Source organism: Lactuca serriola, chromosome 2 (assembly GCF_051521515.1).
Source record: "Lactuca serriola cultivar US96UC23 chromosome 2, Lser_US96UC23_V15, whole genome shotgun sequence".
Lineage (NCBI taxonomy): Eukaryota > Viridiplantae > Streptophyta > Magnoliopsida > Asterales > Asteraceae > Lactuca > Lactuca serriola.
In genome coordinates this window covers 32,692,177-32,764,265 of record NC_136409.1, presented here as the reverse complement: position 1 = coordinate 32,764,265, position 72,089 = coordinate 32,692,177, and the positions used below count along the sequence as shown (strand labels likewise).

Here is a 72,089-nt window from a genome sequence, read left to right as displayed (position 1 = left end):
GTAACGCAGTACGCCCCGCGTACTCCGAGGCTCCAGCCTCCTATAAATAGGATGCGAGGGCAGCCGACTCCTTTGCTATTTTTCTCTCTTCTCTCTCCCGTTTTGCATCGTTTTGCGTGCCCTAAGTGTCCCGAAGCTCCGGTATCAATCCCGAGTCTCGAAGCAAGATCCGAAGCCCCGAGAATCCCGTGATTCCCGAGCCGAAGCTCTGCCCGCGAGAAGTTCAATTTTTGTGAAGATCTTCCAGATTTGCGGAGATATACTACTTCTGCAAGCCGTAGTGTTGTCTGATCATCTTCTGATCAAGTGAGTGTATACTACCTTTCATAAACACGATAATAATACAAGTATGGTTTTAGTGTATTAAGTATATTGTTGTTTATAAGCGTGAGTGTGTAGTTACTTTCTTCTAACACATAAATATGAAGTATTTGCTATGAAATACGTGCTATGTGTTTATATATTATTTGTCTATTTGAGATGGGCGTGGAATTGATGTTTTATACAAGTGTTAAATGATTTAAACTCTGTAAGTATTTATATCTACGAAAATGTTGAGTAGAACTTGGGTAGATGGGATAGTTGGTGACTATGGAGTTAGCGCCTATTGTATAAACCTTGGCGACGATGTGACTTCGTGCCTATTTGATGAATCTTGGCGACTATGGAGTTAGCGCACGTTGATTAAACCTTGGCGACTATGGAGTTAGCGCTTGTTGAGTAAGCCTTGACGACTATGGAGTTAGCGCTTGTTAAGTGAACCTTGGTGACTATGGAGTTAGCACCTGATAGCTATGGATTTAGTACTTGATAAATAAACTTTGGCAGCAATGGATTTCGTGCCAATTCCTTAGGAATAAATGAATGAAGGATAGTTGGTTCTTAGGGTAAAACCTTAAGAAGATAATGGGGATGGGTAATTGGGTTGATTGTTTGCTGATTAAATATAATAATTATATTATTGTGGGTTGAAAACCCTATATGCTCACCAGGCTCCCAAGCCTGACCCACTCAGTTTTCTTTTCATTACAGGTAATGGCACAAGGGTATAAGTTGGTGGACTTGACGAGAGATTTTGGATTATAGATCAGTAGTTATAAATAACTATTGTAAGATCTATTTTATATTGTTTATGCTTTTGGTCTGTAACGAACATGACATCCCGAGGTTTTATTATTTAATGAAAATACATTCTCTTTGAGAAATGTTTTGATAAATGGTTATCATATTTTATTTTGGGAACAAATTCCGCAACCGTTTTCTTTAAACGATCACTCTGATTTATAAAACAAAGCATAAACAAATCGGTCTTTTCTGGCCATGAAATTGGGGATGTCACACATACTGTGCCTAGGGCCAACCCCTGGGTCTTCTACTCATAACTACATGGGCCGACATTGTGGCCGTAGACCCATTCATACAAAGGGAAACTCACCTGCAATGGCTGAACTAGCTGAAGAACCCACTAGCTGCTGCCTGGTAACTCTCTGAACTCCTGCTCCACTCGCTCCCCGAGCTACCAATATCAATGCAACATTGAGTCTAACTGACCCCCGAAAGATAACCAAGTTAACTTTGGTCAAGGTCAAAGTCCTGGTCAAAGTCAACCTCCCAGGTCAACCCTACTCGCCGAGTCACCCTATTGACTCGCCGAGTTCATATGTTCAGAGTTCTTCTATTCGCGACTCGACTTGCCGAGTCAGTCCATGACTCACCGAGTCTACCAATTACCGAGTCCTGACATGTCCAACTCACTGAGTCTTCATTCGACTCACTGATTTGAGTCTCAACTCGAAGTGTTTGGGGTTTCGCGACCTGACTCGCCGAGTCCAAGAACAGACTCGCCAAGTCCAAGACAACCTTCAATAAACTCGCCGAGTTGTTCATCCAACTCGCCGAGTTCCTGCCCAACTTCATTTGACTCAACGAGCTGTTCATCCCACTCGTCGAGTTCCTCCAAATCTTCATGCTACTCGCCGAGTCCACTCAAAGGACTCGCCGAGTCCATTCAGATCTCCATACATGCAGAGGACTTTTGAGTCATGCATGGACTCCAAACTGTAGATCTACCCTTCCCAAGCCTATTCCTCACGTAAAGTTGCAAACTTTACGTATAGAGAAGGAGATCTAGGCAAAATACACCACAAACTAGGGTTTAAGTCAAGGAGGCTCCATAATCAACTCAAGGGCTGCTACTTTATGCTTCTCAAGACCATAATATGCTTAGATCTGAAGTAGAAACTTCAGATCTGGCTTCTAACTCAAAATAATAACATTATGGATAAAAGCCCCAACAACCACACATAGATCTAGGTGCAAAAAGGGTCCAGGAACTAGTTTATTACCTCCAAATGCTTAGAATGAATTCACAATCCCAGATCTGTAGTCCCTTCTTGCTCCTCCAAGTTCCTTCTTCCTTCTCCAAGCTTTAATGCACCTTCCAAGGCAACAAATGGCTCAAATAGAGGATTTGGCGGCTAGGGTTTAATGTTCTGGGTGAAAGAGGCAGTAAAGGAACCCTAGGAAGAAGATTAAGACGTTTATATAGGCTCCAAGTCCCGAATTTAGGGTTTTCCACGCACAGACCAGACTCGCCGAGTCACCTTGGCCGACTCGCCGAGTCGGTCACTTACTCCTCGACTCGGATCCCACTCGGACTCCCCGAGTTCCTCCTTGGACTCGCCGATTTGCCCCTTAAAATTAAGGTTTTCTTTCCTTTCTTGGCCTTCAAAACTTTGGGTGTTACAACTCTCCCCCACTTAAACTAAACTTCGTCCTCGAAGTTTGCTATGGCTCACCGCCTGCGATCTGCCTCCAATAACTCACCAATTAATCCAACACCAGCTGCCTACCTTCGCTGGCCTCCCGCTCGGTCATTCCAGCTAACACAAATCCTTGCGAATAATAGACTCGGGTCACCCTGACCCTGAACATCCTGGGAACACAACTTACTTACCGACAATCCTTGTGGTACTCACCGAGTACTGCACTGAACCTATAGGGGTTCACCCCTTCTTTCCTTGCACAATTCCTTGCCTTCCCAAGGCAAGGCCCCATAACCAACTATTTCTTCTGTCACTGTGAAGGCCCTATCCTTCACCAACTCCATCACCCCCGCTAATCCCAGTACGGGTCATCACCGTCAGTAACCACTGACACTCCTTTCTGCCAAAACTTGGTGCCGAGCACCCTTCGATTCAACTAACTGAATCCCACCATACACTGCTTACCCGCAGTACTACTGACTGAAAATCCTGCTATTCCTTGTCTGCCTTCTGGATGAACTGAGACCACCCTGGTCCCTGCCAACCTATCAATGTCTGGATTACCGGCTCCCACCGGTAGCTAGTCCCAACACCACCATTAGTCGCTCCCAGTGACTCCCGAAGAAACTTCGACCACCTATAACTGCTCAATCTATTCTTCCATTCAGGCACTACAAACCTGGGATCCCCGATCCCCTAACATGACACTAAGGTCCCTACCAGGTCCCACCTGCGCTGCTAAAACTCATGGGCCTCGCCCACGGGTCTCACCCCAACCATACTACTGAGCAACCCTGCTCTCAGGTCTCACCTATACTGCTACTCTCATACGGGCCTCGCCCATGGGTCTCACCCAACTATATCCTGGAGCTGCCTCTCCCAAGGTCTCACCTCTCTAGGGCTATACAGGCAAACTCCCTATCATTCTCATCCACTACCCATTCCTGATCCCTATCTGATCACTAGGAGATAAGGGCCTCACCCCAACTCCGCTAACGAAGCTACTAAAGAATGCTACGGCTTACCCGTAGTCTTACATCACCATCCATTGCTGACTGCTAGTGAATGCTACGGCTACCCCACTTCCACCACTGACTGCTAATACGAAGGAACCCACGTGCCATTAGCTCTCAAGATCCTCATTCCGACTCCCTCGAGTCCTACGGGCGATCCACAACCTGAATTCCCAACCACGCATTAACCATTACCATCACACACACTAGCTGATGGGGAGTTTCTCAAACTCCCAACCCTGAAATCCTCGATCCATCAAACGCTGAACGACTTCTTTTCCTTCTCGGAGATCGGACATTCATTCTGGATCTGCGTGCTCCTACCTTTGCACACTCGGAGGATTCTCCCCCACTTCGATCCTACTTACCCCTTGTTACTCAATACTCAAAAGAAATCCTTGCTACCATTCCACAATCAATCTGCTGAGGAACCCAAGCTTACCATACCTAGGGATCTAACCAATCCATCTCTAACACTATACAACTCCGATCTAGCGAGACATACCAAGTTTCTCCCAAGCATGCTACAGTTACTGCATCCTATGCAACCTTCTCCAATAGGGCACATCCCCTCACTACCATTCGAATATCCAAGGTATGCAGATGGCATATAATTCGATCACAATCAACCACTCGAAAAATAAAATACTCATACCGATAATGATGCAGAACCATAACAATCTAATCATGCACAAATAAAAGAACTGAAAACGGAAATCGCATACCTGCAACGTCCGGTGCTGATCGCGCCTCTAAGGTAGTCATCTGAAGAGCTCTGCCTCCTACCGAAGACGCCTCTGCACGGCCCTGACGGCCGTCTGTTATCCTCAAAATTGCAGGGGCAGGTGCCATCACCCGTCCTGCTGAAAACAAACTGGGGCATTGGGCCTTCTTGTGGCCCCGCTGGTTGCAGTGAAAACATAACATATCTGATCCCTGTGAGGTGGTAGCAGTACAATCCTTGCTGAAATGACCAGTCCGACCGCACTTGAAACAGCCAGACTCACCACCGCTACCACTCCTACACGCGCCCCCGTGCGCCCTGCCACACTTCCCGCACCGACTGCGGTCATGATAATCCCTCGACCTCGAATCCGATCCCTTAGGCCTTTTGCCCGAACCTGCAGCTACCTGAACCTCATCCGGATTCCTCTTCCGGATCTGCTCCAAATCAATTTCCCTCTCCCTAGCCCGAGAAATCATATCTTCCAGCGTCTTACAGCTGGATCTGCTGACGAACTCCCTGATGTCATCCCTCAACATCTCATGGTATCGGGCCTTCTTCATCTCCTCATCCGCGACATACTGCGGTACAAGAAGAGCCCTCTCCCTGAACTTGGCGGTGATCTTCGCCACAGTCTCAGTGGTCTACGTCAAATCCTGAAATTCCCGTGCCAACTGCTGCACCTCAATAATCGGCAAAAACTCTGCCCTGAACCTGGCCGAGAAATCGCTCCAAGTCATCGCGTCCAACGCGGCATCATCCCCTAAGGCATGACCAATCTCCTCCCACCAATCCCTCGCTCTGTCCTTCCGAAGACAGGAAGCGAGTCTGACCTTGTCCCTCTCAGGGCACCGGCTCGTACGAAATGCGTTGGCAACATCAGCCAACCATCTGCTGCTAGCGATGGGGTCCCTAGCCCCATGATAATCTGGTGCCCCGCAAGCCCTGAACTCCCGAAATATCAAGGTACGCGCTCCCATCAAAGCCATCATCTCAGCACGGAAGGCTCCCAGCCTCTCATCCAAAATCTCCAATATACCCTCCTTGACCGTGCCAAAGATCACAGGAGTCTGATTCAAAATACTGCGCGTAACCTCGGCAGATATCAACTCCCTCATTCACTCCTCGAGTTGCTCGGCCCCTGAACCCGAGCCTGATCCCTCTCCGGCGCCTGATGCGCCCGCTGGTCTCTCTCGCAACGTCACCATGCTGAAAATATACCACAACCACTTATTAGAATACTCATCACTGATGCGAGACCCAACACACCCTACCAGGTTCCCGGTCTTGTCTCGGCCCTTCCCGAATCGAGTATGGATCCTCTGCTTTCAGTAATACGGGCCCATACTACCTTCCACATCTATCCGTACTTTCCTCAGGAATTGATTTGACTCCACCAGGTCCCTTAACCACTACTACCGCTCCCAGCACTATCTCATCCTAGGCTTACCCTAGGGAAACCTCTGACTCAACCCAAACCAGTCCTCAGCTGCTGAAGGTCTCATTGTGATGCCAATTAGCCATCACCTGGATACCATCACATGTGACGAGGCTCAGATAATCCTTCAAGTAAAAGACTCGTCCTTACAACGGTTGGACTCAAACAAGAGCTGCGCAATAGGACCAAATCCAGCACTATGAGATTATTCAACCCTGATCACATGTGACGTGTCGTATCCACTTAATGGCTAACTCCCATCACTTAAAATCCCATAATGCACAAAGCAAGCAACATTCAGACAAGGGGAAAATCTAACCACAACATACTCAAGCAATCCTACACACATAGCAAGAAACTGAACTAGCATGCAACACAAACTCATAAACTCAGGCATAACCTAAACAGGCCATCCTACAACTGTCTAATCAGCACCTATCATGCAGCTCAAAACACATATAATAGGCAGCATCATCCCTAGATCCTTAGTCCTAATCTAGCATGTTGTTCTATCAACTGATAATCATAACATAAACCTGTATGGGTATTTTGGGGTACTTACTTGAGCTCGGCTGATTGCATGCACCACACCCCTTTTCTCTTTTCAAAATTCTTCTCTTTCTAAATTCTTTTTGCTTTTCTAAAACTGTTTTTCGTTCTCAAAATTCTTTTTACAAAACTGTCTTTACATTTTTTTGAAAACTTTTTATCCGACCCCTCAGTTTGAGTTCAGGCACACCCGAGAGTATGCCCGAATCCCTCAAACCAAGGCTCTGATACCAACTTGTAACGTCCCAAAATTCAAGACTAAAAATTTCTTTTAATAAAACATTACTTTAAGCAAATTCATCATTTCAAAACATAAACAGAGTATTAGTTTTCCAAAATACATGTTCGTTATCAGAGTAAACATTCCCAGGCTGTCTAAACTATGGTATGTGCCATGCGATCACCCCGAGCTCCATCATCCGCTACCGGAAGTACCTGAAACCAAAACTGAAAACCGTAAGCACGAAGCTTAGTGAGTTCCCCACCCTACCACGTACCATGCGTAATCACATACTGCACATAATGGGCCACGCCCGCTATCTTGGGCCTCGCCCCTACCTCGGGCCTCGCCCGATACAACGGCCCCGCCTGGTTTCGATCCCCGCTCGGATACAGATCTGTTTCACTTAGACCTCGCCTGTCACAGGGCCTTGCCCACTAACATATAATAGCACATAAACATATCACATCACATCACATAAGCTAAACACATACTAACGGATCTTGTCCTAAGGCCTCGCCTATCTCTGGGCCCCGCCCTTGTCCTACTACTGATGAGTCATGGAACCCTGTCCATACTCCTGCTGATAGTGAGGTGTGCTGCTACTGAGATGTGGAACACCATCCACAATCTGCTATTGGTGAGATACGGGACCTCGCCTACACTCACCTCCCTACCAGGCACATACAAGTATCACACAGACAACAAGTATAAACTTTCACATAAACCATTCCTTGGGCACCCGCCCTCTATCATTGGACCTCGTCCCGAATATCATACTAGCATAGTGTGCCTAGGGCCAACCCCCGGGTCTTCTACTCATAACTACATGGGCCGACATTGTGGCCGTAGACCCATTTATACAAAGGGAAACTCACCTGCAATGGCTGAACTGGCTGAAGAACCCACTAGCTGCTGCCCGGCAACTCTCTGAACTCCTGCTCCACTCGCTCCCCGAGCTACCAATATCAATGCAACACTGAGTCTAACTGACCCCCGAAAGACAACCAAGTCAACTTTGGTCAAAGTCAAAGTCCTGGTCAAAGTCAACCTCCCAGGTCAACCCTACTCGCCGAGTCACCCTATTGACTCGCCGAGTTCATATGTTCAGAGTCCTTCTATTCACGACTCGACTCGCCGAGTCAGTCCATGACTCGCCGAGTCTACCAATTACCGAGTCCTGACCTGTCCAACTCACCGAGTCTCCATTCGACTCACTGATACGAGTCTCAACTCGAAGGGTTTGGGGTTTCACGACCTGACTCGCCGAGTCCAAGACAACCTTCAATAGACTTGCCGAGTTGTTCATCCAACTCGCCGAGTTCCTGCCCAACTTCATCTGACTCGCGAGCTGTTCATCCCACTCGTCGAGTTCCTCCAAATCTTCATGCTACTCGCCGAGTCCACTCAAAGGACTCGCTGAGTCCATTCAGATCTCCATACATGCAGAGGAATTTTGAGTCATGCATGGACTCCAAGCTGTAGATCTACCCTTCCCAAGCCTATTCCTCACGTAAAGTTGCAAACTTTACGTATAGAGAAGGAGATCTAGGCAAAATATATACCACAAACTAGGGTTTAAGGCAAGGAGGCTCCATAATCAACTCAAGGGCTGCTACTTTATGCTTCTCAAGACCATAATATGCTTAGATCTGAAGTAGCAACTTCAGATCTGGCTTCTAACTCAAAATAATAACATTATGGCTAAAAGCCTCAACAACCACACATAGATCTAGGTGCAAAAAGGGTCCAGGAACTAGTTTATTACCTCCAAATGCTCAGAATGAATTCATAATCCCAGATCTATAGTCCCTTCTTGCTCCTCCAAGTTCCTTCTTCCTTCTCCAAGCTTTAATGCACCTTCCAAGGCAACAAATGGCTCAAATAGAGGATTTGGCGGCTAGGGTTTAATGTTTTGGGTGAAAGAGGCAGTAAAGGAACCCTAGGAAGAAGACTAAGACGTTTATATAGGCTCCAAGTCCCGAATTTAGGGTTTTCCACGCACAGACCAGACTCGCCGAGTCACCTTGGCCGACTCGCCGAGTCGGTCACTTACTCCTCGACCCGTATCCCGCTCGGACTCGCCGAGTTCCTCCTTGGACTCGCCGAGTCGCCCCTTAAAATTAAGGTTTTCTTTCCTTTCTTGGCCTTCAAAACTTTGGGTGTTACAGTCTAACATTGATTGTACTTGAGATGAACCGAACAAAATCGATTTTTGGTAAAATTTGTTGGTCATGTCGCAACACCCTTCCTGTCACGACATGAAACCAACTAAATGTGAAAATTCAGGATTGTCTGTCTAATCTGATTGATGTGGTTAATTTTTGGTAATTATCTTTTTTGAATTCTACCAAAATCTGATTTTTTTGCATATCTTAGATAATTAAAATAAAACCCTAAATATTAGGAGATAATCTTAAATAAGATTATGTTTAATTATAAGATTTATTAATATTATCCTTATGGATTTAATAATTAATTTAATTATAAGATTAATTAAAAGATAATTATAAATCCATGATAGGTTTAAATTGGTCAATTAATTATATGATTAATTTAGATAATTATTCTTTAAGCCTTGTGTTTTAAACAAGTTCTAAAATACACCCTTATATATATTATACGATTAATATTATATGTATAACTAATAGTCTGTCAAATCAATAGTAGGCCTTATTCACGAAGCTATGTTATAAAAGGGGTATAAGGAAACGGCTTATAAAATGACCATTGAATGGGTGTCCTTTTAACCCACCGCTTCTTTATATGGTGGAGGGTCGTTAACCGAATGGGTTTGTTAAGACATAAAAGATTAAAAGTATAATCTATAGTGTATTAGAACCTTCTTTAAAATCTCACTCTAGTTACTTTAGAAAAAAATGTGAAATTGTATACTAATCCACGAAAACGCACATCATTTCTTTATGAGTCGTCAGTGGAGTGTGTGTGGTTAACCGACACACTAATTTGGGACTATAAAGATCAAATGATGAAACAAATCGTGTTTATAATTATTGATGGAGTGTATGTGGTTAACCGGCGCATCAATGCGAGATTATAAATTGATCAAGGGTGTTTAAGCGGGTTTACATGGTTATTCACATCTTAATTGTGATCCTCGGCATCCCAGTCACAACTAGTAAGAGAATAATCTAAGATTAAACATGTCATTGATAAGATTGAATGAATCTCAAAAGGTCTAGGAGTTTCATGTTATTGAAATTGGTGAAATGTTTCTACCTACATAAAATAATTTCGTGATATGAATATGGCATCCCTCTTTATATTACAAAGTGAAAATATGGATCCTAACCTTAATTTAATTTATGGGTTAATAATTAAGGATTGAAACCAACCCACTTGAATTCTATCTTCTCCTAATTTTAGATGTCTTATGAAGATAGAAATGGTCTTCCTCATTCTTTTAGAAATTTTTTTCCTTGTTCTTCTAGAGATGGTCTTCCACATTCGAGTAAATGTGAAATGTCTTCCCTTTATTAGGAAATGGTGTAACTAGACATCATCCTTCTTCAACTCTTCCACCTCCACCTCCTCTTCCTGTGACACTCCCAACATTGTGTTTTCCTCAAGTTGAAAGATATGAGACTACTGAAGCCTTACTGGCACGTAGACATCAAGATGAAGTTTGTGTGTGTGCACATGTTCTAAAAATGAAATCGTACATTGACAAGCTAGAAAGTATGAGTGTTAAAAGGAGAAATCCATTGATTTTGTTCTTCTTTTGCTTCTAAAGTCATATGGCCGGTTCATTATGAGCTTTCATATGAGGAATCTCAATGTGACCCTAATTAATCTAACCCATATGTTGATGGTTGCTGAAGCAAAAATGCTTAACAACACAATTGAAGCAAAAATGCTTAAAAGTTCTAACCTCAAGAATTTCATGGACATTAACAATAGTAACAATGGTGATCAAGAAAAGGTTTCTCTTCCCAATTGAAAGGGATCGGCCAAGGTCAAACCGTTTGATCATATGGTAAAGAGAAAGGCTCATTTTAAGATCATTCAACATGTTTACCCAAATAATTCCATTTGTTTCTATTACCAACTGAAGGGACATTGGAAGTGAAGCTGTCCAAAATACCTGAAAGATCTTAAGGATGGTAAATTCAAGTCGTGTGACTCGAATTCAGGTACATACATTACCTAACTCCATATGTTCCTATTCTTAGACTCGTAATACATAATGTGATGATCACATTTTGATGGTATTACAAGATCTATAATAAATAAGGAAGCTTGGATAAAGTGAGCTAAATCTGATCGTGAAAGATGAACTTTTGTCGCATGGTTCGATGGTTAGAGTTTGGAGATACTACTAAGGAGTTAAGATAGTTTAATAGATTATTATTACTCTTTGGAAATGTCTAGAAATATAGTTTTTCATTTTATGCAGTGTAAGGACAAGTTCCAATTTTCTTTTTAGCAATAAAATGAAGTTGCCTTATTTATATATTTCCTTGCAATGACATTTATGAAAGTGTTGCTTATGTTTCTAATAATAGGAATATTAATAGTGGATATTGATTCTTCTAGAGTGTGCTTATGGTACTCTCATAACTGACCAAGTGAAAAGAAATCTCACCATCAAGTTTCAATTGGACAGAAACTTGGAGTCATACAATTCGAATTGCATGATGCATGAGAATCTTGTTCATTGAAAAATTATGAGCAATTCATTGTTCACATGTTTATGTGAAGGACTAATAGATCTAGTACATGTTGATATGGAATTTCCAAATCCAATACAAGGGATGATAACTCTATTTGTCATGATTTACTGATGCTTTATAAAAATGGTTTTTTATAACATTAAGCATAATTCTAATACTTTTGAAAATATTCAAAGGGTAGCAGAACGAATAGAAGAATCTATGAGGCAGAAGGATAAAAGATTCTCCAATCTAAAAAGAAATGAGAGTAATTAAGTATCATGTTTTATGATCATCTTGGTAATTATGGAATTGTATCACAATTAAATTTCCAAGAACAGAATAGGAATTGAACATTGTTGGAAATGGTTTGATTATAGATGAGCCATGCTTCATTACCAAATCAAGTTTTAGATCCATGATCTAGTAACTATAAATCATATCTTAAAACACATTTCAAACTAAGAAGGTTGATGACACCTTCTAACATGTGCAGTAATGTTTTCTTACTCTAGCATGTTTAAAATTGGAGTTGTGATGTTTTTCATGGATCGAGAAACAAAAGAGAAATCGAGTGTTATTCTATGAAGTGTTTTCTTGTCGGGAATTCAAACGAACTTCTAAGCATTTGTTTTAGATCGAAAGGAATGTTCCTTGAAAGAGAAACTTATATGTCAAGAAATCAGTGGGAGTCATGTTGATCTTGATCTTGCAAGAGTCAACCGACAATGATCCTTTTAGTCATCACTAGCACGCGGCTTGGGGTTGATAACCTGTTGTGTTTAATTAACATATTCTTATTTTTGTGCACTTCCAGTTGAGTTGGAAATGCTTATGAGTTTTATGCTCTTCATTTAACTACAAAAGTAAAGCACATAGGTCATCGAAAGTACACTAATCAATATGGGTGAGCTGCTAACAACATGGAAGCACTAGTAGGCCCTTGAGTTGCCTAAAGCCAATAAAGTAAAAATAGAAAAGTTCAGTCCATGAAAGAAAACTAAATTTAAATTTGGTTTGTCCTAAACCTGGTCTTATGACCTAGTTTGGAAATGACAGTTTCATGTGGATGGGAAGGTATGCACCTTGAAATCTAAATGGAAAAGGTTTCACTCTAACTCATAAAAATGATTATGAGGAAATACTTTCACTGATAGATTTTAAAGATATGATAAATATCAATATGGATATTGGTTATGTTAGTTGCATTCTTAAACTCACAATATGATTACGACATCCCTCTTCATATTTCGAATTGTGAGGAACGGAAAGGAATTGTTTGAATTTTTGAGAGAGATATATATCAAATCTTGAAAGGGTGTAAACACACACATACACATACACACATTATCCAACTAAGGTGTATAAGCTTAATGATTCTAGTTGGAGACTTATCGAAGCATCATGTAACAAGAGATCTGCACTCCTTAAGAAATTCAAAGGGTATCGATTTCTAGAAGTCCAGTTGATTTATGGGTACATGTGAAGGCTAGTGTGAGCATAATTGTTATTATGGTATTGCAAGTTAAAAATGTTGTTTGTAGTAAACAATATCTCTATTTTTGCAAATTGTAAAGTTCGGGAACTGTTTTGCTATAGTAGACTTAAGGGAGAGGGTACTCATACTTCATTTCGAATCTAACGGTTTAGATTGTATAGTTTAATAGAACTTAGTCAAAGACATATATGAATATCACGTTGAAATGTTTCAACATGGGAGATTCAATATATAGAAATATTATAGCAAGGAACTCAACATATATCAAATCCTTATGTAGGACATAATGAGTCAAGTCCCATATACTTTGGATATAGGATCGATTGTATATGCTATAATATTCACTTATTCTAATTTTTCAAATGCCTTTAGCATTATGTGAAAAGGATTATATTTTCATGTGACTAAAATTGTTAAACAACTATCAAGAACATTATGAGGTTTTACCAAAGATTGGTTGCTTGAGGACAGTTGGAAGTATTTTATTATTTGGGAAAAACCATAGTGACAAATTTTGGGTTGAGATAATTTTAAGTCAGAATTGACGATCATATGAGAATATGAAAATGTTTCGATAATGGGAGATGCTTGTAGAATCTACATATGAGTTTGAACTTTTAATGCAAGAGAATTGTTCAAGGAGTGTACCTTGAATTTGAGAATTCATGACGATGGAATTGTTTTAAGTAACAAATTCCAGTGGAACATTTTGTAATATCAAAGGCTCAGTCTCTTTGACTTTAGAACCTTGACATCACAAAAGGTCAATGTATGTAAAGATGTAATTCCACTACATCTTAGATAATGATAAGAATTTGGAATTATGAAATAAGCATCATTGGAGCAATGTCCAATCAATTTGTTCACAATGGAAGGACCATAGAGAGGCATAATATGCATGTTCATAACATGGTGTGACTGATGTTATTCTATTTAAATGGTTAGTTGATTACTCGAAACATTGTACAACGAATAAATTTATAATTGTTATGGTGATTAAGTAATAGAGCTTTATTTATATTCAATGGATGTGATACAATAGTTAATTAATTTATTATTGTGTTTCATTTCACATGTTTTACTTCCATGAGTAATTTAAATATTATTCAAAAATTTCATTGTCGTTCGTACTTTTGGAAGTAAGTAGTGAATTAAGACTTTCATGAATCGATTGTAGACTGTCCATAGAGATTGGACATTACATGAGATTGCTGTAATATTCATGTATACTTTAAAATAGGATTTTTAAGTATTGGATAAACCCACGCTTAGAGATTACTTCATGGATTTAACCACAAGTAATTCTAAGACGATAATATCTTCTATTCTTTAAAGAGAGATACATAAGTTGTAATTTGCAAGTCGGTTGTGCATTGGTATTGTGAAAATGCATCAGTAACATGATTTTATAAAACGTAGTGTCATGTATGATTTGGTGAGTAATGGTTACAATTATGTAGTCAAAGTTTATTCGTTCCTTTTTCTTTAACAGGAAAAGCGATATATATGGGCCCGTTAGTGATTTGATTTGATCTATAAGAACTAGGCCTAGTCCGGACTAAATTGATGTGTTCGATTTTGTAGTTTGAATTTAATCACAAATTGGGAAATCGAGAAATAGAACAAATGAACATGAGGTTGATCATTTAATCCATGAATCTATTCATATGATATCTTATAGAACGAATGAATAGTTGATCACTTATCTTAGGTTCAGCTTTTGATTTGAATAAAAGTTTAGTTGTGGCTTGGGAATCACACTTTACTGCTTGGTTCAAGGTTATACTTACAGTTGCAGTTATAGACTTATCTAAGTGAGAGACTGTTGTATTAAGGTGTTTGAGCTCAAAACTAAATTGGTATGAACTTGTAATTAGAAGCAAAGTCCTTTTTGGGTTGCCCTCATAAATAGAACTTAATTAGAATGATGTTTATAGAGAGAGAATAAAGTTATTAGTTTATTATATGACTAATAAATTATAATAAATGATTTGTTAATATATTATATGATTAATATATTAATTGGAAATAGATAGTTGATTTGTTAATTTAATATGTGATTAATAAATTAATACGAAATTAATTAGAATTGATTAATTATTAATCATAATTAATCTGGAATTAATCGGAATTAATTAAAGTTGCAATGGGTGGATCGTAATTGTTTAATAATTAAACAAAATAGGCAATTCTAGAACCATCCAAGTGTGGACGGTTTTCGGAGCCTCCTTGAGGTTTCTAGAAACCTCTTGGATGCATATAAGGAGAAGATTTTGATTGGGATTAAATCCATTTAAATCTTGGTTTGCTTGGAAGTTTCCTAAATTACAAATAGGACCCCTTAGGAATTAAAATTCATGGATATTCTTTCCGAGAAGCTTTTAAAAAAAATATACCTCTCCTCCTCTCTCCTCAATTGTCTTCTAGTTCTAGGGTTTGAGTGTGAGCCATTAGAGGCATCATACTTTTGGTTCTACCTTTCCAAGCTCTTTAAATGAAGGATTGAAGTGATTTGTTTACTACAACAAATCAAAGGTATGTAACCCTAATTCTTGTATTTTATTTTTTTTATATTAGGGTTCATCTATTTTTTTTGTTCATAGTATGTTACATTCAAAGTGTATGACATAGATCCTTTAGGTTGCATGTGCCATTAAGTGTTAAGTGAAATTCCGCAAGCACATAGTTCTTATAGCCTATAAAACCCATCAAATACTTCCTAATCTCTCCCAAGGTTTCCAAATTCCACCTCACCCTCCTATCAGTTGTTGAAAGATTCCTACTAATGTTAGCTAACTACCTCACGAATACAATCACATGCAACAAAACTTAAATAATTTTTTTACTAAAAGATCTTGCACTACAACGGTTGGAATCAAACAAGATCTGCGCAATAGAGCCAAATCAATCATTCTAAAATAGTTTAACCTTTGCGGCATGTAACTTAATGCATTCATTTAATAGTTAACTAACATCAATACAATCCCTACAAAGCACAAAGCAAGCAATATTCGAGTAGCAAAACTATGCATGTAACAAGGCATCATAAAGGCATATCTCATAATAGGTATTTTAGCATGAAACTTTGAACAGATCCTTAGTCCTATTCTAGCATGGAATCATCACAATCATACTAGAATATAACATTCATGTATGGGTATTTTAGGATTCACATACTTGAGCTCAGTTGATTGCACGCATCATACCCCTTTTTCTTAAAAACTTTTTTTTTTGAAAAACTCATTTCTTCTAAAAGATTTTATTAACTCTTTAGTTTGAGCTTAGACACACCAGAGAGCATGCTCAAATCCCTCAAACCAAGGATTTAGTACCAATTGTAACGTCACAAAAATACTAGTAAAAATTTTGATTTTCAAACGACCAAAAACTATACAACCATTTGTTCAAATCCAATCAACGTTTAATGTATTCCCAAATATCGAAGTAAATCAAAAACAGATTGTAGAGACCCATTTTTATACGAACGGTGGATGCGGAAGAAATAATATCTCGAAAATTAATCATGTATACAAAATAATCATGAAGAACATAAGATGAGAATTCTTGGAAAGATGAGAAAGAAAGAGATATAAAATATAATTCATGAAGAACATTGGTGGGAGAGAGAAACTCTCCCTAGGTGGGGAGAACCCACCAATTCTCTCTCTAGAATTACATTGAGAATAGAAGTGTATTACTAAGAAATGACCACCTCTTCCTTTATATATGAGGGAGAGTAAAATACACCAACAATACAATAAAAGGAAAAATACAACCTAACTACCACTCATTATTTGTAGAGCATTTTCATGCTCCAACATTCTCTCCCTAAATGATTACAAATGATGTGAGATACAATAAGTGATACAAGGTTATAATACAGTAATCCGACTAGCAAGTATGGTAATAAAATGAAACATAATGAGAACCAGATGCTGAAATGTCTCTAAAACTCTGAAGTGTCTGTGAAGTCTGAAACTGGCCATGAATCTCTAAAAATGAAGGTCTTCGGCTTCAAAGAACCACCAATTAAGCAGAAAAGTAAGATCCAATTCTTCAAACTAGTTATAATCACCGAAAGAAGAAGATCACCATGAGCAAGTAGAAGATCCAATAAAAGAAACACTTCGGCTTCAAAATTCTGAAAAACATCTCAAGTTCTCGAGTCATAATACACCAGAATTCTTCAAAGAACCTGCTAAAAATGTGAAACATCCATAAAATGAAGTCCGAATAAAAATTATGTGAGTCCAAAGACATGGTCCAACAATGCCAAAAATTTGATCCAAGGATCAAAAATAAGTGTCACGTCACATCGCCAAAATAATCTTCATCTTCAACATATCACAAATCCAAACTCGAAAAATCATAAGATCTGAACCGGATGCGAACACAAAATCATCATGTGGTAGAGTCCGAATAATAAATAATCTGAATCGGAAAACATCGAGTGATGCCAAAATTTTGATCCGTAAAGACCAAAAATAAGTTCCACATCGCATCACTAAATAAATAATCGTCTTCAGAAGTCTTCAAAAATTCAAACTCAAACAATCATAACAACCAAATCCAGATGATATTCTCTCCTTATTTTTGATAACCAATGACCGAATATCAAAAATCAAAAAAATCATCGGTTGGAGAGTGTCGGATACCAAGAGCTAAGAGAGCTCTCCGTAGATGTATGAAGGGTATCGATAAGACACGAGAAATAGAGTAAAGAGATACCATGCGGTCATGAGAATATGGGTGATATAGTTGCTGAAGCTGCATGAACAAATATCATAGAACGAAGAATCATTGCATGAAAATAATCTCTGTGGTGCCGAAAATATACCAAAATATCCAAACTGCGGTGCCGGAACTCTCGTAGTGGTCTTCAAAAGAAAGTAAAGTTCACATGCTCAAGATACATGATTCATCAACCGAAGATCAAGAGCGCCAAATCATAATATCCTATAAATTAAAGAATATGAAACAACTTTGTTGATCAATCGCCGTTGCGGTGCAAGCATCACAAAGAATAATATGAAGTCCGACTGTGGTATTAAGTATTCTTCTAAAATAATCGGCATGAAGTGAACCAATGTGACAATCCATGGGTGGTTTGTGGCAAAAATTGGTATTAAAAAAAATAATTGGTTTTAATAAAAAAAATTTGGCTAAATAAAAAAATTGGTGTTTAAAAAAATAATTGGCTTAAAAAAAATAATTGCCTAAATAAAAATAAATGTTTTTAAAAAAATAAATTTAAAAAAAACAATCAAAAAGGCTGAAAAAGAAAAAAATGAAGTTAAAAAAAATAAGAAGGCTTAAAAAGGGAGGGGGGAGGGGCTGATAAGAGGGGAGGAAAAAAGAAGGAGGAAAGGAGGGGGGAGGAGGAGATAAGGAGGGAAGGAAAGGGGGAGGAGAGAGGTTGGAAGGAGGAAGGAGGAGGAGGGGGGAGGGAAGATCCGAAGGGGGGGGGATTGCGGATGGATAAGGGTAAGTCCTGGTTGCAGGGTCGGGTCAGCTGTGGTCTTGCGAACAAGAAGCCACTGTGGAAGGAGAAGGCGTTGGCTGCTGTCCAAGAAGAGGACAACAGTTGCGGTCCGAAACTGAAGGCTAATCTGAAGCTATGGACAGAAGAAGGACTTCGGTCAGGAAGGGAAGACTTCGGATCCTCGGATGGACTAAGAGGTTGCGGACCAAGGCCTAGCTAAAAGGTTGCGGACCAAGGCTTGAGAGAGGCTTCAGATCAAGGGTAAGAAGGGTTGCAAAGATGCTTCTTAGGAGACTCCGGTAGGCAGTTTTTGGCTGCAGTTCGGGGTCCGAGAAGGGCTGAATAGATGACGAAAAATGCTATTTTTTCATGAAAAATGGTACCGCAAAGGCCATTTATTCATATTTTAATGAGGGAAATATTTTTCAAGCACTTTAGGTCAAAAGTGGTATTGGGAAGGCAAAAAGAAGCGTGTATAGGGGGTTTTAAGGGGACAAAAGTGGATGAGATTTGTCATAGTCACATGGTTTTGTCTTTTTGAGGGAGTAAATAGTGGAGTACTCTTTACCCAAAAGAGTAACAAGGACAATGCTTTATGAAAACACATATTACGTCCATATCTCTTCAAATTAAAGATCCACAGCAAGAAAAATGAGGAATAAAGAACTTCATACCTCATGAAGATTTACAAGTTGTTAGGTAAAAAAGAACACCACTTCAAAGAAAATAAGCCCATTAATTTGTGCCTTCTCATTTCCAAGAACAAATACCTCCTGGAACAACTTCTTCAACATTTTGGAGACCACAAAAATTAATTCTTCTCCCATTTTTCTTCATTTCTTCAATAGAAAAATACTAAGAACACCAAGAACATAAATTTCCAGCAGTGAATTTGAGTGAGCAGTAGCAACATAATTATTCTACTAAGTTAGAATCACCACAGAAAAATAGAAAACTCATCATTCGGTAGAACCTGAAAATTCTTGCAAAAACATGAAAATCTTCAAGATAATCACTGGACGGGAGTCGTTCCCTTGAACTAGTCGATTAAACTTTCAAGGTATGGCTCTGATACCAATTGTAGAGACCCATTTTTATACGAACGGTGGATGCAGAAGAAATAATATCTTGAGATTTATCGTGTATAAAAATATAAAAATATGAAGAACATGATGAGAATTCTTGAAAGATGAGAAAGAAAGAGATATAAAATATAATTCATGAAGAACATTGGTGGGAGAGAGAAACTCTCCCTAGGTGGGGAGAACCCACCAATTCTCTCTAGAATTACATTGAGACTAAGAGTGTATTACTAATAAATGACCACCTCTCCCTTTATATTTGAGGGAGAGTAAAATACACCAACAATACAATAAAGGAAAAAATATAACCTAACTACAACTCATTATTTGTAGACCATTTCCATGCTCCAACACAGATAATGCAGAAATAAACTCCAGGGGATGTAGTGTGATCATGTTGGGCCCTTCCCTTTGGAATCTAAAGTACCTGAAAAGTTTAAACCACAAAATGGTAAGCACAAAGCTTAGTGAGTTTCCCCAAAATATCACATACCATACATATTAGTGGGCCCAAGACTAGGGGTGTATTTCAAACCATGTGAATGATATTGTGACATCCCCATTTTCACGGCCAGAAAAGACCGATTTTGTTTATGCTTTATAAAAATCAGAGTATCTCTTTCAATAAAAACGTTGCGGAATTTGTTCCCAGAAAAACATGATAATTTCATTATCAAAGCATTTCCAAAGAAATGTATTTTTATTCCTTTTAAAACATTTGGGATGTCATCGTCAATACAGAAACATAAGCATAAACAGAACTTACATTCATTTACACTAGTGATCTATATCTCCTTAGTCTCTCAGTGTAATGTAAGTTCACATCGTCACCTGTGATACAAGTAAACTGAGTGGGTCAGGTTGGGAAACCTGGTGAGTACATAGGGTTTCAACCCACAATAATATAATTATTATGTTTAATCATCAAACAATTAACCCAATTACCCATCCCCATTGTCTTCTTTATTCCTAAGTACCTTCCCTAAGGATTTATCCTAAGGGTCATCTCCTACATCATATTTACCTCTCATCTCCTTACATCGCATTTCCTTATATGTTTGTTCCTAAGGACTCTCCATAAGGATCATCGCCTACATCGCATAGACAGTATTGATTCAAGTATTACTCCCTCAATACGTGTCCAAAAAGGGTTAGGGTATCATCGCATGAATACATAGTTACAACATCTCCTGAACTCGTAATTCATCACCTACAAGTTATGAGTCTGCTGGTGTTTCCACGGGGTTGTCTATAATAGTTTGTGTTCGCCATCTATACTCTGCTAGATGACTACATCTCCAAATTGTCGGACAAGGTTATAGTATCGTTCATCCTGCATCACCGATTCATCATCACCTATATATCCTCACCTAATTATCATCACCTATCTCTCATCATTTTATTTCATCACACATCAACTATTTCATCTACCCATGTTTTATCCCAACATATTTGTAGATATAAAATAAATACATAGTTTAAATCATTTAAAACATGTATAAAATCATTCATCCAGCATAAACAGCAAGTATCCAGATAATATGCACACATGGCACGTAATTTATATAAAATACTTCATATCTATGTTTAATATGAAAGTAACTATGCACTCACTTGAAAAGGTGGTGATTCCGAACTCAGACAGCGCTTCGCTTCTTAAAAATAATTTCCTTTGACGAAACCTAGTATTATTACTACTAGAGTTTAGTCTATTATTCGCCGAGACTAATTAATAGTGTAGCTATTATTACTATTATATAAGCATTAAAAAATACTTATATAACCCATAATAATAGCTCAAGTACTTATTATAAGTTCCTAATAATGTTACTATAATTAAATAAAAGCTATATTAAAAATAGCGTAGGCGTAGCTCACTTACAGCGAGTTTTATAGAAAACCGGGCTTTGCTTGAAGCAGTGTTCCCGAGCTGAAAAGCACTTCTTCTCGGAGCCTTTGAGCACTCCGGGGCTTCCGCCTCGTGCTAGGGAGATTCCCTAGGCTTTTCGGGGGGTTTCGGGGCTAAAGAGAGGTTCTAGAGAGAGAGAGAGTAAAGAGAAGAAAGAATAGGAAATGTGTGAAGAAAATGAGGGTGAGAGAGGTTCTATTTATAGGGTGAAATATAGATGAACTTGGTGCCACATGTCACCATATGGTGGCAAGACTTGGGGAGAAAGCAATGGCCATGATTGTGCCATGTCACCCATTTTCGCACAGCACAATTCCGACTTCTAAAATCCATAACTTTCACATACGAGCTCCGTTTTTGACGTTCTTTATATCCACACGTTGGTAAAAATAATATCTACAATTTTCATTTTGATTATGTCGGCTACTTCTCGACCGATCTTAAATTTAACAGTACAAGAAGATTAGACTGTTAAATGACCGCGAAAAATTTGTAACTCCTTCATACATACTTCGTTTTCGTCTATCTTTTTACCGTTGAGTTCCTATTAATGAGATATTCAACTCTCATTTAGGTCGCATAAGCCAAAAACCGCTCGAACTAAAATTCGAGTTTCGGGTCGTGCACTGCTAAGCGAAATCTTAGAAAAATCATAACTTCCTCATACGATGTCAGATTTGGTCGTTCTTTTTATGGACGCTCTCCGGTTAACATATTCTATGACTTTCATTTAGATCACTAAGGCTAAAAGTCTCTCTATCATAAATTCACTATTTACGTCTCCCTGGTGCCGTGCCGATTCCGTCGCGAAACTTCGACGGGTCATAACTTCTTCGTTATAACTCGGATTTCGGCGCTCTTTATATGTACGGAACCCTTGAGACATATTCTACAAATTATTTAATATTATTTATTCTAAATAATCTTTTTTCAAAAAGTCATTTTCGACCCCTATTATCTCTAAATTGACTAGTCCGGATCTACGAGCGTTACAGATATGATCTAGCCATAGTCGTACAGTCAATTCCATACTACAGCCCAACCGTAGCCTTTCTGCCATGATTCAACCATGGTCTTTCATGCAAGTCACTAAGACAAACAAGTATTATGGTCTAACCACAGTCTTTCATACAAGTATTGTGATCTAACCACAGTCTTACATACAAGTGTTGTGATCCAACCATAGTCTTTCATGCAAGAGTCATAAAGACCATCTAGCAACCTACATAATATAGTGCGAAGACTCACCTCACTTTCGCAGTTGAACAGTCACAACTCGAAAAGTTCATAAAACGGTGCTACAACCCACCTATCGAAATATCCAAGGTCAAACTTCAATCCACACTCAAAGACTAGAAATTTGCCCAAAAGTCAACCAAGTCAAAAATTCAACGGTCAAGACAACATTAGTTGACCTCCACGTCGTGATCAATCCATGTTTACGTCATGGAAAACAAACTCAGGCTTGGTCAATATCTCGATCACAATCCAACACATTCACGATCAAAACTACTATCACATCGTGATGGTCATTCCACCACGCCGTGACAAAGTCAGTCCAAAACAATCAATGAGCCTCATTGTCACATCGTGACACCCATAATGTCACATTGTGAATACTGTATTGGGGTAGCTTAATACATTAAGCCCCTAATCCTTTAAGCCACCCATACCAACTTTCGAGAGGGCTTTCTTCCTCCAATAGCATTCTAAAAATCAAAGCTTTATATACATGCATGTCCAATGCATGTATTGAGCTAATGTTAGGTCAAACTAACGAAATTGGAACCAAAATCTCATGCATGGATTCAAGACTCAACCAAACTTCAAATCCATAAGATATAACCTTCAAGGGAACTCAAGGATCCATAAAGTTATGAACTTTATGTAATCCATCCATCCAAACTTTCCCAATCATGGAAAAAATGCACAAAAAGCCTAGATCTAGAAGCAAAGAACATAAAGCTTGGAACTTGATAACTCATAAAGGTCCAGAAGGTGCTCAAATGAAACCTCTAAGGTTGCCAAGATTCTATCTACACCACAAGAGCCTTCTTCTTCCTTCAATAGTCACCAAGAACACCAAAATAAGCTCAAAAATGGAGGAGACGGGTTAGAGTTTTGTTGAAAGGGGTGGAGGCTGAAGAGGATGCCCTAAACCTTAAGTTTAAGGGCTTAAATATGGAAGAAACCCTAAAAGATCATGGGCTTGAGTTGCAGCCAATGTCATGTAGTGACCCTCCTCTTCTCACGTCATGACAACCATGCTAATACGTGGTCACATATTCGGTATGCCATGCCTTGACATCTTTCTTGTCACGTCATGACATATGGTTTTCCTCGAAAACCATGCCTTTGACTCATTTTTATCATCAATTGATCCATTAATTTATGGGAAAGGAGTGTTACAAAAGTGATAAAATTTATGAATGATTCAAGCATGGCAAATTACTCAAAACATAAATAGGATGCTAAAATTTACAAACTATAGAAATAGAGAAGCAATCAGCACCAACAAACTTGTGTAAAAGGTCGAGAGAGGTAGGTATTGATGTGTTTGTGCAAGTGAGATGAAAATCCTAGATTTGAAATAATAAAATTTAAGTCAAATTTTCAAAAATGGTCCTTATGGTTTCCAAATTAAATCAAATTCAATCCTTAACTTTTTAAGTCATCAACAATGGTCACTATTTAGTCCTTAAATTTTTAAGTCATCAACGATGGTCACTATGGTTTAAAAACTTTAATGGATGGTCTTTATTGCATATAAAAAAGACATTTATACCCTTTTTAATTTATTTTAGATTTTCTTTAATCAAATTTTAATTTAAAAAAAAATAAAAGAATAAGATGGCTTTTACATGCTAGATCTAGGCTTATGGTGATTTTGGTGTCTTTTTGGTCCCTTAAACTTGGTGTTCTTGGAGTTTGAAGAACTCCATGACTCATTAGTGATATTTTGATTTTGCTAGACCCTATAAAAAGGGTCATGCATGTGCTAATCATAAACAATGCACTTGTTTTGTCATTTTTGGAAATTCTTGGACTTAGGTTTTAGATTTGTGGTTGATTAGGACTTGATGATGGATAAAGTTGGAAACTTTATCCTTCCAACTTTATCCATTAGGAGATTCATATTTGAAGGATTAGACTTTTGGACTTAAGAGATTGTGTCCTTAAAAAGTAGGGTATTAAGTCAGTTTCACAGTGTGACGGGTTTTCGAACTCACGACACGAGAATGGGGCATATCACAACTATTTTGTCACCTTGTGATAGCGGTGCGATGGGTCAATGGTCTCGGTGCGACTATTGACTTTGAGCAGTTTGACTTTTGGTCAAATTGGAGATCTTGAGTTATAGACTAAGATTTAGCCTTTGATTGGTTAATCAGTTCGAGTAATTGATTTGTTGGATTTCTAGTAGTTGGATTCAATTCTTTGATTTAGGTAAGTCTTATTAGTTTTCTAATCATTTGGGAATTGACTTGCATTTTGCTTTTTTGAAACAGACTTACATGTAAAGGAGCGTGTTACGATCATTCATGTATGTGTTTTTCATGTGTCATCTACACATCAGTATCCATATATTTTTATAAATGGTCTACCTACTCGGTTGTTCTTTAATTTTAGACATAGTTTGAACATTCGAAAACCTCGTGCTGAACTAAGGTGGTGTGGTAGGTTATATATTTGGGTTATCTATATATACCATTGTATAGTATAGGGACCCTATTGTAATTTGTATCTCGATATATTGATAATATACATGCAAGTAGGAGAGTTCAAATAAATCCAAATCCAAACATCCTATCCGAAAATTCGATCCGAAATTATCCGTAATTTTAGATATCCATTTTTGAACACCCTAACCATAATGATTGGGGTTTTCCACATAAGTAAACAAATAGGATTCAAGAGTTCACAATAATTTCCTATTTAGAACTTTTCAGTTTGAAACTCGTAAATATGTTGTAGAATAAACCTGTAGGGACAAGGTTTGAAAAAGTTACCCCACATAACTTTTTCGCAAACAACCTACTTTAATGTTCTCAAAGATATATCAATTAAAACATGAATTAACAGATCATGGAAGCGAGTGTGACATCACACTCACCAAAAGTAACTTTTGAGTTTCTTCAAGCTCAAGTGACAGGCAAGTGGGCTTCAAATGCAAGTAGAAGATTTCCTGTCATCTCATTCATTTCATTTACATTGGCAAGTGATAATGAACTTTAAAGGATGAAAAAAGATCTTGAAAATGATTCTACTTGATTGAAAAGCTCGAAACTTCTTCTTTAACTTATTCATATGAAGTATTATTTTTTAGCGTTCTTAGCTTCAATGAGTTCTTAGATCAAACATGTGTCTTCATGCACTCCCAACTAAATCCAGTATCTTGAGCTCGAATTTCTTAAAATACGTTCAACTTGTTTGCAATTTTGCAACCATAATTTCGTATACATTGAAACCAAACAAGAAAAAAAAAATAATCATCTATGGAAAAACCAAATTTAAAAAATAACCCTGTTCAAAACATCCATAATTTAAGAATATGTAAACATACCACATTTCTAAATTTCTTTGATATATATGATGAAGAAGAAAATTACAACTCTATGTGAACAAAGTTTTTGAAAATCAAGAAAATAAATCACTGTAAAACCTACTTTCTTTCGCCAATTAATCTCATCAATAACATTACTGATTACACCCCCTGACTTTTATTCAAATTCCACTAACACCCCTCCAACTAAAGTTAACAGCTCTCGCACTAGCCTACTCTATAACTAAGGCTATAATAAAAACTGATTAAAAAAAGAAAGAGGGAGAGATAGCAAGAACAGAATCAAATCAATCACCATAACTAACCAGTAACACCTCTCTCTTTCTCTCTCACTCTCTATTGCCATGGTGGTTGTTGATGTGGATAATGATTTTGATTTTGATGTTGATTATGATTATGACTTTGGTTTTGATGTTGTTGTTGTTGCTTGTAGTTAACTGGAAACAAATCCCATCCACTTTCTGGTTCCATTCGTTTTCCTCCAATCATTGAACTCGATGAAGCTTGTAAATTGTTGTTGTTATTCATCCTTAAATACTGTTGCTGTTGTTGTTGTTGTTGATGTTCTTGATTGGTGTTGAAAAACTGTCGGAATCCAATTCCACCGTTGTTTTCTCTATTTCCCAAATCGCCCATGAACCCGGAATTCAGATCGAAGTTGTTACGTGACGGGCCCGCACCGTTTGACCCGTAGAGAAACGGGTGGGACGGTTGGGAATAGACCGGTTGTTGCATGATTTGAGGTGTCACTACGGCTCCTCGTGAGTCAACCATGTATGGGATTGACCCGAACCCACCTGACCCACCTAGGTGGGGTCCACCTGACACACCTAGGTGGGGCCCACCGTACATGGGAGTCATTTGAAAACCGTTGTGGGGGTAATTAGGAAGGTTGGTGTAGGGAGTAGGAGTAGGAGTAGGAATGGAATTGGAACCGGGTCGGCCTAGAGTGAAATCGATTCCGTTCGGTGTAGGAATGGAATTGGAATTGGAATTGGAACTGGAATTGGAATCTTTGCGGTTTACTTCAACTTGGGTACCGAAAATGGAAATCACGGATTCCTCTCGTTTGTTAAATAGCTTGGAAAGAAAAGGGTTGTTTGGGGGATTTGAGTTGTGGTCGTTTAAGTTCAAATCGATGTTTTTAAAGGGTAAAGATTGGGTTTGGGTTTGGGTTTGGGTTTGGGTTTGGGTCGGGGGATAATTTTGGAAAGAGGATACTCTGGAATCGCGATTCCAATCCAGAGTTATACCACTGGTGGAATCACCTATTCCAATTCCGGTTCCGGTTCCGCCGCCGAAACTATTAAGATCCAATTCCAGTTTCTCTAATCTTCTTGGAGTTTCTTGATAAGACGTGATTGGCATTTTGTCTCGGCTAGAAAAGAGGTTTTCAGTTTTATCGTCACCGGATTCCGTCACGTTGAGATCGAAATTAAGACCGTCTGACCGGTGGCTCGACGAGGACGAAAACGTCTTTTCGACTTCCGGAATCCGGCGAAAAGCACTGGTGGCGGCTGAGCCTTTCCATCCAAGGGTACCCTCGAATTGCAAGGGCGAAATGGGTAGTTCGGTAGCTGGTTCCGGTCTAGAAGCGGAAACAAACGAGATTGGTGTCGAGACCGGATCCATCGGAAACTCGATTCCGATTCCGATTCCGTTTCCGGTTTCATCATTAGAAATCTCTTGGTTCAGATCAAAACCAGAAAACCCCTTTTCAATGTTTGCTGCCGATTCCGATTCTTGAACCGGTGGAATTTCTGGTTCCGGGACACGCGTTTCTAATTCTTCTACCGGTCCGGATGAAACCTCGGGTTCTTTTTCGATTCCATTCCCGGAGGACATATTGTGAGAAGAAGAACTACTTGAACTTTGTCCTCCGGAATTGGAATCGACGTCTCTCTCGATTTCAATAGCGACTTGTCTTGCAAGCTCCAATGGATCCACAATACCGTAATCCAATTCCATATCAGATGGTCTCTTGCTAATCAAATCCTCATCTTGGCCTTTCGTTGACTTTCTAGAAAAAGACGAATCGGAATCACTCCCTGAATCATCATCCCCATTCCCACTCCCACTCCCAATTCCATCATCTTTCTTTCCATCTTCACCATTTTCACTATCTTCATCGCTTTCTGTATTCGATCTTGTTTTAAGGTTTGAAGATTCCCCACCTTCCATCATTATATCTTCATCTTTCTCTTCACTCATTTCCATCTTTGTATCATTACTTGAATGCAGTAAAGTAGTCAATTCCAATTCCACTGCACCTTCGATCTCCTGCTTCTCGTTTCCATCTTCAGTATCTTTATCCATCTGAGAATCATCCAATTCCTCTCCTCCACCACCACCACCGCCTGCTACCGGAGATGTGGAATCAGAAACTCCCGCTAAATCGGTTTCCACCGGACTTCCATCGCCATCACCACTTCCGCCTGCCACCGTAGGTACGGAATCAGACACTCCCGTTAAATGTGTTTCCGGTGGAATGGAATCAGAAACTGAAACTCCCGTTAAATGTGTTTCCGGTGGAATGGAATCAGAAACTGAAACTCCCGTTAAATCGGTTTCTGGTGGAATGGAATCAGAAACTTCACGCGGAATAGCAGATTCCGTTGACTCATGTGTGAGACTAAGAATCTCTTCTTTATCGGTTTCTTGTGAAAGTTCGACTTTTTTTTCATCATCAACAGCAACGGAAAGACATTCCATTCCATCCGTAATCGGAGTCCATCTATCAATCAAAGCTTTAGCTTTCTCCCGAACCACAGAACTTTTATGACCAAAAAGCCCCTCCACAGTTTTCCCAATTCCAGAACCCAAATCATCCACCTGTAGCTTTTCAAGCACCCTTAAAAACCCAACAATCAATTCTTCCAAATCACTATTCTCCATATCAGTTTGAGCATCTTTAAGCCATTTATCAATGAAGGAGATTCCATCTAACTTTACAAAAAGATCAAGGCACTCTTTGTTTTCAGTGGTTGCAAGGGTATTTGCGACATTTGACCAGTGGTGTGTAGCTTCATTGACATTTTCTTTTTCTTTTTGCATTATGGTGAGGAGCTGGTGAACTCGGGTGGGAGTAGTGAGTCCATCTTTTAACTCAGTTGAAGTGAAGAAGTCTTCGAGTGTCATGTTTTTGCTCTTTACCTACTAATTAAGGCTTCTAAAATTGGACTTTGAAAAACTATCATAAGCATATCCTGCAACATAAAACAATTGTATTATTACTTGTTTATTATTTTTCTTATTAAAGTATTCAGCTTTGAAAAACTAGCCAATTATAGCACTGAAAATTGCTTTGTGTTTAGATGGCATTGTTGTAATTAAATTGAAGCAAAATATATAAAGTACAAAGGTGTAATAATGTCTTTACATTTCTATTGTTTTGGGAAAATAATATGTATATAAACATAATTTCAAACGAATCTATAGTTATCCAAGTAAGGAACTAATTTATTTTATAAGATTAAACTGAAAACAAATGAATATAAATGGAACCCTAACAGACATAAATTCAAGATATCCTCTGACTAACACGTATTTTGCTATTTGAAGACTAATAGAGCTAACCTGATTGGCTAAAAGACCTTATTGCCCTTACTAAAATGAAAAGACCTAAAGGCCCTTAACCTGAGATGATAGTAGTAGAAAACCCTAAATATATTACTTCGCCTACAATGTCCCAATTGCATGACAAAATAAGAAAAGTGGAGAAAACAATATTCTAAAAATGGAAAAAATGAATGATGATATCATATTAATAAGAATAGCACCCTATTAAGTTGAAGGAGTTTCATTTGATCAAACACAAGAAAGGCGATAACATGCAAACAAGAACCCAAGTCTTCCAATCTTTCAAACTGATTTTCAATAAGTCGTCTTCAGATGATTTTCAATAAGTAGTAGAAACTGTATCTTTTACCTCTAAGTTTCAAAGTAATAAAACTTGAGTAACTTTTATGCCATATTAGAAAGTTGTCGCATATGCAAATGTCTTCTAAATTTCTAATATTAATTAAGTGAACATGAACGAACCTTAACAATCATGTATCTTGAAGTAGCTTAAATTGTTAGGGTTAAAAGAACCCTATTAACTCAATAATGCAGATAAATTTAATTACTTGACCCCTTAAGAGTTATACCAGACTTTATGGTTTGCTTCCTAAAATTTACATTCATTTGTATTTGGCTTATGATAAACATCAAAAGGTAAAAACTTTCCAATGGCAAACCAATCAAATTGTGAAAAGATCCAAGAAAGAATGAGCATTTATCATGTATTCATGTTATCATCAATACAAAGTATACCATATAAAACTATTATAGAGAAGAAAGACATGAGACAACAATAAGAAAGACATGAACTCAAGAATAAAAAGAAAGTTTACCATATGAATCAAGATCCCAGTTCAGCAAGCTTAGATTATGATGCAGTTAGAGCTACCAAATCAAAGTTCAGCAAATCCTGTAATTAATTCAGAACAAAAGATTTGAAGATGTAAGAAACTTCACATATGGTACATTCAAACCCTAGATTGAAACAAAGCGTGTAAACAGTGATAAATCAAAATAAGACACAAACCCCCAAAAAGAATCAGAGATTCAAGGGTGTCAAAAAATCCAATTCGTTAAGCCACTCCGTCTACTTACAAAGAAAATAAACAAATATTAAAATTTGCAGACTCCGAAACGCAAATTCTTGGAATAAATACGAAACCCTAGATAGAAATTCAATGTCAGGGTGAAGCGAAAGAGTCGTGTGTGTTTATGCAAACTACTAGATATTGATTCTATTAGATTTCGTTCAGGTTATATAATTAAACCAGAATCATAAGTAAGGAAATTATAATCTCATCTACCTGAAAGGAAACATCGAAAAATATTTAAAAATCCGAAAAAAAGTATTGACTCATAACAAGAAATATAACTGTTCGCTACTCAAATTGGATTCATTATTTAAATTCAAAACAAGAAGAAACGTAAGAACCTTTACACAGCCAGCGCCATGGAGGAAAACATTGAAATTTCAATTTCGTGCCTAGAGTACTGTGGTCAGTTTTTCTCTCTCTAGAAAACAATTCCTCTCTACCTTTCTCTCTCTAAGAATCTTGAAAAAAGTGTCGAGATTTATACCTGATAGCATCTCTTCGTCAAATTATCCCTCTCCAGAAAACCTCGCGTTGTTTTGTCCAGTGGTCTGACGTTGAGTGGTGCTTTCCTGAACAAAGAGAGATCGATCGAACGTTCCTTTCTTGCTTTGCTTCTTCAGGCGCACCTGTTTTCTCCCGTTTTCTTAATTCTTATGTGTTTGATTTACATATCCAACCCTCATCTTTTATTTATCCAACTTCCACTCATAACTTTGTCGTTTGTTGTCTAAGGCTTACAAATTAGACGTTTTTTTTTTCTTTTTTATTTTATTTTATTTTATTTTATTTTTGAATGAGAATGTGTGAGTAATTAAAAGAATCGTCTTTATGGTTGGTGTAATTTATGTTTAACCTCCATCATATTCCTTTAATGGAAAATTGTCGACGAACAAACCATTCAACACTACTACATCTGTCACCGAACAAACTATAAACATATTTCCTACCGAACAACTGTCCACACCGTCACAACCTCTACCATCCATTAAACTCAAATCAGAAGAATAAAACAATGCAATTTCTTCAACTCCTTCGGTCATAATCATGCACATCAAAGATCCCCTTGATTTCTATTTCATAACCTTATTGTAATCTTCATTCACAATTAGCCTCAAACAATTATCACTGTCACAATTGGGATGAACAGTGGAACAAGCACCTGTTTATGAAATCGGAACTGCCTCGGAACTGCCGGTTATGAAATAGGAACTGCATTAAGTGGTTTCGGTTTCGGTTCTCATTTTTACGGAACCGTTGGGTACCCACCGAAACTGGTGTGTGTGTGTGTGTGTGTGTATATACATAGAGAGAGAAAGAGAGAGAGAGAGAGAGAGACAGAGAGAGAGAGAGGTTCCGTTGAGATTAAAAATAAAGTAGAGATCTTGAGATTCAACATCAATCACATATTTCAAGTCTACCGCTCTAACCCTCCGGCGTACCAGGGCGGCAAACATGTTATAATCATAAATGATTATATAGTGTCTCCCGTTCCTTTCTCCTCCACCACCATCCCCACCACTACGACTCTCACCGCCACCACTACTACCAACACCTCTGACACCAGCCTACCCAACCACTGTCACCACCACATTGTTGTTGTCAGTACGTTGGAGCATTAGAGCGGCAAATAAGAAGTACATGACTCTGGTTGAATCTCAAGATCTCTACTTTTTTTAATATCAAGTGAACCGTCCCCTATATATATATATATATATATATATATATATATATATATATATAACACCCATAAATTTTCAAGCCAATTTAAAACTTTTTCAAACATCCAAAAGCATTTAGTTATTACAAAATGTTTTCAAAATAGTTTAATGTCAGAGTATCCCAAAAACCATAAGTCCAAAACACGAGAATGTGTACGGTCACAACTTCGCCTTGCCGAGTCATCTGAAGCACCTGAAACAATAAATTGAAACCGTAAGCACAAAGTTTAGTAAGTTCCCCCAAATACCTATACACACAACAATACACATATAATCATAAACAACATACTATTGGTCCAATCAACCATCGGGTTGGAATACCCCAGGCCCTCAACAATCGGGTTGGAATGCCAACATACTATGAGTCCAATCATCCATCGGGTTGAAATACCCCTGGCCTGTTGACTGACGCACGAAGCAGCCCAGTCATCTGAAGCACCTGAAACAATAAATTGAAACCGTAAGCACAAAGTTTAGTAAGTTCCCCCAAATACCTATACACACAACAATACACATATAATCATAAACAACATACTATTGGTCCAATCAACCATCGGGTTGGAATACCCCAGGCCCTCAACAATCGGGTTGGAATGCCAACATACTATGAGTCCAATCATCCATCGGGTTGAAATACCCCTGGCCTGTTGACTGACGCACGAAGCAGCCCAGTCTCACCGTATACAATGACAAATGTGTCGGGTGCAATCAACCATCGGGTTAGAATACCCCATGCCCAATCAACCTCCGGGTCTAGTCATCCATCCGGATGAAATACCCCAAGTTGGAATGCCATATATATATATATATATATATATATATATATATATATATATATATATAACAGGTCCAGTCATCCTCGGGATGGAATACCCTCGGCCCACAACCATCAGGTTGGAATGCCCACATACTACAAGCCCAATCATCATCGATATGGAATACTCATGGCCCACAACCATCAGGTTGGAATGCCTACATACTACGAGTTTAATCATCCTCGGGATGGAATGCTCACGGCCCACAACCATCAGGTTGGAATGCCCAGGTCTGTTAGCTCTCGCACAAAGAAGATAAGCCTCAACCACTAGTCAAACATGTGCATATATATCAGCTAATAACATAATAGTCTATAGACAGACAAACCGATCTAACAGATCATAACAACATAGTAACATCCTATCTACCAGGATACTGATCTAACGGATCATTGTTGGATTAGTGTCTAAGCCCGTAACCATATTTGGTAAGTACTTGACCCGGTTGTGCATGGTCCTTTTGGGTTGCCTTCACCAAAGCAACTTGACTGGAGAAATTAAATAGAGAGAGAGGTTATTATGATTTATTAATATGTTATAAGAATAATATATTAAAGGAAAAATCATATTTTTTTAATTAATATTGGTCAATAATTAATTAGGAATCAATTTTGTGATCAAGTGTAATTAATTAAACTAGAGGGGCTGAATTGTAATTATGAGATAGTTGCAAAATAGGGCAATAATTATCCTTGTTAAAGGATGGACGAATCCTTGAAATCGTCCAAGGTCCAAGAGATAAGGGCTTTTCAAGGCTTATCTTATGATTGCTTGGTGGGCAAGCAACTGGATAAGGATAAGGACTGAAACCTTAATCTAAACCTTATATAAAGACCCCTAGGCCTTGAGAATTCATGTACATGCTTCTAAGAGGTCCCAAGGGCGATTTCTACCTCTTCTCTTCTCTCTCTATAGCCTCTCCAATTGCTTGTGGTGTTTGTGAGCCATTAGAGGCACTACACTTGTGGTGCTTGCTTTCAAGACTTAGGGTTTGAAGATTTAAGTTGTTATTGCAATATAAAAACAAGAGGTATGTAATCTAACCTTATATATTAATTTCGAAAATAGCATTCTACATTAGGTTTTTATTCTTGTGTTCATAATGTTGTGTATCTAATAGTGAAAACATAGATCCAAATCTAGGGTTGCATGCACACATAGGATTGTTTGTATAAAACCCAACAGTGGTATCAAAGCCTTTGGTTAAATTGTTTTCAATTAGCATTATACAATTGTATGAACTTGAAAAATTAGGTTTTATAGTCAATAAACCCTAGGAGGCATGAAATTTCGAGATTAGGGTTTCCTAACCCTAATTTGCGAAAATTGTAGAAAGGTTTTTTGAATCCTTTCCATTAATCCAAGATTTCGAAATCTAGGCTTGCAAACCCTAAGATTTAGAGATTAGCCTCCTTCCCCAAGATAAGATCCTAAATTTTAGGGATTTGGATAATCTCATATCTTGTAATTATCCTTTAATAGTTAAATATGGTAATTAAAGATCTTGAATTATCTCATCCCTATTTTCGAAATTTAGAGAGGGATTTAAGGGATTAGGATAACTTAAATGTTTAAATGGTAATTATCCTTATTATTTAGATAATCCCTTATGATTTGATAATTTAAATTAATAGTTTAATTTAAGATAATTATTAAATCAAGAGTTTTAATATTTAAAATTTTAATTTAAATGGTATTAAATTTTGAAAATTTTAAACTGAAGATTAAAACCCTAGTATTTTGAAATGTTTAAAATACACCCTATACTATTATATTATTACAAGCTTAATAAATATATATGTATAATTAAAATGCTAGTCTTACCGTTAGTAGGCCTCATTCACGAAGCCGGTCTATAAGGTGGGTATAAGGTTGTTGCCTATAAAATGGCCCTTAATGGGTGTACACTCACACCCACCGCTTGCTTGACTGGTGGAGGGTCGTTAGCCGAACGGGTAGGATAGGGCAATCCTCTCTTCATTAATAAGTATAATGAATCCATATAAAGTAACTAAACATTTTTTACAAAATTCCCAATCCTAGTTACTTTAGGAAAAGTGAATTGATGCAATCCCATAAAATTACACTTTGCACCCTTGCTAAGAAGTTAGTGGAGCGTGTGTGGTTTACCGGCACACTAATTGGTTCTAAGCAAAGGTGGCAAAGGGTGATTCATTGTTTAGCGTAGTTCGATGGAGCTTGTGTGGTTTACCGGCACGTCGAATAGGTGATTGTAATAATGAAGGCACCATGTAGATTTGCATGGTTATTCACACCCACTTTGTGATCCTCGGCATCCCAGTCACAAACAAGAGGGGAATATCGAGATTTAAACATGCCATTTAAAATTTCAATGAATCTCACCGAAACCTAGGAATTCTCAATACATTTAGAACTTAAGGTTATGTTTTCATGGTGGAGAATTAGTGAATCGTCATTCACTTACCTTCAAATTATTTGCATGTTTGATTACGACATCCCTTTTCTAATGTGTGAATAATGTTGTTGGGTCCTAGCCCTAATTTTTCATATTGGGTGATAATTAGCGATTCAATTCTAATCAAACTTTGTCCTTTCTATTTGTAGATGTCGAACGCGAACAACGCTGCTGCTAGCTCATTCACGCTAAGGAGCCTTTGCCAAAAAGTGACTTTCTATGGAACGAACTTTAGCGAATGGATAAGATACATTCGCACGATTGCTCGCTATAAGGACAAGGAGTATGTCCTCGACGAGAAGCTCGAGAAGATCAATCCAGAAATCGCTACTCCGGCTGAAATGACTGTTTTTGAGACTCATGAACGTGATGCAACGAAGGTTCATTGCATCATGATAGCCACAATGAACGCCGAATTCCAAAAGTCCTATGAGGACATGTATCCGTACGAGATGCATCAAGACTTATTGGAGAGATACCATCAAAACACAAGGTAGGAACGGTACGAGATTTTCACTAACATGATCTCTGCTAAGATGGGACATGGAGATTCTCTAACCGTACACTTGCAAAAGATGCAAAGGTATGTCGATCGTCTTCGCAAGTTGAATGTCGACTTTGGGGAAGATTTGGCTATCGACATGGTACTTCATTCTTTTCCTCCGTGTTACAACCAATTTAGGATGACCTACCACATGAACAAGGAAGCGGTCACCCTAAGTAAGCTCCAAGGTCTCCTAAGGGTTGTTGAGAGCAACCTCAAGGACAAGTCTATTGCACCAACTCCCAATCCACCCGCTGCTCCTGTTTTGGCTATTGGGCAGGGAAGGGGCAAGAAGAGGAAGGCTCCGTCAAAGAGCCACCACAAGGGAAAGTCCCGAGATGGATCCTCTTCTAGTGGGACCAAGGTTGATCCTGCTAAACCCAACCCTAACCCGAAGGAGGCAGAGTGCCACTATTGCCACAAAATAGGGCATTGGAAGAGAAGTTGCCCAGAATATCTGCAAGCCATCAAGGATGGAAAGATCAAGCCATCTTTCGCAGGTATTTATACAATTAAATCTAATGATTCATCTCATGCTATTTCTTGGGTTCTTGATACCGGGTGTAGTTATCACATTTGTTCTGAATTGCTGGGACTAAGAAGAAATAGGGATGTGGAGCGTGGGAGAATAAATCTAATCATGGGGAACAGGAGATCGTCGCATGTGACCAAGATTGGAGTGTATTCTTTAATGCTTAGCAATGGATTATGTTTAGATTTGAATAATTGTTGCTACTCGCCAGATATGGCAAGAAACATCATTTCGTTTCATGGTTTGTTTAGACAAGGATTTAGATTTTCTTTTAATAACGAGAATGGTTCGATTTATGCTTATCTAAATGGTGTCTTATATTTTGAAGCAATTCCTTGTAATGAAATTTATGAAACTGTTATGATTGTAGATAACCTAGGAAATGATGTTTTATGCATGGATTCTTCCAATAGTATGGATAAAGCATGTTTGTGGCATTGACGTCTTGGACATGTCAACAAGAAGCGCATAGCCCAACTCCAAAAGGATGGAGTGTTGGAGTCATTCAACCTTAGGGAAGATGACATGTGTGAGTCTTGTTTACTTGGAAAGATGACCAAGTCACCCTTCACTGGTTCTTGTGAGAGGGGTGAGGGTTTGTTGGATCTCATACATACCGATGTATGTGGACCCTTTAGATCCACCACAAAGGATGCGAACCGCTTCTATGTGACTTTCACCGATGATTATAGTAGATATGGGTATATTTACTTAATCAAGCAAAAGTCAGAAACGTTTGAAAAGTTCAAAGAATTCAAACATGATGTGGAGAATCAATTGGGCAGGAAAATCAAGATGCTTCGATCCGATCGAGGAGGAGAGTACCTAAGTCTTGAATTCCACGACTATCTTAAAGAATGTGGAATTGTTTCGCAATTGACGCCACCTAGGACACCGCAGTTGAATGGTGTGGCAGAAAGGTGTAATCGAACCTTGTTGGACATGATTCGTTCTATGATGTGTCGTGATTCACTACCTATCTCATTCTGGGGGTATGCCTTAGAGACTGCCGCCCATATCCTTAACCTAGTCCCTACGAAGAAGGTTGCCAAAACACCTCACGAGATGTGGACAGGGAAAGCTCCCTCGTTGGCACATATCAAGGTTTGGGGTTGCGAGGCTTTCGTAAGACGAGATTCTCACGACAAGCTCGAACCTCGTAGTGAGCGATCTATTTTCATCGGCTACCCGCAAAAATCCTTTGGATATCTCTTCTATAGACCGAGTGACAATGTTGTCTTCGTTGCAAGGTGTGGGGTTTTCCGAGAGCGAGAACTCATAAGCCAAGGAGACAGTGGCAGGCAGATCGAGCTTGAAGAGATTCAAGAGTCGAGTGATGAAGGAACCTCTACCGTTGGCACTCAACCGAGGAGGAAACTCCGGTTGAACCAATTGACAAGTCCTTACCTCTAAGACGTTCCGAAAGAGTTAGAGTTCAACCCCAATTATATGGTTTTCATATTACTACCGAAGGGGACACGTATATTAGTGATGGTACACTAATAAATCTAGATGAACCTAAAAGCTATAAGGAAGCCATGGAAGGCCCGGAGTCTGCGAAATGGAAAGAGGCAATGGACAGCGAGATTCAATCCATGTATGATAACCAAGTTTGGAATTTGGTTGATAATGTGCCCGGACGTAAGACCGTTGGGTGCAAATGGATCTTCAAGAAGAAGACCGACATGGATGGAAATGTACACACATATAAGGCGCGATTGGTTGCGAAGGGCTTTACTCAAACTCCCGGAGTTGACTATGATGAGACCTTCTCACCAGTTGCGAAAATAAAGTCTATTAGGGTGATGCTAGCCATTGCTGCATTTCATGATTATGAAATATGGCAGATGGATGTCAAGACCGCTTTTGTTAATGGGAAGTTGGCTGAGGATGTTTACATGGCTCAGCCAGAGGGTTTTGTCGATACGAAGCATCCGAATAGAGTGTGCAATCTTGAGAAGTCCATTTATGGGCTTAAGCAAGCGTCTCACAGATGGAATCTTTCTTTCGATGAGAAAGTCAAAGAGTTTGGATTTGTACGAAGCGAAGATGAATCATGTGTATATGTCAAAGCCAGTGGGAGTATAGTTAGCTTCCTCGTTTTGTATGTCGATGACATACTACTCAAAGGAAACGACGTCCTGACACTGCAGGAGGTTAAGTCCTGGCTCGGGAGGTGTTTCGCTATGAAGGACCTCGGAGAGGCTTCCTATATTTTGGGAATAAGGATAGTGAGAGAACGAAGTAAGAGACTAATAGGACTTAGTCAGAACACTTACTTAGATAAAGTACTAAAATGTTTTAGTATGGAAAATTCGAAGAAGGGAGAATTACTGATACAAAGTAATACCAAGTTGAGTAAGACTCAAAGCCCGAGTACCGAAGCCGAGATAGCAGAAATGAGCCGAGTACCATACGCTTCCGCAGTTAGCTCAATCATGTATGCTATGACTTGTACTCGCCCTGATGTAGCCTTTGCTTTGAGCATGGTCAGTAGATATCAAGGGAACCCTGGCAGATCCCATTGGATTGCAGTCAAGAATATACTTAAGTACCTTCAGAGGACGAAGGAATGGTTTTTAGTCCTTGGGGGGAGTGATGACTTAAAGGTACGAGGGTATAGTGACGCCATCTTCCAGACCGACAAAGACAACTACTGTTCGTAGTCGGGCTGGATCTTTACCCTTAATGGAGGAGCAGTGACTTGGAAAAGTTCCAAGCAGGAAACCGTAGCTGATTCAACGTGCGAATCAGAGTACATTGCAGCGAGTGAAGCGTCGAAGGAGGCAATATGGTTGAAGAACTTCATTGGTGATCTTGGAGTTGTACCTGCCATAAAGGAGCCTATGGAAATTTTCTGTGATAATGAAGGAGCGGTTGCCTTGACCAAGGAACTGAGGGATCATGGTAGATCTCGTCATATCGACAGAAAATATCACTTTATTAGACATCGAGTAGAAGAAGGACACCTCGTGGTTAAGAGGATATCATCAGAAGATAACCCAACAGATCCGCTTATGAAGGGACTGAGTAGGGTTAAGCATTTGCAACATGCTAGGAGTATTGGACTGAAGGATGATATTAGTTTAGATTAGATAGTTTTAGAAACTTGTAATAGATAAATGTAATTGACATTTGATGATTAAATAAAGGAATATTATTTATGAGTAAAGTTACTGTCATATGTTAATTGTTTAACTATTGTTTCACTTTGCATGTTTTGACTTCCTGAATAATTGAGTTATTAAGAATAATCAAATTATTCGAATGGTCCACAATCGTTCATATGTTGGAAGTAGATATGAAAGAAGATTGTCATGAATTGGTGTGTAGATTGTCTAAATGGTATTAGACATAGCAAAGGTTTGCTGCAACGTTCATGAGTGCTTATGAACTAGTTTTGAGCATTGGAACAAACCCGCGCTTGCTGGAATCACCTTATGGAATGTGACAAAAGAGTGATCGCAAGACGATAATATCATATGGTCTTAAAACCAAGATATATGGTTTGTTATTTACTAATTGGTTGTACATTGATAATGCAAAACCGCATCAGTAAATTGATGTCATAAAACGCATTGTTGTGTATAGTTGATTAGTGAATAAGTAAATGTATATAAGTCGAAGTTTATCTGTTACTTTTATCCTAAGAGGGTAAAAGCGATATCTCGGCCGCTCGATAATTTGATTTGACTTATGTGCCGGGCCCGATCAGAACTAAATTGATGTGTTCGATTAAGTTCTATGTCAAATAAATCTGAGATCGAGAAACCAACTGCTGGACAATTGATTCCATAGAATTGTCCGCATAATATCTAAACAGAGGACTATACGATCCCTTATCTAAAGGACAGGTTACTGATAAGATCAGAGTTTGATAGTGTCTTTGAGAGCTATGATTGCTAATCGAGTTGTACGTTGCATTTGTGGTTACTAGACTTATCCAAGTGGGAGACTGTTGGATTAGTGTCTAAGCCAGTAACCATATTTGGTAAGTACTCGACCCGGTTGTGCATGGTCCTTTTGGGTTGCCTTCACCAAAGCAACTTAACTGGAGAAATTAAATAAAGAGAGAGGTTATTATGATTTATTAATATGTTATAAGAATAATATATTAAAGGAAAAATCATATTTGTTTAATTAATATTGGTCAATAATTAATTATGAACTAATTTTGTGATCAAGTGTAATTAATTAAACTAGAGGGGCTGAATTGTAATTATGAGATAGTTGCAAAACAGGGCAATAATTATCCTTGTTAAAGGATGGACGAATCCTTGAAATCGTCCAAGGTCCAAGAGATAAGGGCTTTTCAAGGCTTATCTTATGATTGCTTGGTGGGTAAGCAACTGGATAAGGATAAGGACTGAAACCCTAATCTAAACCCTATATAAAGACCCCTAGGCCTTGAGAATTCGTGTACATGCTTCTAAGAGGTCCCAAGGGTGATTTCTACCTCTTCTCTTCTCTCTCTATAGCCTCTCCAATTGCTTGTGGTGTTTGTGAGCCATTAGAGGCACTACACTTGTGGTGCTTGCTTTCAAGACTTAGGGTTTGAAGATTTAAGTTGTTATTGCAATATAACAACAAGAGGTATGTAATCTAACCTTATATATTAATTTCAAAAATAGCATTCTACATTAGGGTTTTATTCTTGTGTTCATAATGTTGTGTATCTAATAGTGAAAACATAGATCCAAATCTAGGTTTGCATGCACACATAGGATTGTTTGTATAAAACCCAACAATCATAGCAACATATACCATCCTATCTACCAGGATATTGATCTAACGGATCATAACAACATATAACATCCTATCTACCAGGATATTGATCTAACGGATCATTCAATACTCGAGCATATAACATATCAGGACAACAATCCAAAAGGGTCAGCCTTGGTGCCTTAGACGCTTAGGTATAGTGAGGAAAACTCACCTCACACTACTGAATTCCTGCAAATAAAATTCCAGCTGCTGGTTGACAAATTCCCGAGCTGTCAACGTCAAACAACACCCAATTAATAATTGGGTTCCAAACCTAAGGTCCAACTCACACCCCAAATCCTAAAAGTCAAGTAATGGCCCAACGCCCTCTACATATGGTCCAACTCACATATGGCCTAATTTTCCAAATTGGGCAAGACCTCTACATGGTCTTTCCTTAAGGCTCATCCATTTGTTATAGTCCAAACTGTTGGTACTCCAATGGCCTAATGTATCATAATCACCAAGGCCCAAATTATGGCCCACGTCCTTCACATGGGCCTTATCGTAAAGCCCATCTAATTATTTTGGTCTAATTACTTGTTCTTGGATAGCCCATCAATAATCCAATCACCAAAGCCCAAAAGGAACGCCCAAGTAAAATTAGGGTTTTCACATGAAATGACGATTAGGGTTAAGTGTTCCTACTTAACCCATTAAGGACTTAATCCATTAAGTCCAATATTGCCTTAGTTTAAATTGCCAATGATTATTAATTAATATTTCTAGTTTAGTAATTAATTCAAGTGCAGGTCCCGACAAATCCCCAAAATTAGGGTTTCATGACATTGGGGTCTTCTAAACCCTAATTAGGGTTTCTAACCCAAATACTAGCCCATTAGTCACTTGGTTGGGCTTTTAGGTCAATTAGGGCTTCATTGGGCCCATTAGGGTTTCATTGGGCCCACTAGGGTTTCATTAGGCATATTCTGTCCAAGCATCCCAAATGAGTCAAAACGCAAACGAGGCACACCGCCACCCAACATGGCGGCTGGTGGCGGCAGCCACCACCTCATGGTGGTGGTGATAAGTTTTCTATTATTATTCCGGCCGATTACAATACAATTTACAACAATATCCAAATAACACACACGTAAAATAACACACACTCACTCATACAGCCGCCCTATAGCGGCAGGTGGTGGTCGGAGGTGGCAGCAACCACCTCACGGTGGTGGTGATCGCCCACTTTTACATTTCCGATCAAACAAAACATCCCATAAACACAACTCGATTGTAGCAGCAACCCACATCAACATATGCAAAAAAAAAAACAAACAAAAAGAACACCACCATCCACCTAGTGGCGTGCAGTGGTCGGAGGGTGACTACGGGATGAGGTTGTCGCCGAAGTGGCGGCAGTTAGATGGTCTTGGCGTCGGTTCCACGCATGAAAGAAGGGGAAGAAGTCGTAGAAAACACGTCCTATCTGGTGAACGAACGCAACATCAACACCTCTCCACTTCTTGTTTTGATTCTCCTACTCATCTTCTCTAGTTTCTCGCCGGAAATGACAGCAATGACAAAACCACGATGATGGCTTCTCAACGGGGTAGAGGAACATAAGAGCGAAGAGAGGGGAAAGTAGTGTGCCTTTACCGACAAGAGACAGTGGCGGCAACCCGGACCCCGTCTTCCGATCACCCTGACGATGCCAACTTGTGGTGAACATCTTCTTCGGCAATCGAACTACTGATGTTTCCGGCTTGGAGGGGCGACAGCTGGAGGGGTAAGAAACAAGGGTGACGACTGGAGTATGATATTAGGGTTAGGGTTAGGTTGCATGTGGGTTATGATGTTTATATATGGAGGCTAACAAGTGACGGGTTCAACCCGTGTCCATCTTCAACAATTTTCATATATTACACGTTTAGTCCCTCTCCATAAGAAATCTTTTCAGTTTAAGTCCTAAAAATTATCATGTAGCCCCTGCTTCATAGCATACTTGACTCATCAGGGACCAAGATGGTCCATCTTGCACCATGATGGCGCAACAAGTGAATGGATGGCGTAACAGGCTTCAAGTGTGGTGCAAGAAAATCAAGGTTGGAGCAACATCACCATCTTGGCACAATAATAACATGCATGGTGAAAGAAGGCCATGCTTGGAGCAACAACATACTTCATAGCGCAAGAAGAGTACCCCATGGCACAAGAGGGATACCCCATGGCACAAGAGGATCCCCTCATGATGCAAGAAGGAGTATCATGGTGCAAGAAGGAATTCCATGGCATAACATCATCCTTCTTGGCCCATCCCTTTATCATATGTCGCAACAAGGTACCCTTGTTACTCCATATCACTCCCAAGTGCTCCAATCCTCTTCCAGGTGCTCCAAACCCAGCTTTATATGATCGGTTCCTTTGGCACATGATCCATTCCTTTATTAAATGATCCATCCCCTTCTCAGATGATTCGTTCCTTTGTCACATGCTCCATGAACCCAAAGTGCAACATTGAGTTCCAAGTGCTCCAAATTCTCCATGAACATGATCCAAATGCACCATGAACATGATCTAAATTATTGATTCACATTTAACAATCTCCACCTTGACTTCAACATCCTCTAAATTCCACCTCAAACAAGAACTTCCTATCCATTGCTGCCATTAAGCCCCGAAGGGGCTTACCTCCTGCGAACATCAACCATGTCTAAGCAAAGCTTGAACTTCTCCATGGGCAACGACTTTGTCAACATATCTGATGGGTTGAACTTGGTATCAATCTCAGTATTGAAAACTCGTCTCCTTCTAAAATATCTCGAATGAAATTCAACTTGACATCAATGTGCTTTGTGTTCTCATGATACACAGGGTTCATAGCAAGACTCAAATCACTTTGACTGTCACAATACAGGACATGGTTCTCCACCTTTAAACCAAAGACTCTGAAGAAGCCATTGCAACCATATTCCCTCCTTTATTCCTTCTGTCATGGACATGTACTCGAATTCAGTTGTAGACAAAGCAACAATATTTTGTAAGGTTGACTTCCAACTTATGGCACATCTGAATAATGTGAATATATAGCACGTCCATGACCCGCGCTTCAATAGATCACCACTATAATCAAAGTCAACATATCCCACCAACTCACTCTTCGTCTTAGCTCCATACACGAAGAAAACATTTGTCGTTCCCTTCAAGTATCGCAAGATTCTCTTTACAGCTTCCCGATGAGTCTTCCCTGGATTTCTCATAAGCCTGCTAACCACACTTACTGAATAAGCCAAAATAAGGTCTAGTACAGACCATTGCATTCATAAGACTTCCAACATCACTTGAGTATGGAACCCTCCTCGTGTACTTCCTTTCTTCAGTAATAGTGGGTATAGTGTTTGGACCATGTTCAAACTGAGTCACCAAAGGAGTTTCAACTGGCTTGGATTGACCACAATTAAAGGATTGTAGAACTTTCTTAATGTACTTCTATTGATTAATACACAACCACCCTACTCTTCTATCCCTTTGAATCTCCATCCCTAGTATCTTCTTTGCTTCTCCCAAATCCTTTATCTCAAACTCATTCTTCAGGGTCGCTTTCAAGTCATTTATTCCAGCCATGTCCTTGGCTGCGATAAGCATATCATTAACATATAACAACAGATATATGTAGGAATCTAGTGATAATTCCTTAGAGTAAACAAAATTGTGGAACTGGTTCCAAGTGTAGCCATGCGAGATCACAGATAAATCAAATGTCTTGTACCATGGTATTGGAGACTGCTTCATATCATACACAGATTTCTTCAGCAAATGTACATGATCCTTCTTAGAATCAAGGAAACCTTCTGGTTGGGACATATAAATTTTCTCTTCTAAGTTCCCATAAAGAAATGCATTTTTCACATGAAACTGTTCAAGCTCCAATCAAATGTACTCACCATGGTCAAAAGAACCCTAATTGTCTTGTGCTTTATGACCGATGAGAACACCTTATGATAATAAATTCCTTCTTTTTGAGAAAACCCTTTCACCACCAACCTTTCCTTGAACCTAGATGGTTCAACTCCTGGTATTCCTTCCTTCTTCTTAAAAATTCATTTGTATCCCACTGGCTTTTGTAACATCCTAAAATTCAAGGCCAAAAATTTCATTTTTAAATAAGTCCTTATGAAAGACCCCAACTTTCGTATTTTTGAAAGACCCAAACTTTCATACTTCATAATATTATTACTCCAAAACATGCTACTTGCATATTCATAAAAGCAATATTTTACATTGATAAAGAGATTACAAACTACTGGATACAAACCGACTATTACAAAGTGTTATATATTACATAACTACCCAGGATATTGTAATTTATACAAATATAAACTGAAGTAAAAAAGTACTATTACAAGCTATTCTAAATCTTTCAATAGTATGTGATCATACTAGTTATTTATCACCTGCAATTGTTAAACATTGATAGGGTAAGCGATGATGCATCGTGAGTTCAATAATAGATACAATATAACGTTATGCCATATATATACTTCAATATGGCAGAAGCAAGTAGAAACAAGGAACAACAAAGGCATATGTCAATCAAGTGTTAAGCTTTCCATATCAATCAATGACTTGATTCAAAGATATACAATCAATGGGACATAAAAATTTCCATACTTGATAAACATCAATAAAGCTTCGGCCCAAATGGCACAGAAGACATAAGATTTCTGATTAACATCTTGGTAGATTTCAGGCTTATAGCACTGTTTAACCATTTGCCAATGCCATAGAATAGAAGTCATTCTCTTACGGAGACATGCTCTACATGGCCAGAGGCTACGTACTAGTACCAATGTGAATCTAAGTCATTTCACTGATCACATGGTCAAAGGTATTACTTTTGCTACAAAAATAGCGAATAAAATAAGATGGGAAAATAACTCGGAATAATAACACTGAAAAGCACATACCACATATAACACATAAAATACAATTGTTCATATATATTGAACTCACCTTGAATTAATCGGGGGTCAAAATAGTAATTTGGGCAGCACTTCGGCTTTAAATATGATTTTCTATGTTGAAAACCGGGAGCTTAATTAAAAACCGGGCTCTGCGAAGGTAGGGCTTCAAAACCGAAAAGATAAAATTTTCGGGCTTCTCGGGAGCTTCGGAAAGTGTTTCGGATGCTAAAATTGATACCGGGGCTTCGGGGAAAGTCAAAATGAAGAAAATATGGAAAAAGGGGTTAAAATGGCAAATTTCTTGAATTTAGTCGGCAAATCTAGCAACCCCCTTATTTATAGGGTGCGAGACCGAAAGCTTGTGGCTAAAGAGGCTCCACGTCGCAGCTGTGAAGCTCGGATCCGGAGGCTGAGAAGACTCCACGTAACGGCTACAAGGCTCGGACCAGAGACGCGTCGGATGCGAGGGTGAGGCACGTGGCTCGCTTCGGATTGGCCACCGATGCGAGGCGTGTCTAGTTCTTACTGGACCTCAGCTTCGGTCAAATTAGAAGAGGACACGAAGCGGACACGCGTTGGTCTCGTACTGGGCGACGACTCGGATACGTCAGCAAAAAGGGAACCACGTAGGCTTGCATGCGAGGGTGACGTGGTCGGCTCTTTTCCATGCAAATTTCTCGAAAAATGCACCCAAACCTTCTAAAATCTATAACTTTCTCATACGGACTCCGTTTTTGACGTTCTTTATATGCACGCGTAAGTAGAATTACGTTCTACAACTTTCGTTTAGACTTTGTCGACTAATTTTGACTTTAATGTTAATATTATTATTTTTAACAGACCGGGACATGAAAATCCGTTAAAAATTCATAACTTCTTCATCCGACGTTCGTTTTCGTCAGTCTTTTTACCGTTGTACTACTATTGACGAGACCTTCGATTCTCGTTTAGGTTGTATTGGCTAAAAATCACTCGATCTAAAATTCGAGTTTTTAGCTGTCTACTGCTAAGCTGAAACTTCGAAAAATCATAACTTCCTCATACGAAGTCAGATTTTGGCGTTCTTTTTATCGAACTTCTTGGTTTAACGAATACTACGACTTTCATTTAGATTACTAAGGCTAAAAAGTAGTTTATCAAAAACTCACTTTTTACGTCATTCGGCGTCGTGCCGGTTTTGTCGCGGATCTTCGATTGGTCATACGTTCTTCGTTATAACTCGGATTTTGACGAGGTTTTTGCCTACAAGTTTCTAACGAGATTATTTACTAGCTTCAATAATAAAATTTTAATTATTTCAAATTTCATATTTTCGCTAAATTTCACTATTTGACTTTTAATTGGAATCTCATAAGACTTCCAATATTTTCTGAGTGATTCTAAACATAGTTTTATTTCATTTCTAGTAAAACTATCTGTTAGAACTCAACACTCAATTTCACATAGTATTTCACAATTTTATTCATTACAAAACATGAGTTCAAAACGTGTATGTTACAAATACCTCCTCCTTTTGAGGATTTCGTCCCCGAAATTACATCGATTAAAATAAATGGGGGTATTTTGCTTTTATCTCATTCTTATTCTCCCAAGTATAGTTTGGGCCTCGATAGTGTTTCCACTTGACAAGCACCAATTCTACCTCTTTATTACGTAGCTTAGTTGTTCTTTCATTTATGATCTCTTTAGGCTCTTCGACATATCTTAACTTATTATCCAATTTCACATCGGATAATGGAACCGTCTCATCGTAGATGCTCAAGCATTTGCGCAGATAACTCACATGAAACACATCATGAATACCTGGAAAATCTTCAGGCAATTATAAGCGGTATGCTTGCTTTCTAATTCTCTAGATGATTTTGAAAGGACCAAAAAATCTAGGACTCAACTTACCTTTCTTCCCAAATCGCATAAGGCCTTTCCATGGGGATACCTTCAGCATCACGAAATCACCCACTTGGAATTCTATAGGTCGTCTTCTTTTTTCTGTATAGGACTTCTGTCGATCTTGGGCTGCTTTCATTCTTTCTCGTACGATTTGAATCTTGTCGGTGGTGTCTTGAATCATTTCAGGGCCTCCAAGGATCTTCTGTCCTACATCACGCCAACATAATAATGTACGACATTTGCGACCATATAATGCTTCATATGGTGGCATTTTGACTGAAGTGTGGTAACTGTTATTATATGAAAATTCGACAAGAGGCAAGTATTTATCCCAATTACCACCAAACTCCAAAACACATGCGCGAAGCATATCTTTTACTGTTTGGATTGTTCTCTCCGTTTGACCATCTGTCTAGGGATGATAAGCTGTGCTGAGAGTAACTCGAGATCCTAATTCACATTGCATACTCGCCCAAAAGTGAGAAGTGAAGCGAGTATCACGATCGTAAATGATCTTTAGTGGCACACCATGTCTTGCAATAATTTCATCCAAGTATACTTGTGCGTATTTCTCCGTTGGAGCTATTTCACGCATGGCGAGAAAATGTGTACTCTTAGTCAGGCGGTTGATGATTACCCAAATGCTATCATGCTGTTTAGCAGTCTTTGGCAATTTGGTAATAAAATCCGTGGACAGCTCTTCCCACTTCCATACAGGAACACTAAGACTTTCTGGAGTTCCGTAAGGTTTTTGGTGCTCTGTTTTAACTTGTAAGCATACTAAGCATTTCTGTACATATCTTCCAATGTCTTTCTTTAATCCAGGCCACCAATAATCAGCTCTTACATCATAGTACATTTTACTTGTACTAGGATGAATTGAAAGTTTAGACTTATGAACTTCATCTAAAATCTTCTGTCATAATCCACCAATCTTTGGAATCCATAGCCGATTCTTAAATACTTTTCATCCTCGTGGATCATCAAGTAAAACATCAGCATAATGTACCATTCCTTCATTCTTCACATTTTCTGGCTTTAAGGCCTCAACTTGCCACTTCTCTAGTTCATCAAGAATAGTGAACTTCACCATAGTGTGAGTAATAGTATAACACATACTATTACGATAAACCTTCCTGCTAAGTGCATCTGTAACCACATTAGCGTTTCCAGGATGGTACAAGATTTCGCAGTCATAGTCTTTGATCATCTCCATGGCTCGTTGTTGTCTCATATTCAAAGTTTGCTGAATGAATATATACTTGAGACTCTTGTGGTCGGTAAATAATTGGCATTTCGTACCAAAAAGATAATGTCTCCAAAGTTTTAAAGCAAATACCACTGCAGCGAGTTCTAGATCATGGGTGGGATAATTCTTTTCATAATCTTTCAGTTGTCTTGAGGCATAGGCTATCACTTTACCATGCTGCATCAACACACAACCGAGTCACAATCTTGAAGCATCGCTATACACGGAGAACTCATCATCACCTTATGGAAGTGATAAGATGGGAGCATGAGTCAAAAGATCTTGTAAAGTCGAGAAAGCTTTTTCTTGGGCTTCACCCCATTCGAACTTTGCTTCCTTTCGAGTAAGACTAGTGAGAGGTACAACTATACGAGAAAAATCTTTAATGAATCTTCGATAATAACCCGCAAGACCCATGAAACTACGAATTTCTGAAGCATTACGGGGCACTTCCCAATTTTGAATGGCTTTGATTTTGGTAATATCTAGGGATACACCGTCACCAGAAATAACATGGGCAAGAAATTGAACTTGGCGAAGCCAAAATTCACATTTCGAGAATTTAGCATAAAGTTTCTCCTTTCTAAGAAGTTCTAAGATTTCACGAATATGAACGGTATGATCAGCTTCAGACTTGGAATAGATTAGAATATCATCAATGAATACGATGACAGACTTATCGAGCATTGGGCGACATACTCGATCCATCATATCCATGAATACAACAGGAGCATTTGTCAAACCGAATGGCATGACAAGGAATTCAAAATGCCCATAACGAGTACGGAAAGCAGTCTTCGGTACATCTTGCTCTTGTACTTTCAACTGATGATAGCTAGATCTCAAATCAATCTTTGAGAAATAGCTAACACCCTGAAGTTGATCGAATAAATCGTCGATGCGAGGTAGTGGATACTTGTTCTTGACAGTCACCTTATTTAGCTCATGATAATCAATGCACATCCACATTGATCCGTTCTTCTTCTTGACAAACAATACTGGAGCACCCCAGGGAGAGGTACTTGGTCGAATAAAGCCTTTGTCAAGTAATTCCTGTAGTTGGATCATCATTTCTTTCATTTCCGTTGGCGCAAGACGATAAGGAGTCTTTGCAATCGGAGCAGCACCAGGCACAAGGTCAATTTGGAATTCTACTTGCCTGTCCGGAGGAAGTCCAGGCAGATCATCAGGGAAAACATCAGGATATTCATTAACAATGGGAACATCATTTATAGTTTTATTCTCCTTTCTTGAGATCTCAACTGTATAGGCCAGATAGATAGGGCAACCTTTCGATATAAATTTACGATCTTTGAGGAAAGAGATCATTTTTAAGATCCTTTGTTCACCGTAGACATGAATAGGATCTTCCCCTTCAATAGGAATGCGTACCATCTTTTCATAACACAAGAGTTCTGCATGGTTCTTTGACAACCAATCCAAGCCGAGAATAATATTGAAGTTGGGCAAGGAGATAGGGATTAGGTTAGCAAGAAAACTATAGCCTTTAATTTCTATGACACAATCCCTATAAATTTTATCAGCAAGTAATGATATAATTCCCGCAGTATCTACGTGAAATGGTTGCGTGAGTACATAGCAAGCAGTTTGAAAAGAATGCGCAAATTCATAAGATACGAAAGAATCTGAGGCACCAGAATCAAATAAGATGTGAGTAGGTCTAGAGTTGACAAAAAATGTACCCGGCACAACATTCGGGTCCTCATGTGCTTCCTCCGTGGTAATCTGGAATGCACGACCCTTAGCTTTTGGCACCTCCTCCTTTTTAGCTGGAGTATTCTTTGGTTGTTGGATGGGGACTTGACTTCTTGCCGGTTGTTGAACAGAAGCTTGACTTCCCGTCACTTGGCTGGTAAGAGTAGGGTAAAAACGCTTCTTGTGGCTAGTAATACCACATGCATAGCAAGTCACATCCTTCCTTGGGCAAGCTGGCTTTATATGACCAGTTTCTCCACACCCATAACAGACAATGGATTCCTTGTCTATTTTGCATTGACCCGGATGATTCCTTCCACAAACACGAAATGAGGGAGATTGAATAAAAAAAGATTGTGACCTGCCGCGGCCATGAAAAGGACTTTGAGATTGCGCTTGCTTGCCAGGATCAGTTCGAACAGATTGAGCTGTTGGAATAGTGGAATCAGGAGTAGTTCTTTCAGTACGTGGATGCTTTGGAATAGTAAGAGTGGCACCACGTATCTCTAATTCATGCTCACGCCTTCGAGCATACTCAACAGCTTTATCAAATGACAAAACATCCCGATTAGCTACAAAATCATGGATTTCATGTCGTAGTCCCTCTAAGAATAACTGAATTTTCTCATCTTCATTTGGAATGTACTTTGTAGCAAACCGTGCTTTTTGATTAAACTGAGTTTCATACTCATTCACACTCATTCCTCCTTGTTTAAGCTCAAGGAATTCCTTCTCCAATCTTCTCCTCATATCTAGAGTACATTACTTCTCTAGCACACGAGTTTTGAACAACTTCCAGGATAAGTTCTCCTGGTCACATCCGTTGAGAGCTTCATATGTTGCTTCCCACCAGACCAAGGCTTCTCCGATGAGCATTGTAGAAGCATAGATAGCCTTGTCTTCATCATCCACATGAGAGATACGAAATACTTTCTCGGTGTTCTGAATCCAAGTTAGAACAACTATAGGATTAAGGACACCAGAAAACTCCGTAGCACCACTACTCTTGAAATCTTTGAACGAGGGACGCTTCACTTTTCCTCTTGAAGATTCTCCAGTCGCTTTCTCTTTTCCTTTATCACCATTCTTTTGTGTTCTTCGAGAGTCTGTCGAATAACACCAGTAAGTTTACCCAAGAGTCGCTCCTCACGAGGAGATACTGGAGTATTCACTTCCTCTGGTTGAGGACCTCCACCAACCTCAGGGGTATGTCTACTTACTTGTTCAACCATCGATCTGAAATACGGAGTAACATTGTATTTTAGAATATTAGGGTTTATTATTACCTAATACTTTTACTTGTATATTTCCTATGGTTTGTATCCCTATACTTACAATGATTAAGTTCATATATTGAACTTCCAATAGTTTAAGTCTAAATACCAATCCGTGGCATTTAGTTCACTCAAACTACTGCTCTGATACTATGATTGAAAGACCCCAACTTTTGTATTTTTGAAAGACCCAAACTTTCATACTTCACAATATTATTACTCCAAAACATGCTACTTGCATATTCATAAAAGCAATATTTTACATTGATAAAGAGATTACAAACTACTGGATACAAACCGACTATTACAAAGTGTTATATATTACATAACTACCCAGGATATTGTAATTTATACAAATATAAACTGAAGTACAAAAGTACTATTACAAGCTATTCTAAATCTTTCAACAGTATGTGATCATACTAGTTATTTATCACCTGCAATTGTTAAACATTGATAGGGTAAGCGGTGATGCTTCGTGAGTTCAATAATAGATACAATATAACGTTATGCCATATATATACTTCAATATGGCAGAAGCAAGTAGAAACAAGGAACAACAAAGGCATATGTGAATCAAGTGTTAAGCTTTCCATATCAATCAATGACTTGATTCAAAGATATACAATCAATGGGACATAACAATTTCCATACTTGATAAACATCAATAAAGCTTCGGCCCAAATGGCACAGAAGACATAAGATTTCTGATTAACATCTTGGTAGATTTCAGGCTTATAGCCCTGTTTAACCATTTGCCAATGCCATAGAATAGAAGTCATTCTCTTACGGAGACATGCTCTACATGACCAGAGGCTACGTACCAGTACCTATGTGAATCTAAGTCATTTCACTGATCACATGGTCAAAGGTATTACTTTTGCTACACAAATAGCGAATAAAATAACTCGGAATAATAACACTGAAAAGCACATAGCACATATAACACATAACATACAATTTTTCCTATATATTGAACTCACCTTGAATTAATAGGGGGTCAAAATAGTAATTTGGGCAGCACTTCGGCTTTAAATAAGATTTTCTATGTTGAAAACCAGGAGCTTAATTAAAAACCGCGCTCTGCGAAGGTAGGGCTTCAAAACCGAAAAGATAAAATTTTCGGGCTTCTCGGGAGCTTCGGGACGTGTTTCGGATGCTAAAATTGATACCGGGGCTTCGGAGAAAGTCAAAATGAGTAAAATATGGAAAAAGGGGTTAAAATGGCAAATTTCTTGAAATTAGTCGGCAAATCTCGCAATCCCCTTATTTATAGGGTGCGAGACCGAAAGCTTGTGGCTAAGGAGGCTCCACGTCGCAGCTGTGAAGCTCGGATCCGGAGGCTGAGAAGACTCAACGTAGCGGCTACAAGGCTCGGACCAGAGGCGCGTCGGATGCGAGGGCGAGGCATGTGGCTCGCTTCGGATTGGCCACCGATGCGAGGCGTGTCTAGTTCTTACTGGACCTCGGCTTCGGTCGAATCAGAAGAGGACACGAAGCGGACACGCGTTGGTCTCGGACTGGGCCACGACTTGGATACGTCAGCAAAAAGGGAACCACGTAGGCTTGCATGCGAGGGTGACGTGGTCGGCTCCTTTCCATGCGAATTTCTCGAAAAATGCACCCAAACCTTCTAAAATCCATAACTTTCTCATACGGACTCCGTTTTTGACGTTCTTTATATGCACGCGTAGGTAGAATTACGTTCTACAACTTTCTTTTAGACTTTGTCGACTAATTTTGACTTTAATGTTAATATTATTATTTTTAACAGACCGGGACATGAAAATCCATTAAAAATTCATAACTTCTTCATCCGACGTCCGTTTTCGTCAGTCTTTTTACCGTTGTACTACTATTGACGAGACCTTCGATTCTCGTTTAGGTTGTATTGGTTAAAAATCACTTGATCTAAAATTCGAGTTTTTAGCTGTCTACTGCTAAGCTGAAACTTCGAAAAATCATAACTTTCTCATACGAAGTCAGATTTTGGCGTTCTTTTTATTGAACTTCTCAGTTTAACGAATACTATGACTTTCATTTAGATTACTAAGGCTAAAAAGTAGTTTATCAAAAACTCACTTTTTACGTCATTCGGCGCCGTGCCGGTTTTGTCGCGGATCTTCGATTGGTCATAACTTCTTCATTATAACTCAGATTTTGACGAGGTTTTCGCCTACAAGTTTCTAATGAGATTATTTACAACTTTCAATAATAAAATTTTAATTATTTCAAATTTCATATTTTCGCTAAATTTCACTATTTGACTTTTAATTGGAATCTCATAAGACTTCCAATATTTTCTGAGTGATTCTAAACATAGTTTTATTTAATTTCTAGTAAAACTATATGTTAGAACTCAACACTCAATTTCACATAGTATTTCACAATTATATTCATTACAAAACACAATTTTAAAACGTGTATGTTACACATTATAAAACCATAAGTATAAAAACATCCATGATAACATCTCATGTCAAAACCAAAGTGTCAAGAATCAAGACATGTGTGGAAACATAGTGTGATGCGCTGTAATCGAGCCGACTCCTTTCTTTTGAAAACGAAGTACTTGAAACTAAAACTGAAAATCGTAAGCACGAAGCTTAGTGAGTTCCCCAAATACCACATACAATACATATCAACATGCTGCCTAACATATATGGGTGCTGGCCTACCCCTTCGGTCTCTTTGAACTGGATACTATCTAGCATATAAACACATACTCGCATACTGTCATACATAACCATGAGCCATACATATATCATAATTAGTAAAGATGGTATTGGCCAAACATAGTCTTGCTATTATGCCATGGGCCGCCACATGGTCTTTCTTGCCAAGACACGGGCCACCCCCTCGACCACACAGACAAGTTCCAAGAGTCACCTCCTGGTCTTCCATGCAAGCATCACAAAGGCAACTAGCATACATACTACTCTACTTAACTAATTAGCATATAGTGTGCCAGGAGACACCTCCTGGTCTTTCATACATAATAGCATACAGTGCGCTAGGAGCCACCTCCTAGTCTTTCATACATATTGCCTAGGGCTAACCCCCGGGTCTTCCTACGATACAAAATAACATACTGTATTCCAGGAGCCGCCTCCTAGTCTTTCATGCATAATTCCTAGTTCTAACCCCCGGTTCTTCCTATCATACATAAACTAAATGGGCCGGCATTGGTGCCTTAGACCCATACAAACAGTGAGGAGACTCACCTCACACTACTGAAGTCCCACGGATAAAGTCGTGGCTGCTGGTTGATAGATTCCCGAATCTGTCAACATGAAAATAACACCCAATTAATAATTGGGTTCCAATACATATCCATAAGTCCACGCTTGGGGTAAAAGACTGCTTTACCCCTATCTTAGCTTGATTCCAGCCCAAGGCCCAATCTAAAGGCCCATAAGTCAACTATGAGTCAAAGCATAACATATGGCCCGATTTTCCAAATTGGGCCGAAACTCCTGCATGATGTTACCCTGAGGCCTAACCATTTAGTCCAGTCCAAACATTTGGCATTTCTAATGGCCTAATATCTCATAATCATGAAGGCCCAATTATGGCCCATCTATGGCCTAATTTTCCAAATTGGGTCCAAACCTCACATGAGACTTACCCTAAAGCCCATCGATAAATTCTTAGTCCATAGGATTGTTCTTGGATGGCCCGTTAATAGCACAATCACCAAAGCCCAATTGAAAGGCCCAACACAAAGCCCAAGTGAAATTAGGGTTTTCACATAAAATGACGATTAGGGTTATGTGTTTCTTACTTAACCAATTAAGGACTTAATCCATTAAGTCCATCACTCTGCTAGGTAAGTTATATGGTGTGATTGGGTGCAAATCACAATTCCTTTCCAATAGCCCTGATAAGTCCAAGGCCCATATATCCAAAATTAGGGTTTTCTAAACCCTAATTAGGGTTTCCAACCCAATCATTGCCCAATAGGCCCAAAACTAAATCTTTAAGCCCATTAGGGTTTCCTTAGGCCAATTAGGGTTTCACTAGTCGGACACTACCCACTACCACCTCGGGTAGTGGTGGTCAATGGTGGCTCACGACGGCGGGCACCACCTCACAGTGGCGGTTATGGTTCTTTTTATTATTCTTTTTGCCAATTACAATTACAATGCTTTAATCCAAAAGTAAACACACACTAAGTAGCATAAACACACACACAACCACTCTAGTGGTGGCCGGCGGTGGTACATGGCGGCAGCCACCACCTCACGGTGGTGGTGGTGGTGGTTGTTCTTGATTTTCCAGCCATACAAACCCTACCCTACATAAAAAAAATAACACACACCTACACTCTATGCTCGGAACAGTAACACAGCCACCCAACTGGTGGCGGTTAGCGACGGAAGAACCACAAAGAGGCAGCAGCGGCAGTGATTTTGCGATGACAGCCACCATCTTATGGTGGTGGCGGCGGTTCTTTTGTTTCCCAGTCTAGCAACCACCTACACATGCTCGCAAACATGATCTGAAGACCGAAGCATTCCCCAACTCAACCACTCCAAGTGGCAGGCAACAACCAGAAACCCAAACACAATGACCAAAGCCCACCGTCGATCCCAATCAACGTTCACGACGTCAGACCACTGAAAGAACGAATGAGACGGTGTAGGTAGGAGGCGATGGTCCTACCGAGAGCTCCCTGTTGCTCATGAATCACATAGTGATGAACACAGCCGGTATTCCTTGGTCTCGACGGTTCTACGGTGCATAAGACGTCTCCGATAGTGAAGCTGTTATGGCGTTTAGATGGCGAAAGAGCGGTGGTATCCGGGGGTCATGGTGGCTAGGAGGCTGCAGCGGATGGAAGGGAGATGAGGTGATGGTGGCTGTTGGAGGACTTCCGATGATGGCGGTTGCCTTCTTGAGTTAGGTTTAGGGTTACCGGGTGACGGGTCTTATATACCCTGAGCCCATATGCAAGTATCCTATAATGACAGCTTTGATCCCTCCTTTCCCTTTTCATTTAAAATTAATCCGTATTTTACCCTTTTAGCTCTCACCGTTCTAAATTCCTTTCAATTCAGGCCTAATGATCAAACTTCAACCATGATAACCTTTTTAGTCCCTCCTCCTCTCATTCTTTTCAACTTAAGTCCCAAAACTTACACTTTAGTCCCTGACTCTATAAAATCTTTTCAATTTAAATCCCAAATTTATACTTAACCCCTAAAACTAACTCCTTGTTACACTATTTCGCATTCGGGGCTATTATTCTTTTATAAATATTTATCTATTTATTTATCTACTAAACGGGGTGTTACAATTCTCCCCCACTTAAATTAGATTTCGTCCTCGAAATCATTCCTTACCATTCCTTACATGCCAAACAACTCGAACGACATGGCCACAATCCCAAGCATGACCTAGCCTTTGCAAGGCAACCAAAACCATCCCTCGCAGGGTTCCAAAAACCCAAAGATGCATGAATTCCTGGCATTATGATCAAATTACTAATTCTGAAATATGAAGTCTCGATATGATCTGAATCCCTGATAGACCGCCGATACCGAATCATTATTATTGAACCCAATCCACTTATCTCTTAACTTTCTTCTCATCTTATGTTAACTCGAGGTTCCTACTAGAAAACAGAATCACAGATCGAATTATCCCTACTGATCACTAATACTTGCCCAAAGCTCAGAAAATCCCACTGTAAGTGACTTATCACTCCCCAATCAACCAGTTACTCCGTCCGTCCATGATATCCTAAAATACCATTACTACTTGAGACACTGAAACTGTTCGAAGCACTGAACTACCTGGAACACTGAGCTGCTTGAAACAGCATGCTGCCACCTGGCTGCTTCCCCAAAATCCACAGGGACCTCCCTGGTTCCAGCTTATCTGGAATGTTGAAGTCACGTCCGGTTGCTGAGCCAAGAGCAATCTCGCAGTCGCCCCATACGACTTCCAAACGAAATCATTGTCTAACAATAGTTTCCACTAGTTATCTTGCCTTTATGGCTCTGAGGCCTCATGATCCGACCGATCGGGTCCATGCGTCGAATCCTGACATCACCAATCCAAGGCTAAAAGTGATTGCTACATGACCAATGGTAGCCTTATATCACCAACGATCTTAAGCAATCCATTGCTTCCTTGAGCCCATAACTGTATTGGCGTTCCTACGATCTCATCACTGGCTCAACCAGGTCTAATTCATATGGGGAAATCCGTATACCAATTTGTGGATTTACCACGCCCTCACTATTGCACCCAAACTGATAGGTACCATTGTTCCTTTCGCATTCTAACAACATGCCCATGCTATCTACTAACCTAGTGAATGCTACGACTACACCCACAGACTTACAACACTCTAAAACTATCTACCAACCTTGTGAATGCAACGGCTATGCCCGCAGACCTAAAACACTCTAGCAATATCTGACTGCTAGTGAATGATACGATAACACCCACAGACTTACAACACTTTCTCACGCTATCTCAGTTGCTTATTACTAATCCGAACACATCCATCATCGAGCAGACACATGACCTATCATCCCAAACTGAAATCATGTACTGGCTGAAATCCCTAACCTGATTCCCTAAGATCTGCTATCACGTGACCCCGCTGCATCAGTACCGCACCCATGCCAATTATCGAAGCGTCACAGTAACCCATGATGCAACATCCCAAAAATTCAAGCCAATTTAAAACTTTTTAAAACATTTAAAACCATTAAGTTGTTACAGTTTGTTTTCAAAATAGTTTAATCATCAGAGTATCCCCAAAATCAAATCATAAAATCATGAGATAAGAGGAGCTGTACGATCACGCCTTCGCCTTCCCGTGATCATCAGAAGTACCTAAAACATAATCAACAACTGTAAGCCTGAAGCTTAGTGAGTTTCCCCAAAATACCAACGCCATACAAATATAACCATATCATATAACAAATATAGAACAACATGCGTAATGAGCCTTCAGCCTGACTGGACCGCCTCGCATGGCCTACAACCTATCTGGACCGCTCCTGAGCCTTCGGCATGACTGGACCACCTTGCAAGGCCTACAACCTATCCAGACCGCTTGCCGGGTATGTTGGCCTACAACACAAAGCATGGCCGCCTCAACCCAACCCCCAAGCAAACAAACATGTGCACATAAATTTCATATGCTAGCTCATTTCATATAACAGTCAAACCGATCTAACAAATCACTAATCATAGCAACATCCTAATAATCGGGATACAGACCTAACCGGTCACCAATATAACATCATCCTATAACCAGGACACTGACCTAACCAGGTCACTAAGCATAAGCATATCACCATCCTAACTACCAGGATATACTCAATAAACATATCATGCCATAACTGGATACAAATCCATGAAGGGCCGACATTGGTGCCTTAGACCCTATTGATATAGTGAGGAGAACTCACCTGACACTGCTGAAGTCATGCATATGAAACTCTAGCTGCTGGTTGACAGATTCCCGAACTGCCACTATCAAACAACACCCAATTAATAATTAGGTTCCAATCCCAAGGTCCAACTCACACTCCAAAGGCCCAAAAGTCCAACTATGGTTCAAAGCCCAACATATGGCCTAGTTTTCGAAATTGGGCCCAAGCCTTTACATGACCTTATTCAAAGGCCCAACCATTTAGTCCAGTCCAAACATTTGGCATTTCTAATGGCCCAATATCTCATAAAGGCCCCAAACTATGGCCCATCTATGGCCTAGTTTTCTAAATTGGGCCAAAGTCCTTCACATGGGCCTTACCCTAAAACTCATCCAATTATTTTGGTCCATTTACTTTTTCTTGGATAGGCCATTAATAGTCCAACCACCAAGGCCCAATAGGAAGACACAACTCAAGGCGCAAGTGAAATTAGGGTTCCTACATGAGATGACGATTAGGGTTAAGTGTTTTCTTACTTAACCCATTAAAGACTTAATCCATTAAGTCCAATATTGCCTTAGGGTAATTTGCCAATGATTATTAATTATTATTTTAGGTTTAATAATTAATTCTCGTGCGGTCCCGATCAATCCCAAAATTAGGGTTTCACATAAAATGACAATTAGGGTTAAGTGTTTCTCACTTAACCCATTAAGGACTTAATCCATTAAGTCAATCACACGTCTAAATAAATCATAGGGTGTGATTGGGCTTAATACATAGTCCAATTCCAAAGGCCCAAATGTGGGTCCCGAAGTCCAAAGCCTATAAATCCAATATTAGGGTTTTCTAAACCCTAATTAGGGTTTCCAACCCCATCTTAGCCCAATAGGCCCAATAGTTAGGTCCTTTGATCAAATAAGGTTCATTAGGCCCATTAGGGTTTCACTAGGCCCATTAGTCACATGTTTGGGCTTTTAAGTCAATTAGGGCTTCATTGGGCCCATTAGGGTTTCAGCCCCTTGTCCAAACATCCCAAACGAATCACAATACAAACGAGGCATACCGCCACCCGACATGGCGGCCGGTGGCTGCAGGAGGTAGCAGCCACCACCTCACGGTGGTGGTTATGGATTTTTCTATTATTATTTTTATACAAATTACAATTTACAGCCCAATCTGAATAACACACTCACACACTAATCTAATAAAAACATACACACACACACAGCCGCGTTGTGGCGGCAGATGGTGGCAGCCACCACCTCACGATGGTGGTGGTGGCTTTTCTCATGAAACCCGGCCAAGATAACCACACACACATGCTTGCCTGTTTGCAAATGAGTCCAGCCACCCACCTGGTGGCATATAATGATAAAGGTGACACAAGGAGGCGGCAACAACAGTAATAGCTTCGTTAGCGGTGGCAGCCGCCATGGCCGGCGGCCATGGTGGTTTGTCTTGGAGTTTTTCTGTCCATCAAGTGCCCATATCACAATCTGCAACCCAAAAACACTCCCATGCTCGCAATACATGGGATGAAATACTCACACAACAGCCGCCCTTGGGGTGGCGGATGTTGATCGGATTAGAAAATTACACAGGCGACAACGGCGACATGAATGGTTACATCCGGACTAAAAAGACGCCCTAAAGGTGGCCTTTGTTCCCAGCCATAACAGGAACAGCGGCGGCTGGAGAAAGCATGGGCGGCGGCTCACGTCTTCAGTGGCAACGGAACGACGCCAACTTGCGGCGATCGTATTCGTCGGCTACTGCAATCCGCGACGATGATGGCTTTTATGGTCTCCGGTGGACGCGATGTCGTCAGAGGTTGCAACGGGTTTGGTGGTTCCGGCGTCTACGACGGAGGTGGCGGCGACTGGAGAGAGATAAGGTGAAGATGGCGGCCGGTGTGTCCGGTTAGGGTTACGGAGGTAGTGGCTATATACCAAGCTCCCATACTAACTTTAACCCATAATGATAGAAATGGCCCTCCCTTCTCTATTTTCTTTCAAATTAAGTCCAAAAATTACCATTTAGCCCCTGACTCCATAAAATCCTTTCAACTTTGATCCGATATTTACCAAATAACCCCCATCTTCATAATTCATTACAATTCAGGTACAATACTTACCAAACACACCCTAGCTTCTTAATTCCTTTTTTTTAAATAAATCCTGAAATTACATTTTAACCCTCGAAGATTCAAATATCGTCACTTGGCTTCCCAAAACCAAGACCCCACTTATTATTATTTGGTTTTGGACAATAATAATATAAAATAATAGTAAAATTACTTCTTAGGGTTCAGGGTTTATTATTTTAATTATTTTATTTAAATGGGATGTTACAACTCTCCCCCACTTAAGTTTGATTTCGTCCTCGAAATCGTTTCTCATCATCCCTTACACACCAGTCAACTTGAACCTCATGGCCACTATTACAAGCATACGCCAACCTTTCCAAGGCAACCGTATCCAACCCTCGCATGGTTATGAAACCTGATGATACACGAATTACTTGCAATATGATCACCTTACTCAAGCCAAAATCTATAGTCTCAAGATGGACTGGCTCCCTGACAGATTGCCCATACCGAATCATTATTGTTGAATTTATTGCACTTAGCTCCCAACTGGTTACTCGACTGCTAATAACCTGAGGTTCCCACCCGGAAATAGAATCACTGATCCCATACTACTATTTGTAGTTCTCTTCTTGACAAGAGATTAGGTACTCCTTCAAGAGGAACTCGTTCTGATAACCAATTCCTAGTGGTATAATGAACAACGAGACGTAAACTGGGGGATGGACCCCTTATATCAACAAGAAAATGTTTCCTTTAGTTCCCGAACCACATACATATAATAATTGGTTCATAAGCACAACACTCATACCTGGTCCAATTAGCTTCGGGCTAGAATACCAGGCATGCCTACGACGGGTCCAGTCATCCTCAGGATGGAATAACCTTGTATCCTGCACATGTTTAGCCAAATCAACCCTTGGGTTGGAATACCAAACACACCATATCCAATCAATCATAGGGTCCGGTCATCCTCATGATGGAATACCCTAGATTGGAATACCACTATATACATAACTTGGGTCTAACCCATAACTTGAAATCCAAGGACCTATCATTGCATCTCATCTAAAATCCTCTAATTCATCACAACCGAGTACCACTCATCTGAAATACCGGGTTCTGGCCTGGTCACGAAGCTAAAGGACTCCCTCATAGTTGCCTCACACGTCTTCCGAACGAAATCCTTCCCTGGAACTAGTTACCACTAGGTATCATGCCACTGCGACTCTAACAACCTCCTGATCCAACCGATCTGATCCATGCGTCAAATCTCGTCGTTACCAAATCCACGGATAAAATCGATTGCTACTTGACCAATGGTGGCCTTACATCACAAGCAACCTTAAGCAATTCATTGCTTCCTTGGTCTCATAACTATAGTGACGTTCCTACAACCTTATCACTGGCTTAACCAGGTCTAATCCATCTGGGGAAACCCATAAACCAATCCGTAGATTTCCATATCTTCACTGCTACACCCGAACTGGTGGTTACTGTTGTCCCTTCCGCATCCTAGCAACGCGCTCATACTATCTACCAACCTAGCGAATGTTACAGCTACACCCACAGACTTACATCACTCCAACACTATTTGCTAACCTTGTGAATGCTACGGCTACCCCATATTCTTACGACACTTTCCATACTACCTGATCGCTAGCGAATGCTACGGCTACCCCTGTAGTCTTACAACACTTCCCATACTAACTGATCGCTTGTGAATGCTACGACTATCTCCGCATTCTTACAACACTTCCCATACTAATCGATCGCTAATGAATGCTACGGCTATCCATGTAGTCTTACAACACTTTCCATACCGGTTGAACACGCGCTCGACCTAACACACCACTGAACTTAATTCATGGCTATAATGCCAACCTGATTTCCCCAAGTCCTGCTATCAAGCATCGAGAAGACGTGATTCATATGCTGGGGTGTTTTACCGAACTCCCAACTCAAACAACACTCAAACCAAGCCGCCCCTTGGGTTGTCTTCCTTCCTAAAAATGATGTGAAACTTATCCCAGTTTCAAAAACGATCTTGCTTCTGCGTTCCGAGATGATTCTCCCCCACTTAGATTCAACTACGTCTTCACAATACCTGAAAATTTGAGAATTCCCAATCCTTCACACTTTCCAACGATCGATTTGATGACAACCAGACCTTTCAAAATAGTACTCCTTTACTAGCCAACCCCAAATGATCACACACATCTAATAACTAGATGAACACTTCCTGAATCCCTGGGAACCAACAGTCCCTAAAGCTCGAATGATCCCACACCCAAATCTTGAAGTCCAAAATAGATGCTCCAACTAATGTCTAAATAACGAGCTACTTCCCTTGGCGCTTTCCTCTGCTAATCAATAACGCTTACTAAAACCACTGAATCCTAACAATGCTGAATAACCATCTTGTGGGACCCTGTCCGTAGACCTCCCATATAATACCCTTCTTCCCAAAGTGCTCCAACAAATCTCCCACTCACGACTCTAGAAATCATATCATTCAGGTTCTCGCACCCTGACTCACTCACCAGCTCGATCATGCACAACTGAACTGCAATAGCTAAAACAACCTCCGCCCTAAATCGGGTTATAACTACTCCCAAGACATAGTCTACCCTCCCAAAAGTGCAATAGATCGTACAATCAATCCTTACCGGCTGATACAAGAGAACCAAGGCGAACTGGACCTCCAAATTACTTATGCCACATCGACCCACCTGCACTGAAATACTCTCGCCAACCCTTGTGACTAACTGACCTGAATTGGAACACAACCTGATCCTGGGGTCCCAAGTTTGCTCACTTCTTCGAGCTCGAAAACTGAAAGGGCACAATCCTTTCACTATAAAATGACATTCGATCCACCAATTAACCATTTCACGTCCAGCTACGAAACCCCAACTGAACATAATCGTCACTCCTTTCCAGAGTCCTCGCGACTCACATTCTGGTCTCGAGCAAAACCCCCGAAGCCTCAAATCTAGGAACTCATGTGCTAAACTCTCCCGCTCAACCTGCGGAATGTAATGAGTATAGAATATCTCCTCGGTCCGAAGTAACTGCAGCCCTCTGCTCATCAGAATATGTCCCAGTAATGAGTCCCGATACTGCAAAGCTCGACCAGCTCCTCCCCTGCAGTCGTTACAGCTGCTAAAGTTGTTGCGACAGTCGTCTCAGCAATGGCTACATAGCACTCGTCGAAATACTCAACCATGGCGGTCTTAATAGACCCAAACATCTTCGATAACTGTCCCCAGACAATCTCGATCACCTCCTCCAGGATGATCTAACTGACATGATCCTCTGACAATGCTAGCCTATCCTGACTGCCAGCTCCCGATCCTACCCCGGATCTGATCTCAAGACGTCTTGTAGCCGCCATTCTGGTGATACACCAGAAAGATCTTTGATAATCTATATAATGATAGGGAACCAACACCCAACCAACCTTAGGGGTTGTGACTTCCTTGGTACACGTATGGGTCCTGTGCTTTCAGTAGTACGAGCCCATACTACCTTCCACACCTATCCATATTTGCTCAAGTATCACCACAACACCCTAACAATATACATAATCATAGCGAGCACTCAATCCTCACTTAAAACATCCCAAAAATACAGTCTAAAAATGTCGTTTTAATTTAATAATATAACCATAGTCATCGAACATCATATAAAAATCATAAACAGTGTATCTCAAAATATCGTAACAATTGTCAAAATATCAAAGTATAAACATCCCAGGCTGAACAAATGGTGTGTGCATTGCAATCTTCAAACCAAAACCGAAACTGTAAGCACGAAGCTTGGTGAGCTCCCCCAAACTACCACATACCATACAATAACACATAAAGCAAATATTGGGCCTTGCCCACTGCATCGGACCGAAGTCTGGAATAACTTGGGCCTCGCCCACTACATCGGACCGAAGTCCGGAATAACTTGGGCCTCTCCCACTGCATCGGACCGAAGTACGGAATAACTTGGGGCTCACCCACTGCATCGGACCGAAGTCCAGACTAACTTGGGCCTCGCCCACTGCATCAGACCGAAGTCCGGTAACTTGGGCCTCGTCCACTGTATCGGACCGAAGTCTGGAATAACTTGGGCCTCGCCCACTGCATTAGACTAAAGTCCAGAATAACTTAGGCCTCGCCCACTGCATCGGACCGAAGTCCGGAATAAACTGAACATAACATAAACATATAACACAATCATATACACTGCATCGGGCTTGCCTGACATCGGACCGAAGTCCGGAGCATATAACACATAACATACACATGCACGAATCACAAAGATGTCAAGCATATATAACTACTTCTCGAGACCACCCCGACATCGGACCGAAGTTCGGAAACATATAGACTGCATCGGGCTAACCCCTGTATATTACCAATATATAAGCGGGTCGGCATTGGTGCCTTAGACCCGTTCCTACTAGAGGAAAATTCACCTCACATGCTGAAGTCCCGCTGAGAAAACCATAGCTGCTGGATGACAAATTCCCGATCTGTCAATATCAAAATAAGACCCAATTAATAATTGGGTTCCAACTCATAGTCATAAGTCCATGCTTGGGTAAGAGACTACCTTACCCCGATCTTAGCTTGACTCAAGCCCAAGGCCCAATCTAAAGGCCCAAAGGTCTAATAATAGACCAAAGTCCAACTATGGCCCAATTTTCCAAATTGGGCCCAACCTATACATGAGTACAACCTACCACCCACAAACAGACGGGAAAAGTGAGAGAACGATACAAACTTTAGAAGATATGCTAAGAGCCTGTGTGATTGACTTTGGAAAGGCATGGGATATCCCTTTACCCCTTGTCGAATTTTCATACAACAATAGCTATCATACAAGCATAAAGGCTGCTCCGTTCGAAGCCCTCTATGGTCGAAAGTGTAGATCCCCTCTGTGCTGGACTGAAGTTGGCGATACCCAGTTAGCTAAAGGAAGAGTTCCTGAAAGCACTCTCACCGGTCCGGAAATCATACGAGAAACGACAGAGAAGATCGTTCAGATCCGTGAACGATTAAAAGCCTCTAGAGATCGACAGAAAAGCTACGCTGACCAAAGGAGGAAACCTTTGGAATTCCAGGTAGGAGACCACGTTTTATTAAAGGTCTCACCGTGGAAGGGTTTAATACGCTTCGGAAAGCATGGGAAACTAAATCCAAGATACATAGGGCCTTTCGAGATTCTTGCCAGAATTGGCCCTGTGGCTTACAAGCTTAACCTACCGCGTGAACTTAGTAACATACATCCAACCTTCCACGTCTCAAACTTGAAAAAGTGTCTGTCCGATGAGACTCTTGTTATTCCACTCGACGAGATCGAGATCAATGAGAGCCTCAACTTTGTGGAAGAACCAGTAGAAATCATGGACCGAGAGGTCAAACAAACAAAACAAAGTCGCATACCCATCGTGAAGGTTCGCTGGAACGCCAAGCGGGGACCTGAATTCACATGGGAATGTGAAGATCAGATGAAGCAAAAGTACCCTCATCTCTTTCATGTTCACTAGTATCTTTACTACTTTAAATTTTGGGACGAAATTCCCTCTATCGGGGGGATGATGTGACAACCCGATATTTCAACTCTTTATAATGACCTAAAAAGTCAAGTATTGTAACCACTTTTGAGTTAATAAAATTAACTTTGATAATAAAATGTCCAAAAAGTTCTATTTAAATTCCCTCTATGTTTAAATATCATTAAACCATGATCGTACGTAAAAAGAACGCCCAAATCCGACTTCGTATATTGAAGTTAAGATTTTTCCAAGTTCGGCTTAGCAACAGACAGCTAAAAACTCGAATCGGAGATCGAGCGACTTTTGGCCGGAATGACCTAAATGAGAATCGAAGGTCTCGACAATGGTATTTCAGCGGTGAAAAGTCTGGCAAAAACCGACGTCAGATAAAGAAGTTATGAATTTTTAAAGAAAATTCCTTAATCACGTCATTTATAATTAAATAATAAAAATAATTTCGGAATTTGCCAACGGAGTCTAAACCAAAGTTGTAGAGCGTAGTCTCACCTTCGCGTGGATATAAAGACCATCGAAAACGGAGTTCGTATGAAGGAGATATGATTTTTTGAAGTTTATTAAATAATTTATATATATATATATATATATATATATATATATATATATATATATATATATTTATATCAAAAATCGGGTAATATCCGAAGAAGGAGTCAGCATCCTCATCCGAGTTACGCGCTGCGTAACCCCGTACGCCCCGCGTACCCGAAGGCCTTGGTCTCGGTCCGTCCACGTCGCCCCTATGCGAAGCTACCGACCCGCCCCATCCGACCCGTCCCATCCAAAGCCGAGGCAGTCGAGGACTCGCTCATGCATGACGTACGCGTACGCACTGCGTACGAGCGTACGCCCCGCGTACCGAGGCTTCCCAGACCCCCTATAAATAGAAATGCGAGGGTTCCGGGAAAATCACCCCATTTCTCTCCTTTCTCTCACGATCTTGCCTCGATTTCCGTGCCCGTTCAAACCCGAAGCCCTGGTCTTTTTGCTCAAGTCCCGAGGGTCGATTTTACTCCCGAGATTCCCGAGAATCCCGAGAAAAATCCGTTTCTCAAGACGAAACTCTGCCCGGTTTTCCATCTCGCTATCTTCAAACTTTCAAGTGAGTTCATACCCCTTAATTAACCTTTTTAAGATATTCTAAATGCTTTTATACGCTTTCAAGGGGGGGGGGGAATACAAGTAAAACACACGAGTATTATCGTGTGTTACATAAAGAATTATTTTATATGCTTTTGTATATCCAAATCACATGTGATTTATAAACTTTATAGGAAACTTTCGTATATAAAATATGTTACAATAGAATTCTATCTTTTGAAATATAAATTGTTGTAATGCATGTATAAACTAAACATTTTCTTAGATTTTATGTATACTTGTCTATCTTAGGCTCTACAAAAATCTATACTTTCATAACAAGTGATTTCTTTTCTAGGTATTTCTAAACAAAAGAGACACACTTTTAGAAAACTATAATAGATATAGTTTTACGAGGATATTGCTAAATTTTACATACTAGAAACATGATTTTCAAGAAGTCACTTTCATATACAAGAACAAACGAACATTTTAACACGTAAATCTGTTTTTATACCGCGGTTTTTTGAGACATAAACTTCACGTACGTTCGAGTACACATTTCAAGTCCTGTATTATATACCAGAATCCCTTGGAGGGGGAGCATGGTGTTTGTGTATAGATCTATATGGGCTTGACAACCCGCGCCCTGATTGTTAGCTACAGTCCACCGTTTGGGGTAACAAACGTCATAACATTCCAACGCCTGAAGAACGTTGTGTATAGGCATTCCGAGTCAATAGAATGGTTATAAAACTCACATGGGGTATTAAAAATGCATTGATTTACAAGGTTTTCAAACACATTTGGTTATTTCACACTTACTTACATTTCAGAAACAAACATTGGTCTTGAGAGAAGGCTACTTTTATACTAGTAGAAAATATAGGATTTTCTAAACACAAACAAACAAGGACAAAACACTTCATTTCATATACACATTGTCATTTAAATACTTATGAAACTCACCAGCTTAAATGTTGATCTACTCTTTCAAAATTACTTGTATGTCCCAGGGAATTAGTAATTTCAGGTATCATTATGCTTTTGATGAAGGGATGCTGCGGCGCCAGTTTAATCTCATATTTTGACATCATATTGTAATTGGTTTTGAACATGTAACTTTTGACAAATGTAAACTTTCAATTATATATATGATGGTTGTATTGCTTTCTTTACTATGTATTCTATTGTTACGCTACCACATGAAGTCATCCGCCCCCGAACGTTTCCGCCGTTCAGGTTTGGGGGTGTGACACCATGATTGAATTCTCATACCATAACAGCTATCGCACAAGCATCAAGGTTGATCCCTTAGAAGCTCTTTATAGTCGTAAATGCAGATCACTCGCCAGTACTCTCATGAGACCAGAAACCATTTGCGAAACAACAGAGAAGATAATCCAAATCAAAGCTTGACTTCAAGCGTTGTGAGACCGACAGAAGAGCTATTCTGACAAGCGGTGTAAGCCATTAAGATGTCAAGTTGGGGATCGCGTGTTATTAAAAGAATCTCCTTGGAAAGGAATGATTCGCTTTAGGAAACGAGAAAACTAAACCCACGATACATTGGGCGGTTCGAGATTTTTGCTCGGATTGGTCCAAAGACTTATAGGCTGCAGCTGCTTGTAGAGCTGAGCAACGTAAACCCTGTGATTAGCGTACCGAGTCTGAAAAAGTGCCTATCAGGCAAAACACTTATCATTCTTTTAGAAAGAGGTCGAAATAAACAAGAATCTTATGTTCGTCGAAGAACCAGTCGAGGTATTCGATAGGGAGGTGAAGAGTACAAAACAAAGCTGCATTCCGATTGTGAAGGTTCGATGGAACGCCAAGCGTGGATCGAATTCACATGTGAACGTGAAGAACAGAGGAAGCAGAAGTACCCTCAACTATTCTCTCATTCATGATTCAATCTTTTGAAAGAATTTCGGGACAAAATTCCCTCTAACGGGGGGATGATGTCACAACTGGCAATTTTAGCTAGGAAATTATGTAATCTTGTGAGCATCATCTATGATAATAATTGTAGCCCTAACTTGATACCATGCGCTATGTTCATTCTATGACAACAAACTTAATCAAAATTCACAAGTGAGGTTCAAAACTCTACACAAAGTATCCAAATAGTCAATGATGAGTTGAAAGCCCTAAAATCTCGGTTCAAGTTTATTATGGACTAGGGCTTTCTTAGTGGGCCTAATGGGCCAATAAGCCTTCAAGTCGACTATTTTGAGCCTAAATACCCTAATTGGATTTTAAATGGACTCACATTCATATAACTCAACATTTTGGGCCATCATGGGCCTAAAATGAAATAGTTTATCCTAATGGGCCTTATTGGGCTATAATTGATCCAATTAACCCTAACGAACCATAAAACCCATTCTAACATGTTATTTTGGCCGTGAACCGATCAATGAGCCCAATAGGCTGAAAAATAATAATGGGCTTACAAGAATTCGATCAAGCCAAGAGTTTGGGCTCAACACCATTTCCTTCATATCTCTAGGCCCATTCTCGGCCCAACTAAATTAAAAAAAAAGGAAAGAAATGTGGAAATGGCTAGAATTGTGCCACCTCCATATTAATTAGCATGTAAACATGCATATTACCCCACAAATATTGAGGCAACTAACCAATTAACCAGTAAGTAAAGACCAAATTCCTCACTCTTATCTCTCACTCTAACTCACGGCTTATCTCTCACTCTCCAACCTCTCCCTCATTTCAAATTCAACCCATATTCCCTAAACTCTTCTCCATCCTTCATCTCTTAAAGAAATCGTGGATTAAGAGATATCTTCAAAGAATCACTTCAAATTTCGTATTTGTGGTAAGTTTAGGACAAATCTATTGTTTTGATACAAGTTTATGCTAATAATACTTCCCTTACTCTCCAATTTTCGTGATTATGGACCTTAGAACAACCATCATTCCAAAATTTTCACCAAGAACACAAGCTAGGCTCAAGCTTCTTCTTCTTCTTCATCTACATCTCAAAAACCCCCCAAGGTGAGTTCATACCCCCTTGTTTTTGGTTTTTACTTGTTTTGGGGGAGAATACAAGTTGATTTGTGTAGATCTATGTGTATATGCATGACTATGTCTGTTTTCCATGAATTATTTGGCGATTATGTGTTGATATCTTCACTAATCTAAAAATTTGTTAAGAAACTTGAAGTTTATCACTAGGATCTTCATATGAATCTTGAGAAAAGTATTTTTTATCACAAGTATTACATGTAAACATGTAGATCTGGGATTTGTATACTTGATATAGCAAAAATAAGTGTTGTGTTCAAAGATCTATAAGCTAAACTCACAAAACAGCCCTTGACAGAAAACCTTTGGTCTAATCTCGGACTGTTTTGACCATCAAAATGGAAGTATTTTTCAAAACTGTTTTACATGGATAAAGTTCAGATTTATACCTTTAAAATGACTACTCTCACGTTTTCATACGATTTTTCTACAATGTTTGGCGAATTTTACAAAACTGCCTATCATATTTGAAATAATTTCGGACCAAC

At 39.6% G+C, this 72,089-nt stretch overlaps 1 protein-coding gene across 2 annotated transcripts; it reads right to left on the bottom strand.

Moving 5' to 3' along the window:
• Nucleotides 1–25,921: 25,921 nt before the first annotated feature.
• On the bottom strand, nt 25,922–31,212 carry LOC145086120 (uncharacterized). 2 transcript variants are annotated; one of them, XM_079023853.1, is made up of 3 exons: nt 31,057–31,212; nt 30,312–30,388; nt 25,922–29,123 (listed from the first exon to the last, which is right to left on the bottom strand). In XM_079023853.1, exon 3 carries the CDS (start codon nt 29,053–29,055, stop codon nt 26,254–26,256), a length of 2,802 nt encoding a protein of 933 aa, XP_078879979.1. In that variant the 5' UTR covers nt 29,056–29,123; nt 30,312–30,388; nt 31,057–31,212; the 3' UTR covers nt 25,922–26,253. The 2 variants fall into 2 exon arrangements, with proteins under 2 accessions (XP_078879979.1, XP_078879980.1); XM_079023854.1 differs by lacking the exon at nt 31,057–31,212 and adding an exon at nt 30,911–31,050.
• Between the last annotated feature and the right edge of the window lie 40,877 nt (nt 31,213–72,089).

What these genes read in the sequence shown, in the direction of transcription:
- LOC145086120 (XM_079023853.1), bottom strand. Translation starts at nt 29,055, where the DNA reads ATGACACTCGAAGACTTCTTCACTTCAACTGAGTTAAAAGATGGACTC.